General features: G+C 41.1%; 1 protein-coding gene and 1 long non-coding RNA gene across 2 annotated transcripts; one reads left to right on the top strand and one right to left on the bottom strand.

Moving 5' to 3' along the window:
* Positions 1-7,964: 7,964 nt before the first annotated feature.
* On the bottom strand, positions 7,965-36,688 carry PIK3R4 (phosphoinositide-3-kinase regulatory subunit 4). The gene is made up of 20 exons (XM_055708849.1): positions 36,585-36,688; positions 35,586-36,368; positions 34,149-34,282; positions 33,387-33,969; positions 31,014-31,148; positions 29,431-29,652; positions 26,811-26,984; positions 25,521-25,666; positions 22,583-22,786; positions 21,157-21,358; positions 19,251-19,450; positions 18,080-18,290; positions 16,014-16,179; positions 15,137-15,301; positions 13,048-13,259; positions 12,632-12,763; positions 11,143-11,243; positions 10,036-10,124; positions 9,536-9,644; positions 7,965-8,581 (listed from the first exon to the last, which is right to left on the bottom strand). Exons 2-20 carry the CDS (start codon positions 36,313-36,315, stop codon positions 8,411-8,413), a joined length of 4,086 nt encoding a protein of 1,361 aa, XP_055564824.1. The 5' UTR covers positions 36,316-36,368; positions 36,585-36,688; the 3' UTR covers positions 7,965-8,410.
* Positions 36,689-41,999: 5,311 nt separating this feature from the next.
* On the top strand, positions 42,000-60,215 carry LOC114017726 (uncharacterized). The gene is made up of 4 exons (XR_003562953.2): positions 42,000-42,422; positions 55,028-55,129; positions 56,025-56,075; positions 60,067-60,215. It is a non-coding gene; the product is annotated as an uncharacterized LOC114017726 (long non-coding RNA).
* Positions 60,216-72,089: the final 11,874 nt, after the last annotated feature.

Genomic DNA, 72,089 nt, shown 5'->3' with positions numbered 1-72,089 from the left:
CTCTCCATCCTATCCTGCTTCATTGGGTTTGGGTTTTTTTTTTGTCTTTCTGCTGCCCAGACCTGTCTGAGTTCTCTTGTTTTGACTTAACTCTGCTTTTAAGGATGGTGAGAATGTCAGCTCCTTGCCCTTGCAGTTCAACTGCCCTTTACTTGTAGGCTCACTGTATGCTTTACCCGAACCACACAAATTTTCTGAGTCACTCATTTACATATATGGCGGGACTTCTATACTAAAGATAACCTAACAAGACTGCTTTGCTTGATTAGCCATCAGTATTTCTGTTTAATTAAGGATTATTAATTGGCTGTCACAATGTCCAATATTTTTGTGCAAAATTCCTAAGCCAGTTCTGTACTTCAGATGCAGAACTTAGTTTAGTCAGCTGCTTGATATGTGTAGATGTGTTTTGAACTAAGTGAAACACCAAGTTCCTGGTCTTTTGATGAAATATTGATGTAATCTGCTAAATTGTATGTGCTCTCTCTCTAGGCTTGAGAAGGAGAATAGGGACTGAATCATTGTTGTTGATGTGAGCACACAGATTAAAATTAAAGACAGATCCTGAATTATGTGGATAAATCAGCACTTCCACTTTAGCCAGAAGCTTTCCCTGTTACAGGGAACATACTGAGTTAGTAGGTGGAAAATCTATGTTACTAATGGAGTACTATTCTTTAAAGATAGAAGAGTTTTGATAAATATTATTGAGTACCACCATTTTTCTTTTCCTTTTTTGGTTAGCTTGTTGGGAAACTGAGTATCTTCTACAACAATTTAAAGTTGATTTATTCACATTATAACATGCTTTAAGCAAAGCTAAACATACTAAATCCCGCTTTTGTCTAAACTGGTACCTGGGTGTCACCAGCTCCTGACAGCTCCATTACAGCTAATATGTGAAATGCAGAGCTCAATAGCAGCAGTTGTGTAGGGAGATCAATCATTGTACTTCTTGTCTGTTATCTCACCATTTGTTAATCTATTAAACATTTCCTCTAAGACCTAGAAACTTTCCCTTTATTTTCTATTTCATAGCCTTTCCTCAAGACTTTTTATTATTTCTGTAAAAATGGCTGCTGCCCTTGCTTTACCTCTGTTAATGAGGGCTTCTTTTAAATACATACTTTGTCTGCTTTTATCCTCTTTTGCATTCAGGCTGCTTAGGGAAATGCAGATTAATGATTTCTCTTCTTCCACCCTCTGACTCTGACTTCCTCTCAGCCTTTTGCAGTTCCTTGCCATCATCACCTGACTCGCTGTTCCCAATTCTGAAGGTGCAGTGAAATTTAGTTTTTCTGATAAATCAAAGAAATGCCCTGACATTAACAAAATGAAATTTAAAGGAGTAAAACACAGGTCACTGCTCTTAACAGGAATTGTACAAGTGAAGATGAATAACAGCAGCAGCAATACAGAAGGATTTGGTTGCTTCAACAATCAGGAAGCAAATCTGTCTCAACAGGACAATGTGATGAAAGTCCCAGATCTCACCCTGCAGTGCATTGACCAAACTCTTGTATGGAAGACATAAGAAAATACTTTGTATACTTGGAGCATGGTAGCAATTGTTTGTTAGGTGCCACAAACCACATAAAATGTAGACCGACTGCAGTGAGTATTTGGCACCGAGTGCCATTTTGCTGTTGAGTAAGGTCCATAAGGAAGGGCTGAATAATTTGAGTTCACTTAGCCTAAAGATAAAGGTTATCTTTGCAAGGAACAGCAGCAGGCATGATAACAGTCTTCTCAGCAGTATCTTGATTAATAAAAGTGAAGTGCAAAGCAAGAATAAATATGCATAATTTACAGCAAAGGAGATGCAAATCAGATGTGAAAGGGAAGTGGTAAGGGTCATCATCAGTAAAAGTGAATATATCAATGTTTTCTGGGGAGGCTGCAGACTTGCCTTTTCTGGTGGCTTATAAGAACTTACTATACAAATGTCTCTCAGGGATAGTACGGGTATATTGATCCTGCTTCAGATGGAAGAACACACTGGATAAGCTCTTTCATTCTTCTACAATTCCTGATCTCCCCTTCTTTCCTTAAGATGCTTTATTCCTTGCTTCTGACTGTCCTGCCTTTCCTGCTAAATTAGCCAGTCATAAATGCTATCCCAGTTCTTTCTTGCAGGATGCTGTAACTGCAGTCATTGAAAACACCGGCATGAATTTGGGCAAGTAAATGAGCTGTACACTTTGAAAGCTTCTTTGCTAGGAACTCTGTAAATGTTATAAGCTGATAAGCACAGCTCTGTGCAGTGAATAATGTTACTGTTTAAGAAGCTATGGTGTCTCCAGAAGATTGTCCTTCCCTAAACTCTCAGAAATGAAGTGCTACAGACTTCCCCCTTTGCATCTGTCTGCAGCGCAGCAGTGTCGTTGTCTTTTCCTTACCCTGATCTGAAGCTGTTCCTGAGCTCAAATAAGTCAGCTCTGATTTTAAAAGTTCAGGACTACAAGTAAACCTAGGCAATGGCAGAGAAGACCTCGCTGTCTTCCTGAAGCGTGGCTCAGCATGCAGCAACATTTTTCCATGTCATGGTCCTCAGTGCAGTATATTGTGGGTCTGTGGATCAAAATGGTATTAAACATGTGAGAAAATACCTACTTTTATTAATCCTTGTGGTTCATGACTTTCTGTTCTTGGTTTCAGGTATGCCAGCATGCCTTGTGCCACCAACTGACATAGTGTTTGCATTGGACTTTCACACAGAAGTTACACCTCAGGTATTTGAAAGAACAAGAGAAATGGTAAGTGTAATAGTCAATGTCACCAAAATCAGAGACAATGACTTCCCTGCAAGAGCCAGAGGTGTTGTCCCCTACACCTTGGTTGTCCACAACCTGGTCTGCTTATCAGAGTCCTGCAAAAAGAATAAACACCTCAGAAGCTGTAAAAATCTGAACCATCAGAGATCTTCAAGTGCACATAATATTGGCAATGCAATGAAGTCGTTGTCAGAAACTTTTTCAAGTGAATTATCCGAGGTCCTAAGAAAAGAGTGAGCCACATATCTCAGCCAGATCCCACCACAAGTGTGTCTTCTATTAAAGACTGCAGTCCTGAAGTAGAGTGAATTAGATATTTTTCCTGACACTTTTGCTTTTAATGGTATCCCCGTCAATGAGAAATTGTTTAAGGTAATTAGTTTCCTTAGGTGTTGGGGGGTTTTGGTGGTTTTTTTGCAGTCAATAAAAAGATCTACACAGGCAAAGAAAGATGTAGAAGAGAACAGCTTGACAGTTTAACAAAGCAATGTGGAAGGGGGAAGGGAAAGATTACAAGCAGAACTGCAGATTTCTGTTCAGAATTAGTTTTATGCCATTACAGGATTGAAACTCCTGAATCTGGAAATCAGTAGTTAAGAAAACTGAAGGTGTCTAAGGCATCTGGTAAAGAATAGCCTGAATCTTGCTGCCTCCTTATGGTTAGTTGAGAGCATGAGTTGATAACAAATTTTTTAATTGTATAAAAAAAAAATAATTATGCTTTTCACACTACTTCCTTTCATGCTTTCTTGCTTCCTCTCTCCCCACACCTAATAAATTCTGATATGTTAGTCAGTTGAAAACAGTGTTTATAAGGTTTTTTGCAAGCCATGCCTTTAACAACTTCCTGCTGATTCTTACAAGGTTGTGTAAACTCCTGTGTCCTCTGACTGCCTCTCATAACTCAGATTAGTTCCTTGAATTTCTGTCTGTGCTGAGTCCTGCAGGGATTCATGGCTGCTCACCAGGTGAGAGTATTTCTGACTCTTCCTACATTTTTTTCTCTTTCAACCTTGAGGTCTACCCCGTGGAATAATTCCACATTACTGCTTTCTTTTCCATTTCAGCTATCAATGTAAACTCCTGTGAAAGGCTGTTTAACATCTGGTGAGAACGCTTTATTTTAAAATACCATGTATAAACTTTGGGGATCATATTCATCCTAGATGTGACTGGTAACAGAGAGTTTACCTAAAGATGAAATGGGTGCCTAGTGTGTGGTTTTAAATCAGAATTTGTTAGGTAAAAATTTGTATGCAATAAAACCCCAGATATGTGACTCGGAGAGACTGCCAAGTAAGATTGAAACTGAGCAGAACACTGTATTAGAATACATGTTGCGCATAGTATTTTCCTGCAAAGACATGCAGAAATAGTAGATTTTCTTCAGAAGAACTGAACTGTTTCAATCTGTGGTAACTCCAGTAGCTCACTTACAGAAATTCAATTACTTGTTAATCAACACTTCAATTACTTCTTAATTATTTCTCAGTCATTCGAGTATAGATGGAGTATATATCATCCATCACAGCTCACTTCTGTGCTAGTTCACTCCTAGCTGTGAAAGACAAAACAAGTTTATCCACAGGGAATTTTAGCGCCAGCATCTGTACTTAAAGGAAAGGTGGTAAAGAGTTTGCTTCATTGTCAGCAGTGTGATGTGATTACACCGAAGTGATTATCTCAAGGTGTTAAATGCACTGATGGAACAAGTATAATTTTAGAGATGTAAGATACCTACCAAACCAGACTGCTCATTTCAGCACATGCTAAACTTTTAGTGACGCTGATGTGGTTTCCATGCAAGGAAACATCAAATTGATGGGTCCCATCACATTGCAAAGAGCATTCACTTTTGTGGAGATTTTGGCTGAGCGTTTCCTTTGAAAACAGAAATCTCAAACAATATCTCTGTGGGGAGCAAAAATAGAGCTCAGCATAGGTCAGGAGTAGATCTTATCTTCTCCTACCTGTCTAAACATGACATACATACTTGTATACTCTCCATTTATAGTCAGCACAGATTCATCACTTGCTCAAGAACCCTCCATTAACTGCAGACTCTCAGCCTAGACCCAAAACTTTTGTGTTGTTTTAGCTAAGGAAGATGAGACCTATTCAGTCCTCAGTGCTACTTCATGCGATCAAATATGTTGTTTCCCAGCCAACAAGCCTGTGAACACACCGATTCCAAAATTGCAGTAGGTGTTTTGTTACAGTGGAATCTGAACCATTCCTGAAACGATCTGTGCTGCAGTATGGCTAGCTCTTAGAGCATCCAGTGGTACTTCTATTAATTGCAATGCCTTATTGTTTAATTGCCCATTTGGTGGTCACTAGCTCAGAGAGAGTTTTCTGCATTAACTTCAGTGAATGTGGCTTCTGCCTCAGTCAGCATTAAGGGGCATGTAGCCCAGAATGTAGCTAATCCTCTAGGACTAGTTTGCAGGGCTGGATCTGAATGTAATAAAACCTTGTTCAGAAACTAAGCATGTGCAAGGTCATATTCTTCATTGTTTTATTTTAATGTGCTTTAACTTTTTTCTAAAGAGAAATACTAATTAATTTATATTCTTTTACAGACAAGTGCAACCCAGATCTCTGTCCTTGTAAACATCACGTGTTTTCCACTCCAGGAATATGTGAATGCTGCTGCCACCTTGGATAGTTCATGGAAAATGATCAGCAATGAATTCCAGAAAGTTAGAGACTTCCTGAACAAAACACTTGATGCTTTGGAGATCTCCCATCAGCATAGTGGAGATAGAGTAGCTATGGTGAGCCATCATAGTCTTCCAGAAGCAAAAAAACCCAAGTGGAATTAGAAATTTGATTTTACAAGCTGCTAAAGAATTAATGAGAGTGCATGTTACAGAATCCCTTCAATAGCTGAATGGAGAGCTGCTGTTTGCTTTGCCATAAAATGGACAATTAAAAATATTTTCCCAAAAGCTACCAGTCAGAGAAACTACAAGGATATCATTATTTGATCTGCTGGAGAATCCAGTGAAATCCAATTAGAAGCATTTTTTTTTCCATTGCCATTTTTCTGAGGTATCTGTACTTTGGGTTTGCATTTGTTTTTAATTAATTAACAGAAACCGCTGACCCTGTAATGTGTCCATAAGAAGATCCCAGCAAAGGCTTCTCATGGCATAAGCCACAAAGAGGTGTGAAGGATGTATAAAAGGGAGACAGATTCTTTTTTTCCAATCTCTACTGCTCTGCAGATTCTTGCTAGAATAGGTTCAGAGGAAATAACAAACCGTAACTGACTCAACACCTTGGCTCTCCACTATGGTCAGCAAATGGGTATTGAAAAGAAAGAATCTTTTGATTAAAAAAAATACTTTAATCTCTAGACAAACATTAAAAACTTCAAAAAAACTTAACTGTAGTTCTGCTAGCTATTGCTTCCCATAGGTGTAAATAATGTGTGTTAGGAATGCTGTATGCAGATTAAAAGATGCTTTTAAACCTCAGTAAGGTAACTTTGGGAGAGAGCAATTTGGGCAATGTGGTAATAAATAGTGGAGAAATAAACCCTTGTTATTGCTCAAGGTTAAGCGTATTGATGTTATGAACAGTAGAAAATCAAAACCTTTGAAAGTGAGTTCAAACTCATTATACATTTGATGGTAAACTTGATTTCTTTGTTCTTTCTTGACAGGTTCTTTCAACAGCCACAACCAGAAAATCTTAATGAAAGGCACAGCAGACAGCTTCCAGTGATCCAACCACTGGCCAACAGGCCCAAGGCTTTTGTGAGTCCAGACATTCATCTTTTTGATTTGAAATAGGCAGCCAGAGTGGAGTCTGTGCACTATACTGCTTACTTCCAAGAAAAAATTTGGGTGCTCATGTGCACGTACAGTAGCATGTGTTTGATTACACATACTTTACCTTTCATACTGGCTTGTTCCTTTTACACTGGGGTCCTTTGTGCTGAGCTGACTTGACTTTGAATGGTAGAAAATGAAACTGGAAACATAAAGACCCTTAAGACTATGGGCAAAGCGGGCAGGTGCCTGTGGTGGGAAATCACTTTCATGTGCAGGGCAGCCCCGTTGTCTGTGGCTGACTTGTTCCTGCTTTAGCCACTGCCAAGAAGGGGGCCAGGGTGTTTAGGGTCTCTTTTAACCCTGTCGAGTCCACCTCTCCCAGCAGCAGCTGATGCATCTTCAATTCCTCTCTTTGGCAGCAGGCATAGAAAGCCATACTCCTCTCCATGCCTCCTCTGCCCCCAAAACATCAGCAAGCCTTCATCCTTCCCCTCCTCTTCCCATCAGCATCGTGGGAGCTGCAAGACCCTTGCTAGTGCTGGGGAGAAGGGAGGAAAGGCAGATTCTGGGTCACAGGAATGGAGGTGGGCTGGAAAGGAGGACCCCCCAGGGCACAACCTTAAGGGAAAGGAAGAAGAGGGCTTTGACTTGGTGTGGGTGGGAGAGAGAAGGAGATGCCTTTAACTCGTGTAACACTACCTACGGTTCCCAAACCACCTCTGCATACTTGATGCTTTCTCACACTGTTGAAAGCCTTATTTTGCCTCTGGCCAGAGATGTAACTTCCTGCTACCTGAAAGGTGTTTTCCAGGCATTTGAATCTTCTTTATGGAGTGTCCTGCAACTGTGTGTTTTTTCTGTTAAGGATGACTAGAAATCCAGCAAAGTGACACAGGGTGGATGAAGTAACGGCTTAAGGCGTCACAGCGTATATTCAACAAAAGTATGGCGAGTGTGAGCTTTCCTTTTCCTTCTTTTAGTGTATTCGCTGTATTATACCAAGTTTAGATTTTAAATATATACATCTAGATGTAGCCATAAGAAGCTCTTTTCACTTCAGTGGATGAAGAAAGCACTTGGTAATTTACAGTATCAAACATGTATGAATTTTTGGTTTTGAAATATAGTTTTAGGATAGTCTTAGACATCATGGGAGTTTTGATTTACATAACCCTTTGGGAGCTGCTATAACCCTTTTAGTTAGTTAGGTGTTCCTAGGACAGCAGAGCTTAGCATTAGACTCAGGTTTAAAGCAAGCTGAATGCAAGGCACAAAGTACAGTTGAGGATGTGACACAAGGTTAAGCTGATCTCAAACTACAATTAACAGCCTAGTAGCTCTGGCTGCTGAGATTACAGAATCAGCGCAGAGGAACAACGGATATAAAGAAACCCAAGTACTAAACAGGGAAGCTTAAGTGGACTTTATTATAGTGATTAGAATGTACAGGGACAGTAGTGCACTGATTCTTATTTCGTTTCTCAGATTCAACATAGGAGCAGTTACACACAGAAGTACTTGTACCAGCTCTTTGCACATTTAGAATGTGTAATGTGGGGTGTCTTTTTAGCTCATTTTCTGAAGGATCCTTGAAGAGCAATGTAGTCACAAAACCAGGCCAAATCATTTCTCTAGAGATGGCTTGGTATTTCAAGGAAATGCTATAGATACCAAACATCTTTAATAAAATAAGTGATTAAGAAGTGCTAACAGAGTGGTAGGATACAGATAACTGATTTTATGGTCACCTTTATAAAGTCCCTTCTATTCCATGATCTGGAAACAGTCCTTGAAAACTTCATTATAACACTACTACTTTATTACAAATATTTACATACTATGTATTAGTACAATTTATTTCCACACTTTAACGATTCCATCCCTTGATGCAGTTACGATAAACCCTTGTGTGGTCTGGAAAGTTGCAATATCTGTGATAATATCATGATGTCCAACTGGGAGAGACTCTGGACCTTTCCGAGGGGCCTCATCAGTGGGTCCCAGTTTTTGCTTGTTTTGAATTTCCTGTACAAAACCAAAAAGTGATAAATATTATTTACAGGAAGGTGAGCATTTGCAGAAAGGAATTGTCACACATTAGGTTGTCAGTGTTAAAAGACCAAAAAACCTCTTAAACAAAAACCCAAACACAAAACCTCTCACCTGCTGGTAGCTTTCTTAGGACTACACCTGGGTTCATTTCTTTTCATCACACACAACGTAAGTCTTAATCTGAACTGACATTACAGCTCTCTGATTAGGGAAAGGATTTTTGTTTTCCCCCTCTTATATTTATTTCAATGACACTAACTACTAAGATTTTATATTCGGGGGGGTGGGGGGTGGTCAGCTACAGCAACACATACACCTTAGCTCCCCAAGGCTTTTATAAAAGCTGGTTCAATAGCATGAATGTAATTGTTTAAGAACTGCAGATGAAACACTACAATATTATAGTGCATAAGCAGACCCTCACTGACAGGTTTTTTTTCCCAGTCACCTCTGAAGTAGCATTCATTCAACTAAACTGAAATAAAACATTGTGCTACTCAACAATGAGCAACACCGCCAGTTCCAAAAGTCACTCTGACGTTTGTAATACAAACCATATTATTTTGGTCCCACTACATCTCATATTGCTTGGCTAATCCTACACAAAAGACATTCCAAAGACTGATCAAGGACAAAAGTGTTAAAACACTATATTTCAATATCCCAAAAGAAACATATGAATGGCTTCTGCATGTAAGTAGTATTTGGTAAGTCTAATTCTGTCCAAAACAACTGATTTTTTAATTTTGAAATAACTTCTTCCTAACTGCCTGAAGACACAACACTGACTCCATCCATAAAAGGTAATAGTTAGATAGATAGTTATAATTCAAGCCATGTAATTAATACATCAGTGATGTAATTAATATCACCCATGGGGCCATCCAAAAGGCAAAGCAGAATAGCTGTCTATCAAAAGCAAAATACCTGAACCACCTCTGTGCCCTCAATTATCTTCCTGTAGTAGGAAACAGATGGGCAGTTAGAACTTCCAGCAACAACATATGATCTCTCAGGGTAGGCTAGATCCCAAAACCTAAACGCAAAGAAACAAAATGAAGCCAAGATGTTCAATTTTATCAGCTTAATACAGCTGTTTAAAAGCTGTCTTGCACTTAGGATGAAAATGAGCGGGCACAAATGCTATATGCTTTCTACACTTAGTAGAAGAGTGATGCAGAGAAATCAACATTCATATCAAGCTTATACATAAGTTATTGTTTTGTTTCTTGTCATGCAGCTTATCAAGAAGCAGCAAGTTTTGCATATTTTTGCTGAGAACAATTCTCTCAGCATACTGATGATACTGACTGATGAACACATCTTCAGCATTATTGTTCTGACTCTTTGGAGCTTACTTAGGCAAAAATTTAGTACACCAGCAGGGGTGGAGGGAAGAGTGTCAAACAAAAAAGTTGTTTTATTACCTTATTTTCATGTCTGAGCCTGCTGTCAGTAATATGGGATTACCAGATGCTGGACTACAGTATATTCCGTGGATGCTGTGAGGAGACGGCTGATAGGGAAAAAGTGATACATAAAAATAATCACCAACAGCTGCTGCCATGCTTCAGAAAGGGAATACATTCTTTACCACATTCATCCACCCTATTTCCAAATCTTTCTGACAAATGCCAAGGTATTTTAACAGACCACATCTTAAATCTGTTGCATTTCTCTGTGAAATGTAAAGAAGGAATCTACTTTAACTCTCCCTAAAGCCTTTTTGGAATCTTGGAAATTACATTCTCAATGATGGCAAATGAGAGAGATTATTTTAAAATAATCAAGAAAGGAAATCATTCTGAAAAGCACAGGGATGCTCAATATATATGAAGTCATTAAGGGTCAGATACACAACAGAAAATTAGCTTGAAGCACAATGTTCCCTGCGCATAGAGCACATTACCAAAATGAACTCAACCTGCAATCTTTGTAGCATGTACAAATTCAAGTTTAGGTAGATCCCAGATCTGCATTTACAACATTTATAGAAGCAGATGTGGTTATTTTTGGGTTTGTGTTTTAAGAACAATATCCCCAATTAACTCCTTGAAGAAGAGCAACTTCATGCTTTAAAGTAGCAGTTAAGTGTAGCAAAGCCATTATATTACAGAAAGAATATGCAGAAGGAATATGCAAAAGAGCAGATGCTTACAGAAGGATGCACAATCCCAGAAACAGTACGTCAAAGTATAAGATGCTACACCATGAATTTTGACTTTGCCCTAATCTTTACAGGTTTGACCAGCCCACTGGCTTTCTAAGAACATCACTGGATATAGTGAGTGTTACAAGTACATTCCACAGATAATGGAAGATACCAATGCAGATTCAGGTTACACTGCTGTTTTACAAAGGAGATGTAATTTTGACAGCAAAACAATTATGGTACCAACATAAATCCCAGGACAAGTTCCTGGTGCCAAACTGGCAGGGCCACGGAGTCAGGTAACTGTACTGATGTACAGCATGGAGTCTGAGGTTGTTCTAGAACTGGACACAACAGAAACTGGGGAAGAAGGAGACCAGACCTGCAGTTCTGAAAGAGGCGGTGCACTGCTGGCCCACAAAGTGAAGCGTCGATCACCAGTTTCCATATCCCACATGGAGACTTCATTGTTGCCTTGGACAGCTATAGGAAACATATAGCCAACACAAAAAATATAAAACAGGTCAGTTGGTTCTCACTACTTGTTCTACTGATATGACATAGAGGGTATGACACAGAGACACTCTCCACTTGCTTTCTGCAGCATTTGTGTTAGTCTTGCTTTAGCAGTAAAGCCATGCACATGTTTTGCTTGGTTTACCACTTGGAAGCAGTTTCACTGTAGTAAAACCACCTAATTTAAGAGAATTTATAGCAAGTTTCATTTAATCTCCAACCCTATTAAAAAGGTATTAAAACTTCACCTTCCTACCTAGATAACTTCTCATCCTTCTTTAAGAAGGATGGATCATCTGTTCAGCAGGGGCAGCAGTGACTGGACAGCTAAGACAGCAATCCAAATTTACAGAATTCAGTAGCTACAATGAAGTTCCACACCTGTGGTTAGCGTGGACAGGCAAAGAATTCTGTTCAAGGGATTGTTTACATGCCTGGCAGCAACCTAGCAGGCAGGGACTTTTTAATAATATTCTGAAGTCATGAAATCTTGTCACTCATTTATACTTCAGCAGGGAAGGAAACACTAGAAAACATTGAGAAGCTTGCTTTATTTGTATGTTTTTTGAAGAAATTTCTTTTTTCTCCCAGGGTGGTTAATAACTAAAATAAGAAGTGAAGTCTAAGAAGCAAGTAAAATACAAAACTCAAATTACTCCCATTTTACAGCAACTTTATCAATTTTATTGTTGTAGGATTAGTTTAAGCTACTTCTCCACATCAGGATGTGTTCCTGACACAGACATTTCAAAGTATATGACAGTGCTACATGCAGTGAGGATGAAGCAGCTGTGAGCATACCAGATGAGGAATCTTAGGAGATTTTTGAAAGCTCTAACCCCTGACACAGCTGGGTTAGATGCAAGTGGGAATTGGAATGGGACCACCTTTCAGTCTCTGCTCTACAGAGGCACTGAAGGCAATGGCAGAATTCCCATCAAATTCGATATATGTCATGAATCTGGGTTTTCTCTTTTATAACATTTTGTCCTTAAAAAGTGATGTGGTAGACAGCACACTAGGAGCAATCCTCATGAGAGTTGTAATGCTCAGCAGACGAGAACTGTAAAGTCTGTCATTTTCATAATGTCTTAACACTACACCAGCCTCTCTCTCTTTATTTCAAAAAGCCACAAAGAGCACAGTGGCAGAACACAAGTATGAACCTTCCCTTTTTCCTCTCCCCAAGCAAAGTACAAGAAAAACTACAAGGAATTTAAACCCCAAAACAAAACAACAACACAAACAAAGAGACCCTAACAACTCCCCTCAGGGCTTGAAGCAGAAGCTGAAACAGAAGCTGCTTTAATTACAACCTCTGGCACACATGAGGTTAAGTTTAAGACATCTTTTACCTGCAATTACCCAGGACTGATAGACAGGATGCATGAGCAGGCGTCTGATTCGGGCCTTGGAAGGGTGAGAATGGCTGGAGATAGGTAACTGAAACCTCATGTCCCAGCATGCCATGGTACCATTGCTTGTCCCTGGTGAGAGAAAGCTCCCCAGAGTCAGGGGTATAAATATATGGGGGTTTGCCCATACCCCTTCTGCTCTGTTCTTCAGGAGATAGACTTAAGCCTCAAGTGCTTACAGGGTAGAATACTTCCCACAAATGAAGAGGTGTTTCTCTCATCTTGTTTGAGAAAAGCATATTCTAGTCAAATCAGATTAAACAAAAGCTTGATCTATAGTTATTTTAAACGAAAAAACAGAAGGGGGTGTGGGGCTGGAAAGAGGGAAGCTAACAAGACAAGAAATACAGGCTTACCAATACACAGCCAGCATTGGTGTATGTCCACAGCAAACGAAGTTATGAGGCCTAACTTCAAATCATGTTTCAGTGTCCAAGCATTGCTGCTAGATCGCAAATCCCATCCAACCAGAGATCCATTAACTGTACCATAAGCCAGTACTGACTGGGCTCCTGAATTGAAGTGATGCATATCTACCACACAGCCATCATCCTTCAGATCTAAGGACCTGGGTTAAAAGAATAACTGAATTTAGAAACAGATTATGACTCCCTCCAAGTTTAAGACTCTTTCCAATTCACCTGATGCTGAGCAGCATTTTCCTCTTCATGTCACTTCAACACATCTGCCACAAACAACTTGCCACTTTTAGTACAACAGATGCTTATGCTCTCTCAAATCTCTCTGCCCTGACCCATGCGCAGGACTGAGAGACCCAGAGCACAGAGCTATGTTTATGTCTGCAAAGAGCTGCTGACAGCATTTTACTAGCCCGTAGAAGGCTTGCAGGTCCTATCAGCAATCACAAACACAAAAACAGGCTGGGTGGAGAATGGACTGAGAGCAGACCTGAGAAGAAAGGCTTAGGGGTGCTGGTGGACGAAAAGCTCAACGTGGCCCAGCAATGTGTGTTTGCAGCCCAGAAAGCCAACCAAATTCTTGGCTGCATCAAAAGAAGCGTGACCAGCAGGTCAAAGGAGGCGATTCTCTCCCTCTACTCTGCTCTCATGAGACCCCACCTGGAGTACCATATTCAGCTCTGAACCCTCCAACATAAAGGAGGACATGAACCCGTTGGAGCAAGTCCAGAGCAGGGCCACACAGATGCTCAGAGGGTTGGAGCACCTCTCCTATGAGGACAGGCTGAGAGAGTTGGGATTGTTCAGCCTGGAGAAGAGAAGGCTCCAGGGAGACCTTATAGCAGCCTTCCAGTACCTAAAGGGGGTCTACAAGAAAACTCAAGAGGAACTTTTTACAAGGGCCTGTAGTGATAGGACAAGGGGTAATGGCTTTAAACTGAAAGAGGGTAGATTTAGATGAGATATTAGGAATAAATATTTTACTGGAGCAGGTTTCCCAGAGAAGCTGTGGATGCCCCCTCCCTGGCAGTGTTCCAGGCCAGGCTGGATGGGGCTTTGAGCAACCTGGTCTAGTGGAAGGTGTCCCTGCCCATGGCAGGGGGTTGGAACCAGATGATCTTTAAGATCCCTTCCAACCCAAACCATTCTGTGATTCATGCTCCACATTTATCAAATATTCACCTACCCGGGCAGGAACACTCCTCTTCATGTTATACTGCCAGCACTGGCATCACTCACTTTACTGTGTGTGCAAACAGATACCTTCAGGCACAAATGCAGTGTATACCAAAAAGGGAAACCTGGTTTGTTTTGATTAGATTCGGCTTATTTAATTTCTGAATTTAATCTCAAATAAGAGAGGATATTTGAGACAGATACCTTACTTTTACTTTGGACAGAAAAGAGGTCTTTAAGATGGTCGCTAGATTTGCTGGAGCCTAGATGTGTCCCTCACTCAAGGTGGAAGATTAAGCTGTTGAATCAGTGCCAAATACTCAAAACCTGCTCATATGGAGAGAGGTAAGAAAGAGCTAAACCATTCCCAAAGATTCCCCTAAATAGTGTCCCCTCCCCCATACCTTTGCTGCCTTACTCACATTAAAAGCTTGAGAGAAAAAATTGCAGGTCTGAGACCAAACCACATGTATGTTTGTAAACATTTATCTAATGACCTATAAAAGAGCCTCCAAAATAATTTTATAAGCATTAACATTGCAACAGAGGAGGTAAGAAACTACCAATCCCAGTGCATAAATAAAAGACTTGAGAGCTATTGAGACTGTTTCAAGCTGACAATGAATCCAGTGACACAGAAGGCACCAATAACGTAGAGCTATAAATTCTCAGCCCTACACAGCTGCCTTTCAACCCTTCTTTATGAAGCAGAGTAAGACCATAGATTACAGCCTTCCAGTACAGCCTGAGCTCAGCCAGCAGGAAGCCTAGAGCAAATCAAGTGATCTAATCAAGAAATATACTAACAGCCTGAGCTGTGCAGTGAGATTTAACTGCTCTAAGTACATACCTGCTTTGTATTGGATGAATTTTAGGAGATTTAGGGAGCTTTGAAGCTTCAATACTAAGAAGCTGGATGGCACCATTATCCGAAGCTATAGCCAAGTAATGAGAGCCTTGGCAGAATGTAAGTGTCTTTACATGTCCTCCAATCCGAGAGTATGTCAAAATTGATCTAAACAGTATAGAAAGGGAGAGGAAAAATAAGAAATGTTTTAATTAAATTAAAACAAGAAAAGAATTACTCCTCTCAAACACCTACTTCAAACCAATGGCTCTTGAGAGAGCTCTGAAAATAGCATTTTCTGAGTGTTCCAAGCTCAGAAAGCAACACGGCTTGTGTTGCCTCTGCAAGCTTAACTCTCCATCTTTGAGCCTCTGGGTTATAACAGTCTCCAACTGCAGAAGCACACATCCGTCTATCAGTAAAATGAAAGTCTAACCTAGATCTGTATCACATAGCATACCACACCACCCATGTTCCAACCAGCAAAACAGCTTTCCTGCATCAAGTATCAGTGGATGAGATAGTTAAGCAAAAAGCTAATTTGTTAAAAAAAATAAAAATAAAAATCAGATGGCTTTTAAACAACATGAGAATATATTTATGTATGTGTAGAAATGAAATAAAAAAGCTTGTAATTACTACAGCCACAAAGCAGTCTCTTTGCATTTACTAACCACTTTCTTCTTTTACTAATTGAAACAGCTGCATGTTTCATACATTTTTAGCTAATATTTTATAGCTGCATGCCAAGAGGAACAGCAGTATATTTCATTATTGATATCTCTAGCACACCCACAAGGGATTCATATCTTCCTCCCTGCTCTACTTCACTTCACAGTCCAAAACAGCATCCCCCAAATCCCATGAGTTATAAAGCTACCTGGTTGTAGTGGTTTTTCCTTCCATTTTTTGGCTGTTCCAGATTTTCACTGTGCCATCATTTGAGCAAGTGGCAAAAATGGAGTGTTCATCAGAGACCCGAATGCGGTTCACCGCAGACTTGTGTTCATGAAGATGAGCTACCAACAATCCTTTGGGACGCCATCCTACAGGGAAAACAAAACCATAACGGTCGGTGTTGATTTCATAACCTAATTAGGAACAAACAAATCTCCCTGATCCCATCCACCAACAGCTGTATTGGTATATAGTCATTACAGCTGCAAAGCACAGAAGGCGGCATTTTAAACATTAAAGGCAGAAGCCTACTTTTGCTCAATTCTAAACTAAACCCTACTGGCAGATCTGGGTACGATTTTTCTTTTAGTTGGGTTCCATGTATATTCAGTGAAACTAGAAAGAGTGCTTCTACATAGAGTTTGAGAGATACTAGTGCACAGTTCTGCTATCATGCAGATTGCTGTGCTGCAAATGGCAACTCAATACATGCCCAAAATGCACATGATGAGCAACAAATTTGAACAGTCTTGAGTTCCTGGATTGTCTGCAGAGTACTTGAATGGACAAGTTCAGTGTTGCACTATGTGCTATGCTGTCAAGCCTTATGAACCCAGGAAAATGAAAAAACAGCACTTCTAAATCCCACATAACATTTACTCAATTTCTTTTTGAAGGACTGAAGGAATTGAGCTGACACAAAATAACTCTTGCCAAGAAACTGCCAACATTTGTGTGACGTTTCTTCCTCTGAAATAAGCAACACATAAGTATCTGGCTGCACTTCTAACCAGCATCTACTTTAATGAAGGATTAACAGCAGATGAAGATAACAAAGGACAGACCACAGCAAATTTCAGAATATGACACAAACTTCAAATAAGAACACTTTTTCTGGCATCCACTCCCTTGTGTAAGGGAGCACGTCAGCTACTTGTATTGGGCCACGTTATTTCATAGGTTGTAAAAGTCTCAAGAAGACAAACACATGGCTTAGCCAAGCTCAGTCAAGGTTAGCTATGTTCAAACGCTATCTGGTTGGATCATTTTCCTGATGATTTTCTACTACTTCCCTTAAATTTACATGGTAGCTGTATATGCCTAGGTATGCATATCTAATGCTAGATTTACCAAAGACTTTAGCATCACTGCGTTGATTACTGCAAGCCTAGCTGGTACAGACTCTGCTCTCAATATCTGCAGTTTAAGCACAGGAACTCCCAACAGTAAAGGCCAGTGAAAAATCTCCGTATGGGATACCCAGTAACAGCAGAAAACACGAGCAGAAAATGCTAAGGACTAATCTGAGTAAATCCCAATATCAATTTGGAGCTCCAAATATAAGTTGTGGCCATATAAAGATGGTTAAATTATGTTTGCTGCCAGAGCCCTAATCAGCAAAACCTGACTGGCGCTACCAGGGAGGAACAAGAGGTAAAAATGTCTCTCCTTTCCCTCTGAAAGCAACAATGTAGTATGAGAATACACATCTTCTCTTTGTGGGTGGGCACTGTGTCACTGTCCCCACTGCTGGTGGGGACAGGCTCCTTTGTGAAAAAGCACAGCTCAAGCAGCCCACCCCAGTATGCATGCCACTGGGTTAGAAAACCTGGCCAAGAGTTTACAATACTCACAGGATGGCTGAAAATCTGGAGCCACCCCAGGCAGAATACATTTCTCACCTCCCAACACAGCGTTTCTCCTCTTGCCCAAACCAAGCTACAGGCTGTTACAGGATGGCAAGTTATCTGCCATACACCTGGTTACAAACAATCTGCTTCAGAAAACTCACTGGTAAAAGGTGCACAACCTGGGCTTCAGACCAGTGGTTTGGGTCCACCACTGCAAAGGTAAAGATCTAGGTTCCAGACCCTCTCTCATAGGTCACGTATATATTCAGCCAAATAGGTGTTCTGCATAGGAGGCACATTTCCTAAACTAATAATTTCCTCTTTTCCTTGTCTTTTGCATTTTTTCCCTGAGATTATGATATTTTGACTTTCTTGTTTGTTTGTTTGTTAATAATAACCTCAGTGGCCCATGATTTACCTGGAGGTGGGGGCTTGCTTTCCCACTCGGCATTCTCCATCATCTGTTTGGCAAGTCTCTCTGCATTACACTGTTCTCGCTTCTGCTGGATCAGCTGCTGAAGTTCAGTTTTGCAAGTGGTGATGCGTAACTGGTGTGCAGATGGGGATGCTGTACTGCTTAGTACCTGCATAGTCTGTTTCCTGGGTTGAACAACTGTTCCATCAGATGCCTGTAAGAGATAAGCACTTAAAAATAGATGCCTTACATTCCACACACAGATAAATCCTGCTCTTAAGATTACTGGGTCACACCAAAGGAAAATGTAAAAATCTTTTTTAATTGAATCAATTAACAATGAATTAGCATAAAAAAAATTCATGCTTACATGAAAACAATTTAAAATTATCATTTACAGAAAAGCTTACCCACTCAATTCTACCCCATTTGCCTAGTCTGTTCTGTATTCTATTTATAGAAACTGTAATGTGCCACGCACACCTCTATGCCATTAATACAGAAGCAGTTACTGCTCTCAAGACTGACAGAATTACAGGTTAGCTCTTGAACAATTATTTGTTTATATTGGGCTGTAAAAATAAAAATTAAAATGTGAAGTGTCTCTCTCTTGGTACAGAATGGATGCATTTAAAGCTAGCAGAACTTAAGCTCCAGCTAGTAACCAAACAGAAAACAGTGTTCCATATCAAGAGATGCCGCCACAGCTTTGAGGGCTCCCAGCCCATCCTTCTGTAGCCAGTACAAAGTATTACAGGTATGGGACGTTTCAATGCAGCCATGATGTGATACACCAGTTCCAAGTTAAAATCATGGCATCTCTTCTCTTCCTCATAGGGCATGCAATTTGAGGAAAAGTCTTCCCTGCCAGAACAGCTTACCTAATAACTGGCTAATCCACAAAGCCCCATCCCTTCGTGCAAAGCATATATTTGTTAGTTAAGCTCTTCTGTTGAGGTGACTAAAATTACTTCCATCCTCTCTCAATTCCTATTTCAAAACTAAGAACTCAAAAGTCAGCTACTCTGCTGGAGAACACACCAGGGAATAGCATGACCAGCGTCAAATAACCTCCAAACAAAATAAGAACACCACATCCCTATAGTCCCACTTGGCTTCAAAACAATTGAATCACTTCAGTTTAAAATGCAAAGATAGTATTTTTCAGGAATACCTGTGGAGAGGATGACAAAGTGGCACAAATGCCAACTGAGGACTCTGAACGGAGTGGTTTCCCAGCCTGGATGGCTTCAGGATCAGTAGTTTGCCCATGTCCTTTAGATATTGGCTGGGAGATGTTTGTTGGTTCCAGGGACCCAAACATGCTTTTCCATTCTTCATTTACATTTGAATCTTGCTTTACATGTTTTCTAGCTATAAGCAATTAGGAGGGAGGGAGGTGATGGAAAGAGGGGCAGGGAGGAAGGGGGAAACCAACCACATTATCATGACAACATTCACTCACGCTGGTCATTACTTTCAGGCTATATGCAAGTCCAACATATACGTGCCAGTTTATTATTTATATATAGAGAAAACTCTACTTCTACATTAAGTCAGCTGACAGGAATTTATGAGGCAAACAAAACAGAACACTTGCCACATGTGTGCACACCTCATTAATCCTACAACTGACTCATGCAATAAATCATTCCAGTATAGGGAAAGTTTGCACCTAGAAGGTCACAGGATTAAACTCCATGTGAAAATTTTTACTTTTTAAAATATTTATATATAAATAATAAATACATAGATAAATACATAAAATAATTATTTTTTTTTTTTTACAATTTATTACAGAACCATAGAATGGTTTGGGTTGGAAGGGACCTTCAAAGATCATCTACTCCAATCCCTCTGCAATGAGCACAGACATCAGGGATAAACTGGTAATATCAGAGTATGCAAATTATTGCCAGTGTCAAATACAATCAGTTTTCTGTCACAATTGCAACATCACCTGTAGATTCAAGAATGTTATCTGTAAACAGGAAACGTTTTTATTTTCAGCATTCCTTGGGAGTCACTTAAAACATAAAACAAAATTTGGGACGAATTTGATTTGGACAAAGTCAGTGCAGAAAAGTTAAAGGCATGAAGACTTTGCAAGGGACGGTTTTGGGTGAAATAAGTCAGTTCAAATACAGACTTCATATACACTCATTTTTAAATCCTGTCCACTACTGACTCCAGAGGATGCAAAAACATAAAATGAAAAATCCTGTGCTTATGTATTTTCCTTTAAATGATATGCAAGACATTTGCAGACAAGCATCTTAACTCTGGAAATAAGATGCCAATAGCTACATGGTTTGCAGATATTTCTGTATTTTTATGTCTAAAAACACAGAGCCTATCAGCAGTGTAACAGAGGATGGATTTACAAGCTTGAGAGAGCAAAGCAGATGCTCAAATACTGTATGGAAGAGAAGAATTTTGAGGATACAGAGAACTGGAACAGTTAGCAGCAAGTGGATTTCAAAGCTGAACAAGGAAATGTAAGAGGTTTTTCAAGCTGAAAGAGGAGCAGGCAAAACAGTAAAATGGGGGTAGATGAGCAGCTGAAGACCCCTAAGGCCAAGAAGCATGTACTTGATGGGTGAGCAACAGTTGGCACTCCTCTGTGTGAGACTTTCAGCATCACACCTAGGCCTCAGTTTTCTCCAGGTTACCTCAAGAAAACACCCTGGATTTTCACAGTTATAGAACTCATCACTTCTTGACAGGAAGCAGACAGAGCAGAAAGGTAGCCTTCATAATTGACACTGTTACCATGGGTCGCTAGAACCCTATTTGTCACAACCAGCTAGACAACTGCTGCATATTACTACTGCAAATGCAGTCAAACTGATTTAAATATTCTCGGGGCAAAACATCCCCATCTTCCGCTGATCCAGAAAGCATTCCACCACATCACATTTCAAATAGCAGCAGTAATCCTGTTATTGCAAACTCAGTAAGGATGGTGATAGTTATGTAGGCTGAATTACTGAGAATAATTGTTGAGTAAGTTAGACTTAATTCTCTGATTCCAAAAGAAAGGCTATACTTTATCTATAAAGCTCACAAAATGTACCAACCACGTTTGTCATCAGGCTCCTGCTTTGTTTTAACAAGATCCACTTGTCTTCCAGTTATTCCCAGAGCTGACAAGTCAATCACCCCTTTCTGACTGCTGTCGTGCAGATGGCTCTGATCCACTATATTGGCTTTAGCTTTATTTGATTTTAACATAAAGTCTTTCAGTGCTAACAGCTTGTCTTCTTCCTCCTCAGTCATCCCCTATAGAATAACAGGAGAGATAGTATCATTTGCTTTTGAACAAGAACATGCATCACAGCATGAAGATGTAAGAAGCAGTAAAATTAATGACTAACTCAGAACTGGAAGGAGAGCGCACAACCCCAGCATTCAAGACAATACTCTATCGCTCATACAAGATGTTAGGTAAGCCGCTGTGGTATAAGAATATCTTTCCTCCTCAAGAACAGGGCTAGAAATAGCAAAAGGGCAGAATAGCATTTAGTACTGAATTGCTGTCTGGTGCGAGCTGCTTAACTGCCACCTAGGCCGTACCTGGGGCCCGCAAGCCCTAGGGAAAAAACAAGACACACTCAGCTGCAGTTCTTCCTCTTCCCAGATCTCAATACTTTGTATGGGTGATTCTTTGTGCTTCCCTCTTCATATAAAAGCGTCAATACTTTCCAGCTTTGGTTTTGGCACTGCATGTTTCTCTCTTCCTAGCGTCGTAGAATGGTTTGGGTTGGAAGGGACCTTAAAGATCATCTAGCTCCAACCCTCCTGCCATGGACAAGGACACCTACTATAGACCAGGTTGCTCAAAGCTCCATCCAGCCTGGCCTGGAACTCTTCCAGGGAGAGGGCATCCACAGCTTCTCTGGGAAACCTGTTCCAGTACCTCATCAACCTCACAATAAAGAATTTATTCCTAATATCTCATCTAAATCTACCCTCTTTCAGTTTAAAGCCATTACCCCTTGTCCTATCACTACAGGCCCTTGTAAAAAGTCTGTTCCCAGCTTTCTTATAAGCCCCCTTTAGGCACTGCAAGGCTGCTATAAGGTCTCCCCACAGCCTTCTCTTCTCCAGGCTGAACAATCCCAAGTCTCTCAGCCTGTCTTCACAGGAGACAAATGCATACTCCTTTATCCGACACAATACACAGCACACGTTCTGTAACACTGCTACACCACAGATGTGTCAGAAATTTGAGATGTATTTTTTTATTTTAAGAACTTAGGTTGTATTTGGGAAATCCAGACACAAGGTTGCCCTATTTCTGGCAGATCTTTTTAAAATCTTCCTTAACTTTTAAAGAACTTGTCCTACAGGCATATACTAAAATCAATGAAGCTAATCGTTTGAAGTATTAGAAGGACTGGGAGTCCCTCACAGCAGCAACTGTGAGGTCAGGGTCTGTGGAAATGTACAGAGTCCAAAAGCATCTCAAGCCTGACTTTCAAAGTACAAATTAAAAAGAACTACCTGTGAAAGAAGCTTCTTCAACAGCTGTGCAATGGCAGGGTCCTCTGGTGGTGGGCAGTCAGGGAGAGCACCATTCCTCTTCTTTTGACGCATGTGAAGGTGTCGGAAAAGGCTTGTGATATCCTTTGATCTTAAGACGTAATCAAATATGGAACGGCTGACAGGCTCTTTAAGTACACTTAGCAGGACTATTTCTTTATCTATCTGCAATTCAAAAAAAAGAGACCAGTCATCATGGAGCACGATGATAGCCATATAAACATGAGAAAATCTAGCAGTAAATACTGTCATCTCATGCCTAGAGTGTTTGCATTTTTTTCTCCTATCATTAAAGTCAGTAACTGGATAGCTGCAAATATTTATATAAACACCTTCCTCTGAATGCATGTTCTGAAAAAAAAAAAACCAGTTTCCAGCTCAGTCCTTGTCCTGGTTTCAGCCAGAATAGCGTTAATTTTCTTCTTAGTAGCTGGTACAGTGTTGTGTTTTAGATTTAGCGTGAGAGTAATGTTGATAACACACTGATGTTTCAGTTGTTGCTGAGTAGTGCTTACTGTGAATCAAGGACTTTTCCAGTTTCCCAAGCTCTGCCAGTGAGCAGGTGCACGTGAAGCTGGGAGGGAGCGTGGCCAGAACAGCTGACCTGAACTATCCAAAGTGATATTCCATACCATAGAATGTCACGCTCAGTATATAAAGTGGGGGGAGTTGGTTGGGAGCCACCAATCACTGCTGGGGGAGTTGGTTGGGCATTGGTCAGCAGGTGGTGAGCAACTGTGTTGTGCATCACTTGGGTTTTGGGGGTTAGTTTGTTGGGGGTTATTTATTTCCTTGGGTTGAATTCCTCTCTCTTTCTCTCTCCTTTTCATTAAAATCATCATTATTTTTATTATATTTTACTTTATTTCAATTATTAAATCATTCTTAACCCACTAGTGTTAACTTTTCCCATTTCTCCTCCCCATCCCACCAGGGTGGGAGGGAGCGTGAGCAAGCAGGTGCATGGTACTTAGCTGTCAGCTGAGGTTAAACCATGACAGTCCTAGAGAGATGCTTTCTAGCTCACAATAAGGAAAAAAAAAAAAAAGTCACGTAGGACTTCAAAATTATTGCACATCATTGTGCCAATAACCTAGATTCAACTTCTCTCCTTTCTTGAAAATAAATACATGTTGGTCATGTCAGATTTTCTCCATTTTCTTTCCCCTTTCTGCCAGCAGTCTCAGAACAGTAACCTGGCATTGACAGATGGGATTAAAAGTTCTACTACTAGTATGATGATATTTCAAGCACCGTTTTTCTCTGTCCTACATTTACCCTATGAAAACACCAAGTAGAAGAGCTCTTCCCCTGTGTCAGTCAGATTACCAGGTTTCCTCCTATGTATACAAGGGAATAAGGATGCACAAACATGTAATTAATATTCAAAAGCATACTGGAAGATTAGTAAACAGTCGTAAGAAACTTATGAGTTAGGGCATAATTTAGAATCATTAACTGGGGAAGTCCTTAAAAAGATTGTTCATTACTACTAAAACAAACCAAAAAAAAAACCCCACCAAGTTTCTGTTTTCCCAGGTAACAAATCAATGTCTGTTTGTGTCCAGAGAACATGTCTGGACAAAGTCTTGTAGGCAATGCAGATTACTTGCAGCCCCAATATTCCTTTGAGTTTATATCTTTTAGTACTTGATCTTTGTTGTTTCAAGAGCACATCTTAAGATAACGGGGGCAGGCAAGCCGTATTCATGAAATAGGCCCACAGTTACAGTCCTACAGTTAAATAGCCAAACCTAATTCAGACTAAAATTAGGACACAAATGCTTGTACAAAAGTTGGAATACTCAAAGTAATTAATGGGAGATGTTGGGGTTGGACTGCAATTCTTCCTTCACAACAGTGTCAGAAGACCAGAAGACCTCGTTCATATAACGTGCTTTGCATAGCTGTCTAAATGAAAAACAACTTCAAAAGTGAGTCCAAAGTGAGGACTTCCTCATTGCATTCTAACTCAATGTTACCCTCTACTTGCTTACTATATTTAGTGTTGCATAGCAAAGAAAAATTTACATACTAAAACGAAGCAAGAAGTGAAAAAGACAGAAATTTAACAATCAATGCCTAAAACACTGCACAAGGTGTCTAGGGAGTTGTAAACAAAGAAAAATACTATTTTGATGAAGTTACCACCTCCATGGTTTACAAGAAAGTGTTAAACACATGAGGTACTTTTCAATATAAGTACTGCAACTGTTTCTTATCTATTTAAGCACTTGAGAGATGCATTCTGCAGGTCCTAAAATTATAGCAAAGATGCCTATATGATCATACTAGCAGCATCATGCAGGTCATTCCTAGACATGTGCTGTTATGATATGGCTTAACTCATTCACACAGAGAGCTCTGCCCTTACCCTTGGCAAAGCACTGAAACACAGGAGTAGCACTGCTGAAATCACAAGCACAGTAATCACTACTTAACAGACTGTTCGTGTTTTCAGAGGGTCAGGCCCACAGTTAAGTATGTTAGCGGGGCAGTGCTGGAATACTCGATCTTGTACATGAAGGCATAGAACTCAGAAACAATTGTTTCACAGCCAACTTTTCATGCCTTTTAGACTCCTAGAAACTAGCATAGTATCGCGAGAGTTTGATCGTAAACAAGGCAGAGGGGCTTGAACCAAAGACATATCTGTTGATTTTAGGCTTTGTAAAGCGTTCTGCAATTGGCAGCAAATTTGTGGAAGCAGTCTTTCAAACATAGACGGCAATGCCCATTCTTCAATGTCTGCCAGCAAGTATCGAAGAACTATATCGTCTCTAACCTTAACTGAAAAAACACAATCTAATATCCTTATCACCAGGACCACAGCCAAGACAGACTTTAAGAATTCTAACTGGTTTAGATACATACACGTTAAAGTTATTTAAGGTATTACCTGTATTATTGGTTGCGTGATAAAAGGATGGAGGTATGGCATGAGCTTGCAGTAGACATCAGCAATATTCAAATACTGTGCTACCACAGTGATAAATCCAACTGCACCGTAACGTATCCAAAGATTAGGATGACACAGGAAAGGTGCTGAAAAAAAATTAGGCTGTTAAAATACATCATTCATGTTAAATAGAGGGGAGCATCCTATATATGGCAGCCTATGATGACATTTCCTTCCCCCAGAATTATCCCCAAACTGAGTCTTCCCTACTGCAGGGCACCAAGGTTAAAACACTCATACTGAGAAAATTATTTCATTGTGCCTGTGCTGGTCAGCTTCCTTGCTGTTGCCAAACAGCATGTTTTTCCTATTTATTCATGTCAATCCCTAACTGTCAACTCCAGATCTGCAAAGACGACTAATCAAAAAATAAGCCTCAACCTTATTCCAGACAATTATGGAGAATCCTAATACCAGTGATTTTTTTTTTTTCTTTTTAGAGTAAATACTTTATTCTTTCCTTCTTCCCCTCTCTTCCTTGAATAGTCACTACTCGTACTGTAAGACTCAGAAATCCATTTCAATTATGTGGGTTTTAAGAAGTTGTGATCGAGGGACTGTATCTAGTCATGAGATATATTCACAGATCATCTGCCTCAAATTCTGAGCGCATTTGAAAAGCCATGACATTAGGAAGAAGCAGGCTACATCTCCAAAGATCAGTTGGTATTTTCTTTTCCATAAATAGCTGGTAAATCTTGGGTACACCTAAATCAAATTGATAAGCCTGATGAGGAAGGAGAGACCAACTCTGTATTCAGGGTTCTATTGAGTTAAATGGGGGGTTATGGTTTTAGAAATAGGATGAGAAGGGATTGTCTGAGGGACTGGCTTCCCTTCTTCCTCAAAGGTCAATAGGTAAGAGTTTGCAAGTTATGTGCCTGATCAACTTCCAGAAGTAACAAGGAGGTTTTCTTTATAGGAGGTTGGCATGAAGAACAAGGAAAGGCCTTAAAGCAGGAAGTTTTTGGACTAAGTGTTGTTTGCTGCTGTCCTGTATAAAATCAGAGAAGATGCCTCCAATTTGTTCCACCAAAATTATTATTTTAGAATTGGTTCTGAGCACTAACATGGTCCAACTAGCAATAGTTCGTTAACACAGTTTTTGTAGATTCTAAAACAGTACTATAGGTTTGCACATTGGACAGCTAAGCTGGCTGCAAACAGCTTTATGTAGTACTAAAATTTCTTAACTAGGAAAATAAGGCATTCTCCAGTATTCCAACTTACCAATATCACAAGCAAACTCGTAAATATGTGGCTTTTGCAACAGCCCCAACTGGCACATACAAGTAAGAGCATTGAGGGCTTTATAAATGACAAATTCTTCAGCATCACTGAGACCTTGCTGAAGTAGAGGTTTCAGTATCGATGAGCTCTGCCAGCCAACATAAGCAGCAACACCTGAAACATAAAAAGAACACATAAAACCCCAAAACTAGCACTTCCTTGCCTTTCCTCACCGAAGTTTAAAATTACTGTCCCACAGAGACATCTCAAAACAGATTATTAGTCATTAGAAAAAAAAAAAAAAAAAAAAAGGAAGCTGCTTTCCATTAAAGTCAGACTAATATTCTGAAAACTGTTTGATAAAAGCAGATCCTTGTGCCTGCAGAGGTCCTTCCAGAAGCCAGGCATAGATGTCAGCACACAACTGGCCAGCAGAAGCCTGAAACTGCAAGGCAACACCAGCAGCCTAAGGGGCGGGGATGCAGTGCCTGCATTTGTACATGGAAAGGACAACTGAGCAACAATGAAAGTCTCTGCTAGCAGGATTTTGTCTTTTAACTTAGCAGTGACTGTAATTTGGAAGACCTGAAAAGACCGAACTGGATACTGGGCTAATTTTCAGCAACAAAAACCTATAACATACATTCACTTAGCCACAAAATAAAGAGTCAGTAATAGTCAAAAAGGAACTTACAGAAAAATCTTCTAAAACTCTTCCAGCCTGAAACGGCTGCAAGATTTGCTGTTTAGTTAACTAGTCTCAAATTACTTGCTGGCATGAAGCCACTTTGACCCTAGTTTCAAAAATAAATGCAATTTTTAAATAACTTATTTCAAAATCTTAGAAGGAAGCCAAGACCAAAAGCAGCTAAGTGAAAGTAATTCCTTTGAAGCTGCTGGGTAAAAACGTATTAACCGCATCTCAGTAAAAGAGACTGCTTTCCTATCCTTCTTCCTTTCCCATGTGAAAACCACCCACTGGCCACATGAAACTGTCATTTGGAAATGCTTGTTTGGATTAGATAACCCACGTACAATAATTAATCTCTGGCAATGGTCAGGGAGATGGACCTTGTCAATTTCTATCTTTCCTCTAGCTTTACATCCATCAAGTGAACATTCCTTCCCAAAAAACAACTGAGCAAGTCCTCTTACTGTTCTCAAGAGAAAAAAAATGAGGTTTTCATTTAATAGCTCAGGCTTTTTGTTGCTATCGTCATTCGTGCTACATAGCACAGACTGTAACCGCCTCTGCTTCTAACTCAAGTTGTTTGGGACTGATAAATACCACAAGATTCAACGTCCTTTCATCAGAATCTAGATTAAACATAAAATTACTTTATCATAGTAAAAGTGATAAAGTTATAATTAATATACTTGCTCATGTATTAATGCTGGGCTTTGCAACTAATTGCTAAAAAAAGAAGAGAATAAGGTAGAAATAGCACAGGTAAGAGAAATCCCCTCGGTGCCGCTGTTACAGAAGGGCACGTGCCCACAGCCACAGGCCGTGGTGCCTGTACACACTTAAACACGAGTTTGAACACTCAGTTTTAAAGATGTGCAAAAGCTTTAAGTAAAACAGTGTGAAACAAAAATATGAGTTCTGAACTTTATCTGAATTCTTCTGTGGAGGTTTTGATACTGGGACAGGAGGAGGAGCAGCTAAAAATATAGTTTACATGTCTTGACTTTCACATTTAATTGCCTCACATCTACCTACATGTCTTTTGCAAGAAGGCAAGACACTGTGACCTGTGCTTTCACCACCCCATTGCTCCTTGCAAACAAATTCTGACAAGTTATTAGCATCGCATCTTGTCAGGGCTTGCCAGCACAGCACTTTGTGGCTTCCAGTCATAATGTAATGCGTGCCTACCATAATGGCCCTGCTGGAAGTTTGACCATGCTCTTTTTTTCTTGCCTTGCATCTGAAGTACCATTTCACCCCCCAGGTACTGCAATGGAAAACCTGGTCAAGAAAACCTGCAAATCCTGAGTGCTGACTCTCAGCAATGGTCATGTGGAATAATTTCCAACATTCATGGAACATTACATAAACTTAATAACAATTTTAAAAAATCTTACCAGTGATGACATCAGCTGTTAAGCTTTCTGAGATGACAGGAATCTTTAAGTGAGGTTTTAAGGCATTAAAAAAATGTTTCAAATTATAATTTTAGGCTATACCAGTACACAGTTTTCATCATGTGAGCAGGTCTACTGAAGTTAATGGGCCCACACACACGTGAAACACTGCATCTACTAGACAACTTGCAAAAATCTTAGTATTTACTTGTCACAATTCAGCTTTTTGAGTTATTTGCTTTAGCAAAGACTCAAAAATAAAAAGCATTTAAAGTTTATTGTTTATGTTAATCCAACTTATACTTAAATACCTCAGTCTCATTGGTATTAAGTATCTGGACTAAAAGAAAAATATACTTGTAATTACATTGTTTCATCTTCACTCCCAATAATTCACCAAAGTCTTTTCCTATAAATTATAGAATTCTTTATAAGAAAGGACCTTTATATGACTGTTAACAGTTTCCAGGATATGCAAAACTTATTTACATTATTATCTCGCTACTCTGTTTGGCTGAAACCCAACATTTACCAACAATGCTGTCAAAGAAAGCTCCTCGAAGATGCCAGTCATTCTTATCATTTAAGAAAGTGATCATATGAGATAGAAGAACATCATTGGCTTTCTGACGTCCAAAAAAGACACAGAGACGCGTTATTCCATTTTCCATCAGTGTCTGTTTCACAATATTCTCTGGGTCACTTAGCAAAGTCACAACTTTCTGCTGAACCATTTCATGCAAGGCTTGCAGCTCTGCAAGAGACAACACGATGAACATTTGGGTTGGCGAGAAGCATTATGTGCAGGCGTACTACCTGCTGCTAAAAGAGCTACACTCAGTAAGATGGGCAATGCAATATAGCCTCAACAATTCCAACAACTAGCTTACCAAAGACTTCAGACTAAGCAGGAGGTGGTGGCAAAGCCAAAAAGTATAGAGATGTGAGACATTCTTACCAAATCAATAAATTCTAAACTTGTCATAACTTCAACTAAGATGATCCAGCTTATTTCATATATATGTAGGTGAAATGCAGATGTGAAAAACAAAACAGAACCATTCAACTGTCTTTCTTCCTTGTGTTACTTCTTTCATGTCCATGCTATTTTGAGGGGTAGGGGACAGTACTTCTTAGAAATACAATTCATACTATGAGGCTTCCTCTGTCACACCTCAGCAAATCTGAGCACCCCATGCTTTATGTGAAGGAACTCAAAGGGGATTTTTTTATGTTTGGTTTTGGTAGGTTTTGTTTGGTTGTTGTTGGGGTTTTTTTAAAGTATCATCCTACAACTAGTTAAGAGATAATTGAAACATGCCTTTTTCCCTACCAAATGGAGTATGTGTGGGATGTTTACCAATTATGATTAGTCACAGATTGATCTACTTAGCCGAAAAGAGAAATGACAGTTCTTAACCACAAACTCTTCCCAGCTTAGAAGACTTGCCTGGCATTGCTCTGGAAATTTATGCATCACTGAAAGTCACCGGAGCAGACACACAGGTCACTCCTTCCCAAGGGAAAGGAAAAGAAAAGCCATCCTTAGGATTTTAACTCATTCTCTGTCCTACAGTTACAATAGCACAGATAGCAGTGTTACCACCCAACGGCATCCCAACATTCAGCTTCTTCAGGCAAAAAGACAAGAACTGCCAGGCATAGGAACAGAAAAGAAAGAATGACTGAAAAATACAGTACTATACCTATGGTAGAATCTGACAGTTTTTTTCAAAGCTAACACTGCTTGCCACTTCATCGGAAGCAGTATTTGGAACATAGCCATGTTTTCACAGCTGACTTGTTTACAGGACTGTGAGTGAAGCTGGATACAAAACCAGGCAGCCAGCACCACAGTCAAATACCTTGGGAACTTTTGGAGAAAAGAATGCCCATTTACACATTTTTTTTTTGTCTCTCACAATGCTCAGAACAGAGGTGTCTGCTTCTGCACGAAGCTGCAACACACATGCTTTGATACTAGTCAAGGCAAAGCATTCTTCCCATTTAACAGGAAGGCTAAGCTTTAAGAGGTGAGGAAGATTAGTACTAACTAGGAGCTTTGGCCCATGATTTGCTATTATAAGCAGGCAAGGTAAGCAGAAGTGACATTACCTGTGTCATAGTTATCACTAGGATGAGAAGTTTCATCCATTTCTTCACCATTTGGCTCATTTTCCATATTGAGATTTTTCAACTGTACCAACTCCAGAAATCTCAGAGCTGTTTCTGCCAACAACGCTATGTTTTCTGCAAAGGAAAACATTTTGGTTAAGAATTGTTCTACTTTGCCTATTTACATCAGTCTGACAATCCCCCCGATGAGGGCTTATAACCGTTGACAATACCAGTCATGATGGACAAATGGAACTGAAATTACACAACATTCTCTGGTCAACCCACTTCTGTTGGCCTGACTCCAGCAAAGCTACCAAGTATATTAAATCACACGGTATTTTGTCACAAAAACAAGGGTAGAAATTTTAAGTATATCAAGTGGTAACAAGGACTAACTTCAGACTTCCAGAACTAGCCCTAAATGCCACCTAAACTCAGGCTAATGACTAAATAACTTGATAGAACTTAAAGGCAAATTAACCTGAACTAACTAACATGCCCACATGGTAGACTGCAGCAAAACAACCGCAACAAACCACTGTGCCAGGATATGTGTCCTAGAGAGTAACAACAGGGTTACCCCTAAGCGCTGGATTCCACTTTTAGAGCATTTATCCCCAAATCCATCCATGTGATTTAGCACCGTTCTGCAACGTTTGGAAGTTGCTAACGCAACTCAGGCTATGTTATATGGGTCAGGCCACTGCTGGCACAGGAATGATCCTGTTGAGGCAGAAGACCCACTTAAGCAGCCATTCTGAGTGTCATCCAAGACAAGAGCAGCGTGCCAATGGAGCCTGTCCACAGCCCAGATCAAATCCTGTTAAGTCACCCCTCTGACCACTATCAAAAAGCGTGCTATAGTAACACAAGTTAATGTAATTATTAGACTACCTTTAAATACATTTATTTATTTGAAATTGCTTTCTTAAAAGAAAAGCTATCTGAAGTTAAGGAAACTTAATCAGACTTAACCACCTACAGTTCAAATAACTTTTTCAAGTTTCAGAAAATATTCTAGTTGTACTCAGTTTGAAAATAAAGTCAAAACCACTGAAGAACCTCTGTGTGAGCAGGTGCAACTGGAGTCTGTGGGTACTGAGACCTGTAGCCTTTTTGCACTTGCAGATAAGGAAACTGCATTTTGTTTCTTCTATTTCAGCTTATTTAACAAGTTCAGCTTTATATTAGTTTGTTTAAAGGTTAATTCTAAAAAGACTATAATTTTACAAGATTTGGGGTTTTTTTCTTATCTACAAATAAAAGTGAGTCATGAAGAAAACTGTTCTTTCATAAAGCCCTAAATGATCAAGGTGACCAAAAGCTGTTGGTTCCATTCATTAACTATGCATTGTCTTCAATAATTAGTTTTATCAGCTGACTTAGTAAACAAAAGAAAAACATCACCGGGAATTTTCAACTCAGTTCTACATTTATATCCAAAACAAACCAACACACTTAAAAATATGCTAGTCATGGCAAATAAGGGTACATACTAAATAGCAAACACAGGCATAACTAAAAAGTTTCTTCCTGAACCAGGCAGAACTCCTATCTGAATATCATGCAAAGAAAACATCTGCTACACTATAAGGCAATCTATTACATAACAAATAATGTAACTTCAGCCCCTAAATATCAAATTTCATTTTGTGAAACTACCTCTGAAGCACAGCAACACACTGATGCTTTTAGTTCCACATTTATTTCAGTTCATTCAGGCTGCTCTAAGCAAACAATCTGAGCTAATGAGATGTGAATTAAGGTAAATTAATACAAACAGCAAAAGGCAGGCAAGCTCAGAAAGCCCTGTTCACATATTTAGCTACACAAAGACCACCTAGACAAGTACTTTTCTTTGTTATGCTCTTGCTTATACAGGGAATAAAGCTGGGGGGCTTCCCTGAGCACGAGGCTCTAAACTGACCCTTACCTTAGCCATGGGCAGGCCTGCTGTGTTCTGCATCCAGCCTAGCCCAAAGCATATGTACACATTCTGTAAGTTGCTTTTACATGCAAAACTACAGAAAAGAATGAATGTTAATTTTAAAGACAGTTAATTCATCTAGCAGAGAGCAAACAGGTTTTGTCAACTATTTAAAATGTAATTATTTACTCTGGGTACAGATCTACACTGGAAATCCACCTGTTAGTATAACTTAACTCATTAATTATTAAGTTGCTGCCATCACCTGCACCAGTTAGCTTAAGTGAATACAGGTGTCTTTACCTGCAGTCATTTATGAGACTTCTGGGGAGATTTACTGAAATAGAAACAGCAAGCTCTGTGATGATTTTGAGCAGAGGAGAAAACAGTTAAGGAAACAGAGAAAAGCCCAAGACTGGAGTTTTGACTGGATTTCCTCTTACCAGCATATGCAAGTCTGACGATGGTGGCTTCATCCTGGGCCAAGTGTGCAATGCCTGGCAGAATGTATTCTGGGTAAATGTTAATATCATTGCGTGGCACCTCTTTGACGAGAGCAAGAACTTTAGTTAGTGTCCTCACAGATTCTGCCCTCACCCTGGGCACAGAGTCGTTGCTGAAATGTAACAGATAAGGAGTAATACGATCCAGAAGAATCTCTACACTTAATCTTGGTGCTAAATGAAGAATCAGTTCCAAAGCGGCCAGTTTTGAATCACAGTATTTCAGAGTCTGTAAACAGGAAGTTATCACAGACACTAGAATAACCAGCCCATTCTCTTTTGTCTCTCCCTCGGCTTTCTCTGTGCGATCATGCCCACAGAGATTGTGAATGATGTTATCCAGATCTTTACGTATGACCAATATACGCTCATCTGCTGACACAAATGTTTCCTTGGCAAACTGGGCCATGTAAGGCTGAAGGAAAGTGTAAAATATTTCAGGAAATGCATTGTTACGTTGCTGTTTCAAATAATCTTCAGCTGCTAAACGTTTATCTGGCTCGCGATGGACCATCTGAGTGACCTTGAGAAAGGCAGAAGTAGGAGGGAGTGGGAGAGAAAGATTAAAGGTTTAGACATTTGTAATACATAAACAAAACAAAAAAACCCCAAACCAAACAATAAATGATTTGTCACCAAAGTAGGTGAAATAGACTACAAACGGACCACACACATGGTTCTAATGCTGTAGTCTATCCTTACCAGTTCTCTGATACTGCGGTCTTCAATTTTGTTTAGGACTTGATCAGGGGAAAAGAGGCCATTTCTGTAAGCCAAAAGCTGAGATAAATCAAACAAGGGTACGCCTTCTGTGAAAAGCTCTGCTATTACACAGCCTGGGGAACGAAAAAAGAGTCAAGGATGTCAGAGGATTATAAACAGACACTTTAACTTCACTTTCTACATGTGGACAAAACCAAACTCTATGCAACTCTTATTTGCCTTATTTTTAATTGAGCTAAGTCGCCACATTAACTTGGGGAAAGGAGATGCATCTCAGGCTCCAAAAGCTGGCTTTTACACTTGATCCTTGAAATATCTCCCAAGTATTTTATTTCAAACATGCCAACAGTAGAGGAGTTTGCAATTAGGAAACATGAGGCAGTGACTTCAGCCACCTGCCAGCTGGAAAACACACCACCCGAAAAGGAAGCCGCATCACTGTCACGTGGAAGAAGAGTGCCAGTAAGTCAGCATGGATCAGGCAGTAGGTCAAAATTAAGCAGCCCTTTTACAGAAGGTAAGGAAATAACCTCTGCTTCCACAGTGATGCTGGGAGACTGCACAGATTCATTCACACAAGCTCATAAGCACAGTGAGAAATACTACAATTGCCAAACACAGCCCTCCCTGTTGTATGACACACAGTCTTTCCCAAGGTCCCACTCCCGCAGTTTGCTCCCAAGGGTCAGCATCTTGCTTTATCAGTGGAGTGCCCTAGAAGTCTGGCCATAAAAGCAGCTTGTAAAATGAAGTAACCGTTACCTTTAAATTCAGGTTTTTCAATCACTTTAAGAAAAAAAAAAAGCCAAACTTAGAGCTTTCAAAGTGCTGAAGACAAGCCCGAGACCCAAGACAAGCTCCCACGGTCAGACTCTTTAAGTATTTGTGAGTGAGACTATGACAGCAGCTTAGTTAGTTATCGAACCTCCCACCTGTGGGGAAAATGAAATGAGAATGGGCTTCTAAAGCCAATGTTGCCACATTGCCCTGAAAGCTGTCTCAGCCCCCAGGCAGCTGGATTTTAGGTGAACCACTGATTGGCTTCCTCCTCTTGGGTCCCATAAGGCATATGCTATGTGTCCCAGAACCTCAGCCACAAGATGATGGTCTGTGGCTTTGCAGAACCATGTCTTCCTCAGGGCAGAGTTGAGCCATAGAGAACAGTTTGTGACTTCCCTCCTCTGATAACACGGTGATGCACTTATGTAGCTTGCTGTATTGTGTCTCTACTTTTTCTGTGAAGGAAAGATCTGGGGTTGGGTCTTGCCTAAAAAAAGCAAGTTTTTCCGCATGCTGTTCTCTAAGCCCACTGTTAAAAAAACAAACAACGAAACAACCCCCCAAACCAAAATAAGGTTGTCTGCACCCCAACACACAATCATAAACACACTGCTTTCCCCTGATGGGTCCAAGTACCTGCAGAAAAGATATCCATGGCACGTTTTAGCTCCCCTCTTGTTCGTTGGTTGCTGTTTGCCAGGTCTACTAAAGGAGTTGAAGGGTCCCGCATGTTTTCCAGCTCTGTAGCAAACATACTGCCATCGACAAAGCGCTCGGGAGCAATGTAACATGTTCTCCTCCGTGACGTGTCAAAGAAATAATTGAAGTCAGCAGGATTGTCTTCAGGAAGGTAAGTTGGCTTAAAACTGGCAAAGTCAGTTAAAAGAACCCAGTTCCAGCTAGTCACCATGATGTTCTCAGTTTTAATATCCCCATGGCGGACTCCAGATTTGTGTGCTTGGTCCACCGCCGTAAGGATCTGGAAGGCAATCCACCTTTTTTCAATGTTGTTCAGGAACGGCCTGGTACTAATTCGATCATAAAGGTTGTCCCGCACGTACTGTCTGAAAAGCATGGCGGCCTTCTCGGACAGGGTCGCTTTCTGGAAGGGAAGGCAGTTCTGTGCCGAGTGCAGCCTTATTTTCAGCTCCTCCAGCTCCTGCTTGTAGCTCGTCAGGGGCAAGGTGGGGTCCTGAATGGCGAACACCTTCACCACCACCAGTCCCTCCCGGTGCTTGGCGCGGGCGACCTTGAAGAAGCGGGTGCTCCCCAGGCTCTTGTCGTATTCGAAGTCGTGGATGTCAGAGAAGTAGCTGTCCACCGAGAGGATCTGCGAGGGGGCGATGCCAGCCAGCTGGTTCCCCATGGCGGCACCTCCCCCCGGGCGCTGCCACCGCACCGCGGCTCTCCCGCGTCAGCCTGGGGAAAAAGCACACACAACGCGCCCTTCGCACCGGTCGCAGCCGCGGGCTCGCCCCACTGGCCCCGGGCCCTCTGCCCCGGGCCCCCCGCCCCGGGCGGGCCCTGCCGCCGCGCCTCCCACCCCTCCGCAGGCCCCGCCGCCGGGGCAGCGCCGGGCCCGGGCCCAGCGGAGCGAGGCGCCGCGGCGGCGGGTCCACCGTCCGCAGCGCTCACCGGCGCGGCCCGCCCGGCCCAGGCAGCGCCGGGACCCCCGGCCCCGACGGCGGGACGGAGCGAGGCGGGACTCGGCGCGGCGGAACCGGCACCGTGAGGCGGGCGGGGAAGGGGCGGCGCCGTGAGCTCACGTCCGGGGCCGCCCCGAGCCCCTGGGGAAAGGGGCCGGCGGCGGGAGCGGCCTCAGCAGCGCAGCCGGGGGCAGTGCCGCGGGCCGCCCTGGGTGTCTCCTGGTGACCTTCTTTTTTTGCCGGCTGTGTGCCCTGGGAAGGGCTGCTTCTTGTTTTGTGCCTTGTAATGGGAGGAGGCGGCAGCAGCAGCACGGTCATGGCCGGGCACTTCGCTTTGTTTAGCAGCGTCGAGGAGGACCCGAGGGGGATACAGCATAGCCGTTGATATTTATTGATAATTCGGTATCACTTCTGCTCCTGTGAGGTGGGCACTGGGGCAGCGCGAGCCATGTGGAGCAAGAAGGTGCTGGGAAGAGAGCGGGCGTGTTGGTGGAACAGGCCTCAGCTGCATCAGCCAGCACCTTCCTTCTCTCTCTGGGCAAACGGAACTGCTGCCGTTCCTTCTCCTGATGCTCGGCAGACAGAAAAGTCTGTGGGGCTTTTGTAGATGATTTCATGGCTAGTGCAAGATGACTTCACTGCTAGGTCTGTCCTGACAGGGTTTCATGTATCTGAAATATGAGAAAAAGGCTTTTCATAGCAAACTCAGAGGGACACAAAAAGGGCGCCTTTCTTACTGTTCGACCTTAAAGTGCTTGAGAGCAAGAAGCCCAAGGCAGAGTTTGTTCATCCTTCCCTTTGCTTTTTGCCTTTGCCATGTTGTACCTATAACAGGTGACTGAAGAAGTGATGTTTGGGTCCCTCGCACCAGTGCCTGTACAACCAAAACCTGCCCAATATATGATTTCCACCAGCCATGCATGAGGTCACTGAATCGCGTTCTCTCCGAAGAGGCTGGGGCTGTGCTAGCAAGGGCTTCCTGCCAGCAGGACTCTCCCACCGGCAGTTGAAACCTGGATGTTCACCATGTCCCAGTACAGAAATCTTAGCCAGGCCTAGCGTTACGGTTAGGACTAGGGTGAGGAGAGTAAGAAAGAAAGCTACGGGCAGGAAATAGGTGCCTAGGCGCCTTCTAGAGTTGTAGCTTGCTGCTGGGCCCTTTTTTTCTCCTTGGGATGCCATGATACGGACATAACTATTCCACTCGCAAGACCTTTACCTGGATGGCAGGCAGGGTATACATCGAGTGCTGCTGAGGGGGATCTGGAAGAGAAGGAAAACAGAGTCACTCTTCTGCTCTGCTTGAGGCTTGGCAGGTCGGCTTCATGCTGTAACACTGATGCTCTTGACCTGCTGTTTAGCTCCTGTCGTAGCAGGTAGAGAAGGGAATGTGGAGTCGTGACTTTTTGACTGAGATAGCAAGCTAATGGTACCCTGTTCTGATCACTCTTAATCGCCTAGAACTTCAGCCCCTCCTTTTAGGGCATGACATGGGTGGAGGCAGCTGTGTGGACGGAGTAGCTGCTGAAAGTCTGTGGCTAAACTGGACATTGATTGTCTTGTCAGTAGGTGGGTGATCAGCAAATCTTGGTTGGCTTGTCTGCAAAACAGTTATATAGAGGTTGCTGTCTCTGATGGGGAAAGGTAGTGGATTTAAAGAAAAATTTTCTTAGTTGAATCAGATGCATGGAGTACCAATTCAGAAGACAATATCTGAGGCTGTTCAGTAAGCATAAATCCCATGAAAACTACTTCAATTATGTTCTGGCTGCGTGTTCAATGAAGAACAGAACTTCCGTTCATGCTGTGACTTACTTCATGCTCAAATCATTGAACTATGACTGTAGTTACAGCAACCCCTAGTTAAGGTTTTGAAACTATCAGGGTTTGGTCAGAAGGCAGCCAGCTCACCTTGATGATGTGCCTATCATGCTCTTTGAACAGCAAACATGTTACTGCTAACGATGTTGGAGCCTACACCTCCCAAAACTGAGTGCACAAGTGTTTATGCTTCCCCATGACCCAGCACCCATCTTGGTTGTGAAGGGATGCCAGAGACTGCATAGTCAAGCTCCAGACTTGGCTGGAGAGGAGCATCTGTCAGCCACTGTGGCTTAGCTGTGCTCTCCTCCCTTTGCTCATAGGAGGTAAGTTCAGTTTTCAAAAGCGGGTGGGAGGTTTTGTAACTCCTGTAGGCAGACTTTGCTCCCAGCTAAGGTGTTACTGTCTCCTAGCTAAGACATATTGTCTGTGCATATGGTTGTGCTGGGCTAAAGTCACAGTTTAAGCCAGTTTTTCAGCCACTTGTCTTAGGATGACGGCCTCTGCAGCGCTGCCGGGCGTAAAGCATGAGAGGGCAGAGGTGCTCCGGCAATAATAGTTGCACATTTTCATGCACTCTAATTGGAGTTAACTCTGGTTAAGCTAAACTGGTCACAATAAATGGAGAAGGTACACTTGTGGCTTCAGAGCAATCAAATTGAAAAAAATGAGTGGCTTGTGTATATGCTCTCCTCCTACCATTCCTCCCCTTCCTAAGTTATATACTTTTCAGGTGCTTCTCTATATTAAAGACTAATAGAAAGGAAAACTTATCATTTCACTACGGTGTCTTTGGTCAGCACTTATTCAAATGTATGCAAGAAGTAAAGAGACACTTTGCAGTTCCTGTTGGCTACACTGAAGTTAGTGGAAGTGAAATAGGCTGCCAAATACATTGTCAACTTTTTCCCTCTCTCCCAAGTCTGATTCCCTTCTAAAGCAAACATCCATGGGTACCTATGGAAATGGTTTTGCCTTTTATCATGTCTTGAAAATGTCAGAACTGTGCTGCTTTTGCAGAGTTGAACTTCGATACAGAAAAGCAAAAACATATTTGTACTAGAAATCTCATTTAAATGGTGGACGAGGACTGAAAATACCCTGGAAACTCATTGTGCTCAGTGTTATACCCTACAGACTTCTATCGTTCCTCGCCCAGTATCAAGAATTTGCCCCATATGTAGAAATTCATGGGAAGGGATCAACATGCAGATTGTTTTAAAATAACAGGTTGTCTGTAACAGGGGGAAGAATTGTGTCTGTGAATCACAAAAAAATGCTTCATCAGGCAATGAAGGAAAAGGCACAGGAGACATAACTCTTAAGGAAACTCCAGGGTTTATGGAGGTATTCATGTGGTATAAGGGCCCTTTCTGAGAAAAGGCTTTGTTCGTTATCTCAGGCTGCCAGGCTGCAGAGTGATTATGCCTTAAATTGTAGTGAGGAAGCAACTAGCACTAAATCTGGCTCTCTGAGCTCACCTGCAAATGAATTCTGTGCACACCTGTCTGCAATGAGGAGCATGCCCAAAGCCTCCACATCTTAAGTACTGGGGAAGAAGATGATTGTCTCAGATGAGCATGGAGGGAGTAAACAGCTTGATGGAGTGTGGACTAGCTGCAAAGGTGCTTTGCTGTATGTAGACATATTCCAGAGCAGAACTTGGGTGGATAAGCGATTGTATATAATCAGCACTTATGTATGCAATAAAGGATCTCACTTGGAGTCTGTGATTTCATATGCCACAGTAAGAAACCAAAACTGATTTGAAAGAAAAAAATAGGTTTAATGAATCTCCACTCTAAAGCATCTTGGAATAAGAGAGTTTCTGAAACTCTCAAATCCATATGTTTTATTGAAAAGGGGCTTGGGAGGTTTTCATTTAAATGATTATGTCAGTGTTTTGGGTAACTTTTTGCTTTTTAAAAGGTTTATTGATCTATCAGTTTACTTAATCTGAACGGTGCTTTTTTCATTACTAATTTCCAAAGGGAGTCAAGATTTGTTCATCTTGTCCCTGATAAGTATGTGCAAACGTTTTAAAAACCTCCTGCAGCACCATTCTGCTCTATCAAATATTCTGACAGTCTGTCCTGCTGATTTAGCATGACTTCACCGCATGTGATATGGCAGTGATCCGAGGGACTTAAATGGGTAAGAGAAATGGTTTATAGAATACTTTCTTTAAAATCACCTAAAGGAGGACAATTGCCTGAAGTTTAGCCTCCAGACTGACGTACTGACAGATTTGTTCCCTAGCTATGTGCTAATTGTTTTGGAATGAGAATCACTTGCTCCTGGATGCTTCTACCAAAGCAGCATGTACAAAGTTAATTCCATAAAACTCAGCAAGAGACCATATGGAAGGGAAAAGTGATATTTATTTTAAACAAAGTTGATTTCAGTTACTAACATATTGTGTTATAGATGTCACTCCCTTGTACTCCCACACCATGTACTCGGAAGCATCAAGGCGTGTGCATGATACTTTCACACAAGCTTTTCTGTTAATGTTTCATTCAGACAAAGTTTAGTATTTCTGCCACACATAAAGTTAAACTATACTAGCATACATTCCCACCATTAAGTTGTACTAGAGCAGTTTTCTTCAGTGTCTGTGGCTACTTTTAACTGGGGGGGGGGGGGGGGGGGTGTTTTAAAAAGAGAAAGTGGGAAATCGTAAAGCCAAGCTCTAGTAACACCCTAAACATACCTGTAAGCTGTTGGTAGTGCTTACCAGCCACCCCCTGGCAACCAGAGAAGAGCAGGAAAAATGTTTTCTTTTACAGAACTATGGAAATTCACAGGGAGAAATGTCAGCCCATTTCAAACTTGAAGTAAAAGTCTAGTAACTCATTAAACTCAAGGACTGACCTATGTTAACTTTCCCCCTTCCTGCCTTTGACTCCCCTGTCCGAGACTCTGAAATGGCTGTTCCGTATTAGCCACAAATCAGCTAATAGCCATCTTTTCTTGGCCTAAGTCAGCTCCAGTACCAGCCAAACACCTTTTGCTCTTTTATGTATTTATTGGGGTTTTTTTTTCAAGACTATGGCTATTTAGTCTTCCTCAGAAATCCTGGGTACAGAACCAAAGCGGCGCTCCCAGGCAGTGCTTTATTGAATACGTACTGAGCGTGTTCTTCCATAAAAATCCCAACCCTCTGCTAAATGAGCTAATCCCGGCAAGATCTGAGTCCGCAGGTTTGAGCCCGGGGGAAGAGTCGCGCCCAGTCGTCAGGCGCGGTGGCACTGCCGCGCCGCCCCGCTCGGATCCGCTCCCTTCCCCGCGCTCCGCCCCGCCCCTCCGCCCGCCGCGCCCCGCCCCTCCGCCCGCCGCGCCCCGCCCCGCCGCCCGCCGCGCCCCGCCCCGCCGCCCGCCGCGCCCCGCCCCGCCGCCCGCCGCGCCCCGCCCCGCCGCCCGCCGCGCCCCGCCCCGCCGCCCCGCCCCGCCCCGCCGCCCCGCCCCGCCCCGCCGCCCCGCCCCGCCCCTCCGCCCCGCCCCCCCGCGCCGCTCCCCGCGCCGCTCCCCGCCCCGCCCCGCCGCGCCCCGCCCCGCTCCCTTCCCCTCCCCTGCCCTCCGCTCCGGGCAGCGCCGCACCGTTCCGCTCCGCACCGCTCCCTTCCGCGCTGCCCTGGCCGGGCGAGCAGATGCTTCACACCCCCCAGGGCTCGGGGGCTCCCGTCCAGCTGTGACCTCTCGGAAATGCGAAGTATTTCCAAGCAAGCGGACCTCTGCGGAGAGGTTTCGTGTGTTTCATCTGTTTAGTTTGTACGCGGATTAGAATGGGGGAAGGCCCAACAGAGTAGCTAGCACATTTCGGAAGTCAGTTTGTATAGGCAGATTTTACGGAAAGCGGAGACCTTCCCAAAACAATTGTAGCTCGCCATTTCCAGGGCTTTGGCTTCCCGTGCCTCACTAGTTCCTGTCTCAGCAGGCAAGAATTTTACCGAGAGAGGGGACTGACTCTTCAAGCATCTACTGACAAAAGGCTGAGTATTATGTTGTAAATGCATGCACATATTAAGCTATCGTTTGCTGGAATTTTAAAGGCAAAAGACAGTATAGAACTGGGCTTGAACATAACATTTCCAAGCAAAGAACAGCAAGCAGGTCCTAGCTGCTGTGAAACCTGGATCTATGTTTAAGTTTTTTAAAGGGGTTCCTCCCTTGCCAGGGAGATGACAGGAGTGTGATCTCTTTGAGAACAGGTACAGTGTGGAGAAAGACTGCTGTGATAACTCAGTTGTTAAGCAAGAGCCAGCTTGCCTGGCACACAACTGGTAGGAGAATTGGAATGGCAGCATCTGGGGTGGTGATGCAGGGCTGGGAACATCTGGTTGGCCAGTGGCATTAGTTACAGGAATGTCAGCGAAGCAGGCAGTGAAATAGTTATGGCCAGTCCCATAACTGAGCACAACAATTGCCCTCGAGGCCTGTGTGTGAGAGCAAACACTGTGATGCTGGGTTTGTCCCCATGAGAAAGGAGCAAGAACAGAACTGCTGCTCTTCATGATCTCCGCATGTGGACACACAGTATTAAAAACAGTTGCATCTTACTCTTTCAATGGCAACTTCCTGGCAGAAGCAGTAATGTTTATGCTGTCATATCAAATAGCGCCCTTTCTTTTCCGCTCTTACCCTTCCTCACTGAAATACTAAAATATCAGGTAAAGCCATTCCTGGAGTCTTCTGTCTTGCTGGAGGCAGAGTTTATGTTTGGCTCTAAATCCCAGTCTGAATACAACATCTAGTATTGTCAAAGATTTTGGTTATTCAAATTTGAGAGGAAAATGGTTGATTCAGGCCCATCTTTAGTGAATGATCTATTATCAGATGCCTGGGATAGTTGTATCAGAGCATAATTACATAAATCTGTGCAATATTAAGTTGTTATCATTCTTGCTTTATGATGAAACACATGGCAGTTTCTGGTTTTGATTAGCATCTCCATTACCTGCTCTCAGTAAATAGATTTTTTTTTTTTAAACAGAAATTGGCACGCATATTCACCTTCCACACAATCTAGTTATCCAGCCTGCTTTAATGTGTGCTGCAAGTAATAAATGAGCAGCTGCCATGGCTACTGTAGCCATACAAATACAAAGAAAAGCTTTTTAGTTTTTAAGGAGTGGCTGGAGTCAGGTAATTAACCCTGATTCCGCTCCTTGCACACAAAGCGCATGGAAGGAAATGCACAGGGCATCCCTGTGGGTTTTGCTTTTATGAGCGCTACTTCAAGGACTGCAACATCACTGCCATTTCTGGGTACAGCGAGAGAGTAAGAAAAAGCAAGGCTAAGTGCTACAATGCTCAACAGAATCCTCTCTAGCAAATCTAGTTGTGATTAAGTTGCTGATAACAAAGGGGTCTTAAAAATAATAGATTCATCTGGAGAGCATCCTTCTCCTGCTTCCTTTTCCCTGTTTTTCTCCTTTGGTCTAGTCTCTCCACTGCTTCAAGAAAAGCATCTCTAATGCGTCCAGGAGTGTGAAGGTGTTCACCAAAAGATTTTGCAACTTTTCTGAGCTCTTGGCTTTTTTCATATTGATGCATTGTCATTTATGCATCTTAATATGCCACTCCTATATTTTTAAAGAATCCCTGATATTATAGAACTATTTTAAAAATCACTTTTTTAACAGGCAGGGTAAACCACATTCTCATATGTAGCAGATTATTATTTTTCTGTCAGCTCACAGTAAGAGGTCTGATTTCTGTCTGCCACCTTCACTGGGAAGTTCTTGGTTTCCTATAATGAGGGTAAAATTGGGTCCAAGAGTGTTAAATTATATCTTCTCCAGCATAGAAGAGCACACCCAGGCTTTCAGCCATATCACTATATTTGCAAACACCAGTGAAATTCTTTTTTTGGTCTCACTGAGCCATGACAACATGATAGTCTCTTAGAGCTATAGATTGGATTTCAGGACAGAAATTGCTTCTACCAGCTAGTTCGAATTCTTGTAGAGAGGCAGAAATTCAGCCAGAAACTTGCTGCAAAACTGTACATCCTGCTTGAGCTGTAGGCCAAGAATTGCAACCTCTGTCTCAATAACAAAAAACACTTACCAGGAAAGCTACTGATATTAGTTTATTGGAGCATATTTTCTCTTGGTCTTTTTCATGTCCCATTCAGAGCTTACTATTCCTTACTTCACTTGCCTCTGAAATTCAAACCGTTAGTGGTTGCTCTTTAAAAGACAACAATAATTTTAATTTGCTATAAAATTAATCTGAAGCGGAAGTTGCATTTTCATTCATACTTTTACTGTTCATCTAGTATATTTTAAAGTGTATAGGGCTTTGGGCCAAACATTGGTATAAATCAGAATAAACACTTGGCTGACTGACTTGGGTATCTTCCGTCAGCAGTCTGTTTCTAGTTCATGGTTTGGCCCTCTTTGCAGCTGGGATACCTGTTTCTTTTCCTGCCAGCTTTTTCTCATGCGGTTTTCTTTCTTCTTTTACATCTTCTGTCTGAAGCAAAAATCCACCTTGGTTCAGCAGTCTAACATCTTTCTTTGTGATTCCTCAACATTCTTTCCAGTCAAGTTTTCAAGCTTCTTGGACTTCTGTCCCTGCAATCCACCTGTTTTTAAAATATACTGCTTATTACCTAGGTTATGTAATTCGCTGTAATTTATTTTGCTGAGACAGCAGTTAAGAGTGATAACTGCTGGCATTGACTCACATTGCTGTTTGTGCCCATCCTGCCTATCTGTTGACTTCAGTAAGGCTGGTCACGGAAGGTTTGCAAGCCTCCGCAAGAAAGTATGTGCAGTTCCTCCTTATAGAGGCCCTTCTTTTTAAAATCCCTGTAGGTAACATTTCATCTCTGTTCTCTCCCCACACCCATCCTGACTCCCCAACCGTGTTTTCTGTGACCCCACTCCTAAGGCATATTTGAGCCTTGCATAATGCCTAACTGGAGAGGAGGGAAACAGTGATGACAGCTAACTCCCTTAGCTGGCTGGGCAACTGGCTGCTAAACTTAAGAGGGGGAATCAGCTTTTGTCCTTGGTCTCCACCATCCCCTTCTACACCAGCACTGACTGCGAGAGCCAGCTCAGTAACTGGTGAGGAACTGATTTGGAGTGACCGGATGCCTCTAGGGAGGTTCAATTCTAGGTGTCTTCTGGGCTTCTGCAGTCTTTTAAAAGGCTGTGTGGGATGTTTTGTTGTCCTTCTGTTGCTTTTAACTGTTCCATGTCTCTTTTAAACTTGGGGACAGTATTTGGGTAGCAAGTGAATGAAATAGTCCTCTTAGCATCTTTGGAAAATAATACTTTGAAGAGCAGCAGAGAGCAACCTAGAGGGAAAATATTTCCCACGGGACTTGCACATTTTGGGGTAATTGTGTTTGCAGCCCTGGATCGTTTAGAGACTTTCTCAGCATGCACACTGCAGACCACCAGGAAAAAAAAAAAAAAAAGCAAAAGGAGAGGCTAAACAACTGGATTTTCTACTGTACTACCATCCACTGGCTGACCAATACACTCACTTTGAAAAAACGCATCGCAATTCATCCTGGTAAAAATCTGAGCAGTGAAAGAACAGCAACAGTGAGCTGCAGGGTAGGGACCACATCTACGTGGCTCAGTGCTGGTAAATTCACTCCGGCTATGAAACTGGAAAGAGGCTTTGAGCTCCTCTTGGGTCGTACTTTTGCGGCAAAGCCAACTGATGGCAAAAATACAGTAGGAAGGGACACTTGGGGAGTTATGGAAGATTATTAAGGGATGTGCCTTTGTAAGGAAATGCCTCTTCTTTGCACCACAGAGCCAGGCACAATACTTGTCCTTGTGCTCTTTGAATACAAGGACAGCCTGTGCCTCGTGTAAGAGCAGTGTTGACCATCTCAAAACATTTGCAGAGAAGCAAAGCACAGGAAGGGCCCACTCTACCACGTGCTGCAGCTCAGCTGCACAACAGCACTGTACAAGGAAAACATATTTTCTACCTTCAGTAAAAAGCTTATCGCATTAGAAGCAGCAGGACGAATTCTGCTATGCTTCCATTTTAAACTAATTGTGTATTGGGGTATACTCAAGATAATTTTAAAGCAAGATTTTTTGTTTCCAGCCTGCAAAAGATTCCATTTTCCAGCTGCTGGAAAACATCATGAGCTGATCCTGTAATGAACTCTCTCATGTAAGAATAGCTTTATTACCATTAAATGTTGCCAGCTCTTAGATTTGTGTTCTGCTGCATAAATTCCAAAAAGCAGCTCAATGTATTTAGGAGCTATTTCTCTGTTTTAAAAGGAACCAGAGTCTCTTCCAGGACCCAAGCCAGATCCTTTACGGTTTAAATGAAGACAGATTGCCATGAGCTTATTTCAAAAGATGAAGAAAAAGTTTTTGCAAAGCAATTTCTTTTTCCTTTTTTTCTTTTTTCTTTATTGCCTTCTGTTTTTAAGTAACAAGAACTTGTGCGCTTTTTTTTTTGTTCTGAAGAACAGTGAATAAGCCCAGCAAAATTACACTATTGTATGTGCCCACTAGTCAAGTATTAACATTACAATCAATTTTTTCCTTTGGCAGAGGGCAATAAAGGTCCCAAATCCCTTCTCCCTGATTCTACATACCAATTCCATAGGGTTCAGTTCACTTCAAACCAGGGTGGAGCTGTGTTGGAGGGACTATTGATGAGCTCTGGAGGATTTCTCCCTTCAGTTGTTAATTTGAATATAATCCAAGTCAGTGTTGATGACTTTAGGTCAGTTCTGTGTTGCCTGACTTTTGTAAAACAATGGAAGTCTCTTCTAAATCATGATGGGTGATTACTGCAACTTTTCACTTTTATTAGCAGCCTGAAGTACTAAATAGGAAAAAGAGGCAATTTTCTTTTCTTATCTAGAAAGGTATAGGCAGAGCAGCACAAGAAATTTGCACTGTTAGTCATGTTGCATATACCCATAAGAAATAGAATGGAATTTGCTACAGGCTGCAAAAGCACTTCACACAAATAAATTTGCCAAGGAGAACATCAGTTCTGAACTGTGTACCTTCCAAATATCTGGGAAATCTGCCTGGGCAACAGAGTATGTTGGATCTTAGTGGTCAGTGACACACGCATGTTGGATTTAACTTATAAATCTTTCCCAAAGGAGCTGGAGAATGGAAAAAACCCCAAACTATAATGCAGTTGGGCATTTGTCAGTTCCCATTATAAAAACTGGCTGCTTTCAGCATGTCAAGGCAGATTTAAACAAATGAGGTCAACTAAACAGTGATTGTATATATACATAAATTAATGCATGAGAGCTTCCAGTAATTTATCTATTAAAATGCTGCTGTGATTTTGACTTTGAGACGGGAAGTTCCTTAGAAGAATCAGAAGGCAGTATCCCATGGCAAACAACCAAAAGTGGATGAGTTCAAAGGTGCAAGAGGATATGTATTCAGTTTGTCCAAGAGGGAGCATGCAGCTGTGTCCTAATAAAAAGAGATAACTGAGTTTATTTGATCTCCTAGGATTGTTTCCTTCATAAACTATGCAAGAGAGCATTTTTTAATTCTGTGACTTTTTTTTCATAATGGTTTTCAAAACAAGGCCTAATGTCAAGAACCCTTCTTTTCTAGTGTTAGCCCTGACATTTATCTATTAGTGTGTTCATTACATAGGATCGCTCCTGCACTGCTCCTGGAGAACTTCAAAGCAGTCACGACAGCAGACCAGCCTGGAAGGCCACGGCTGTGCCTGGACTACAGGTTTCCCATGCATACTGGGCAGAGGTGTACAGAAAGGGAAGGAGCCAGGTCTGACATGACAGTGCTGGGAGAAGCTTCTAGTTTAATTAACACTTGGAGCACCAAACCATTGGACTCACTGCAGGGACTTCTTTCATTATCTGAACCTAAAATACAGTTTTGCTTGTCATGTCCTGACTAGAAGTAGTGTACCTACAGCATGCTGAAATTCCAAATGTATGTCAAAAATTTAACTGTTGTACCCTATTCAGCCATCACTTGGTGTTCCTCAGTTGAAACAAAACTGCTTTTTCTTCCACTTTTTCCTCAGAAAACCTGTTCACAATTATAATTTCTTAATGCAAGAAGGGCTGAAAAATTTGGCATCTGAACATCACCACCTTATGGCATGCTGTACCTGAGCAAAAATTCACCCACACGCTTCACAAAAGCGGAGTCCATGGAAGGAACAGTTGTAGCACTTTGAAGTGCTATTTATGCTGTCAGTTCTCTTTCCATAAATGTTTTTAAATCAGGGATTTAAATTAAGCACTCACATTAATCACTCTCAAACTAATCAGTGAATCAATTCCAAATCTGGCAGCTAGTCAGTGTTGATAACAAGATTTGCTGCATGTATACTCCCAAATTTTGTTTCCACAGGTATTTTATTGCAAATATAAAAAGGAAAATGCAGTTGTCAATTATCAGTGAAATAAATCCAGGATAAACTGAAGAACAAAACTTCAGTTTTGTTGATGAGGTGTATATACCCGCATCAACCTGTCAGTATGGATAAAACTACCTGTGAGTTGACATTTAGTACTTATTTGCTAGGTCTTCTTGTAAATGATAAATCACTTTTTCTGTTTGCAAACCACATGAACTGTATTCATCATTTGAGACTCTTTACATTATTAACAGCGTGGCAGGGAGTTCAGAAACTTAGCTGAAGAAAATATTCAGGAGAACCTATATAGTTTATGTTAAGATTCCATGCTGATCTTTTGTACAGATGCCTTCCTATTTTACCAGAAAGTTTCCATAACTTTGTATTAGACAGGAAAGTCATGCTTTTTCACTTCCTTGGTGCATTTCCATACTGCAAGTATTCTGAAATACGATTTGAGTAACAAGAATCATAGGATCATGGAATGGTTTGGGTTGGAAGGGAGCTTTAAAGATCACCTAGTTCAACCCCCTGCCAATGGCAGGGACACCTTCCAGTAGACCAGGCTGCTCAAAGCCCCATCCAAACTGGCCTTGAGAATTTCCAATGATGGGGCATCCACAGCTTCTCTGGGCAACCTGTTCCAGTGTCTCACCACGCTCATCGTAAAAAAATTCTTCCTTATATCAAATCTAAATCTTTCCCCTTTCAATTTAAAACAGTTTCCTCTCATCCTATCACTACAGGAAGGCTGGGATCTTTTTTACTCATGTAATGCATGCAGTTTACTGTGTACTTTAGAAAGTAAGAAGTTTTCATCAGAGCTGATGTGCCAAGGTGTAAATTTCTTCTCAGGAGTGGTCTGGCACAACATGGGTCCTAAAAGAAGCCATGGCAAAACAAGGGAAGGAAGACCAGAGGCTGAAGTGCGAAGAGCGTACAGCCAATTTAAGCAACTGGAGAACCTGAATACAAAATAATCCTATTCCTCCTCTGAAGACAATAACACAGAGAAATGTGTCTTTGGAGCTAAAGCTGGTTACTTTCTAGCCTCAACATGCTTCACAAAATTATTTCTATGATATAGCCAACAATAACATGCCATTATCTGAAGAAGGCTGCGGTACCTTAAGAGCCTCACTGAGCGATGCAGAGCTGGGCCTGCATGTTTACTCCAAAAAATGCCAAAAGACAGGATGTCCCTGTGCCGGAAGGAAATCCCATATCCTCACTGGAAGAGTTTAGTGGCCAAAAAGAGGAAAAAAATCTACCATGAAAGAAAAAAAGAACTCTGAGGTTCAAGAAGCACAAAACAAAGTCTTGATGATGTATCCCTTTCTCCAAGTCCGTTTCATTATCTGAACTATACCTTTACAAGTTAGAAACTTTGCTAGTAATGATTTTTTCTGCATAAGACCCCTACTAGTATTTCCTATTTAGTTATTTGTTGCCCTGGGCTGGCCAAGAGTATGCAGGGCAGAGCGTACAGCATAGCCCCCTGATTTGAGAACAGGGAAGTAGAGAATACAGAGGATTGCTTCATCTGGGAGAAAACTCAGCAGGAAAGGGTTTGTGTTCAGGCATGGATCTCATACCTTTTTGTTGGAGCTGTAGTGAGCATGGGGAGGGTGGGCATGGAAGTGGGGGACAATGACACAGGCAGGGGTCTATTGCAGTATGTGCACTTGATTTTTAGCTATAGCAGTAGAAACCCTCGCCTTACGCTTTCAGTACAAAAGCCAGGGGCCTGAGCACCCTGGGGTACTTGTAGGTGTTTCAAGAAAGATGAGGACCATCCTGTTCTTGCACACCCCAAAAATCTCCACAGGAACAGCCAGGTTTGGCTCTAGGTCTTGAAATGACGTGTGGGCTGCTGCAAGTAAAGCTACTCATTAACTGTTTATTAATTCCTTTCTAGAAGTAATTTCTTCTTTTTTCTTTCTTTTTCTCCAGTAGACATCTCTTCCTCTGTTTTTGTGTCATGAAGATAACCTGCAGGGATAAAAGGAATTGGGTTTGTGCCCTTATTTCTAGAGTGTTTTGGGTTGGTGGTGTATCACTCGATAAAACAGCCATCCTATTGCTAGGCCATTTTAATAATGATTTAGACACTTTTCCCTGATTTATTGTGGACTTTTTTTCCTAGTTCCTTGTTTTCTTATTCCAAACATCCAGTTTATACATACATAACCATTTAATGTAAACAAAACATAGATTTCTTCCAATAGTGATTTGTAACAGTGATATAAAATTTAAAAGGAAGAAAAGCAGTCTGCTACACTTAAGGAACATCTAATACCTGCAAAATCTCTTCATTGCTCTAACCTATACTCTTCAGCATATAAGCTTTGTTTTTCTAACTGAAGGACCTGCAGAAACATCACATCTGCACATCTGATCAGCTAAAGCTAGGCAAATCTGAACTTTAATTCAGTAGAATCATCTGAACTGGTAGACATCCAACTCAATTAAACAGCTATCCTGATAAGGAGAGACAAAAGTACTTCTGAAAAGACTTGCCATGGCATAAAGTACCCACCAAAGTAAAATTACAGCAATAAGGATATTATTCACAGCATTTCATTTTTCTTTGGCATTTATTTCCTTGTTATTACTGGAATCTCTGTTTGTGATGGAAGTGAAGTTTGGCATTTCACACTGATTTAAGGGCTTGGTAATACTTAATTCCCTGTGTCTGAATGAATATATCCCTGTTAAGCGGTTTTACTGTCATTAAGTATAATTGTGCTAAATTAGCATCCATGGAGATGTCCTGGTTTAAAAGTTTTTACTATACCAGCAATTGTATACAAATAACACAATCCTGACAGAAAAAACCCAAACCTGTGAGCAGTAGCTAAGAGAAGGAATTCATAGTTGCTCTTCAGAACAGCAGGCAGGGAAGTGTCTCCACAGCAGCATCTCCTGAGGCAGGGAAGATTGCTTTTGTCAGCTAAGTCAGCAAAATGGTCGTGGGCCCTGGGCATTGCTATTTGATACAGGTGTTTCTCTAAAAGAGATGCGTGACCATTGCAGCCTCAGGTTTGGCAGAGTCCTGATTTTCAGAGTGTTTGGCACTCTGGCTGAGTGGAAATTACCTGCAATGCTGGTGTTCCTCTGGCTTTCTCTGTGCACAAGAACAGTTTGCTGTACAAATTCTTCAAGTGGTCCTCTTAAGAATTAATGTTACAAGAAGGCTTCTTCCTTTTTGAGCTGTTATGCTTAACATCTAATTAGCCCAGAGTGTCAAGGCTAACATGATAATTCTGTAATCCAGATATTTCTTATGAGGAGTAAAGCATAATTTAAAATGGTCATTAGGAGCTGCATGGTCTTGAAAACAGAAATTATTTTCACTTAATCTATAACTTCGGATAATTGTGCTACAGGTTTCCTTCCAATTTAGTGCTCATTTCTGAAGTTACTAGGTAAAATAACAAGCTGACTTCTGTACTGTATCATATGCTTGATCACCTGCATATGCAGAAAGTGGCCAAAGAACAATTTCAGATAACCAAGTGATTTGATGCATGAGGGAATTTTCAATATAATTAATCAGCATCTGGGGACATTAACAAGTTTGCTTAAGAAGGATTGTTAGTTAATCGAGGTTCACAAACTAAGGTTACATAGCAACCTTTAGTTCAGCCTTGAAGCCTTGCACTGAAGGGTGTTTCAGAAAATTATTTGAAAAAATGTTTTTCATATCTAATAATTTGCCTCTAACCATCCTTAATTACTAGCCATTTGATTATCTTTCATCTCATGTCCAGTAAGCTAAACTGACAGAAAATTATCTTCCTCTTTTATATAAAAGCAAGACTAAGAGCTGGTCCTTACCTACCTACAGAGAACCTTTGAGTAACAAAACCTTGCTTCCAGTAGTGCTGAAGCATGTTAAGTATCATTAATTCATATTCATGTGCACACAACAAACAAATGCATATATTGAAGCTATACTGATATAATCTATCACAGCCTGCTTCAGTCAAAGCACCAGGACTGTGTTAGATGGGAAGGAAGAATGAATTCTAGAAGAAGGTATCTCCACTGATCCTGCCTTTCCCAAGCCTCTAGACATTTAAACCCAGGTATCTGCAACTGAGAACTTCACAGCTAATTTTGACAATTAAGCAAAAAGACCAATGGACTTCCTCAGGTAACCAGGCATAATGAGCTGTATTCTCTGGAGAGTAAGGGATTTGGTTTTATAGCACAATATTGCCTCCCAGAGATGACTATTTATGCTACCTTTTCTGCATTGTTACAGGAATAATATTACCATATAGCAAATTGCTTTTTCACCAGCAGCACCTACCTCCTACATAACACACCTTCATTTGTGCTTCTTGGCAACTCTTGCACTGCCGCATGCAGATCCCCATGTTGGCTTGGCATACCAGATGGGATGCCTTGGCTTGTGCTTCAGACTAGAAGGCAGGTTTTGTAACATTTTGCTGCACATTTTCATGTGCTAGTAACAGGAGCATGTGATCCCTAATTCCTGAGGTACAGCATCACTTCCTACTCCCATGCCAAGCCTTTTCTGAACAGGCTTAGCCAGCTTTGAAACTGCAACAGTCATTTTTCTCTAACACCTATAGACAGGGACTAGAATAATACTGTGAAACTGCCTTTCAGATCTTGTGAGTAAAGAAGGATCTGCAACATGTGAAAAGCTAGTATCAAAATATCTTCTAATGCCATACTATCATCTAATGCTGGTTCCTGGGTATTTGATTTAACATCCTAGTATCATAACATTTCTATAGACCTTCAGGGCAGTTTTGAGTAAGGTCATTAAAATTGTCTCAGAAGCTAATAACTTTCAATATTTCATTCTTTTATGTTTAGTTCTTAATTACTCATTGTTTAATTACGTCTGAAAATGAGTACTCTTTTTCAGCGAAGAATGAAAGAACATGGTTTATACAATTTCTATTTTCATTTTCTTAAGAAATTGCTGTATGAAGGAATCACAGGGGCCACATTCGGACCGGCAGATTACTCAGCTCAATTGATCACTGGATTGGTTCATGTGTCACTCATGGAAGTTGTGTAATTTCCATCCCTGAAAGTCTTTGGTCACAGAGTAAACAAATGCTGTGAGGAATAACATACACAAAATTTAGGACAGAGCAATGGTCTATGTCAATGTTCCTCAGCCTTTTTTAGTTGAAGAACAAGCCAAACTTTAAGCAAAGGAAGATATATCCTATTTGTTTTTTTCATAATTGTTTTCTTGTATAACTAAACAACATGTGGGCTGCAATAGGACTGTTCGTGCTTTAAGATTTTTACTGTCATTTTTATTCATTTGTTTGCTTATGTTTGGCTGTATATTTTGCCATTATGGAGTTTTAAATTGTGCAGCAAATGTGCCATCTAAGATCTGATGAACCAGTGGTGAAAACAGTTAAGAAGAATTCAACTAGGTAACTTCTACAGGTCCTTTCTATCCATTTGCTTTACAGCTCTCTGATACTTAGGCATTTGCAAGCAGGTGTTCTCTGGCAGCCCAGCTTGTACCATTCACTCCATAGTAGTAAGAGTGAGGATGAGAGATTTTCCCCTGCATTCTGCTGGTCCTTTATACACACTGTTAAGTTACCAGGGCAAGCAGGAATGTTTACAGCTGCTGTCTACAGTCCATTCATCCAAATTTCATTCTTTCCATGACCTTTCTTGTAGTAGCTGTGTATAATGTTCGTAAAAACAGCAGATTTTGAGGCAAGGGATTTGTTTATAACTTCTCATTTACTTCGGCCTATTTTATTTCTGATGAAAGGTCCTGATTGACAAAATGAAGTGTAATCTGTTTAAAGACCAGCCTAGACTGATACTGCTTTACAGCTAATATTTTATGAGGTTTTGTGAGCTCTTGAGTCAGTATGAATGTCATCGTGGGAAATATGTTTAATCTTTCTGCACAGCTGTTTTTATCAACCTTCACCTCAACCATTAATAAACAGCTGATAATGCTCTCAGGGGAACTTGCCATGACGCATACTGAAATTGGTTTCTCCAACCTGTCCATTCTGTTACCTAGTGGAAAGTTAATGCTTTAAATTGGTCAGAGAGTTTGAGAAGACTTGGAAAAATTCAGGAGTGGTTACACAGGTGGCAAGAGGTCTGACCTTAGCCCACCGTCTCATGTGAAATGAGAAGACAACTCATCTCACTGGAACCAAGACCACTTTTTAAATGCTGTGCTGAATTTTGTGATTTGCTAATTTATATCCATAGCTCAGCTGCTCCAGATGGAAACTCTGACTCACAACCTGGGGGGCTGCAAGTGAAGTAAGGCCAAAGCACTTTCTGCCTGTCTGCAAGCTCTGAAGGGAGGCTGTAAGTACAGTAATTTGATAAATGCTATTCTGGACTAATGCTTTAAAAAGACTGGGCTGAAAACCTTCTTTCAGTAAAATCAGTAAGGACATTTCCATTGTTTTCAGTACAATCAGAAAATCATGCTGAAGAGGGAGGAATGTAATTTCAGAGTGACTTCCCTGACAGTAGAGGCTATATGCCATGATTTACCTAGAAAGTTATTTTTCTAGTGCCTGGGAAATTCTGGTTTTCAGTTCAGTCAAAATTACTCTGTGTTTGTCAACAATATTTATTCATGACACATTACTCTATAACATAGTCTTTCTTTGCTGTGTTTACCTGACAGAAGTGATTCAGTGGGACAATTATGCCATTGGGTAGATGATATTTAGGGTAGAATGTCTGAATTGTCCCTTGGCTGGAAGAGCATGTGAGTGTTGCTAATAGTTATTCATTGTGGCCAATCTAGAACTTAAAAGGTACTGAAGGAGGCTTCAGTTCTGAAAATACATATGCTTTTGAGTGGAAAAATGGTAGTATTATAAGAGAACTTCTTTATCAGTGTTTTGTGACCTTGAAAATGATACCACAAGAGTGACAGGTGCTTTCCTGTGAATTTATGGCCATGTTCATACATGGCATCCTATAGTATCCCAGTGTAAACCTTTAGAAGTCTGACATGACTTTATTGGAGGTACTCTGGATTTACATCAGAGCAAATTCATTGGAAAGCATCCTCTGATACCTTCAGTTTTAACTTTCATGGTACTCTAGAATTCAATATGGTAGTTACACAAAGGGACTTTGTGTATATATATATATATAATGTCAGCTGTAGAAACTAAAGCCTTTTATTTGCAGCCAAGATGTAAAGTGTGCATTACTCTTGTAAAATACCTGTTTTGCCTTCTAGTGTCCCTTTAGCTTTTGGTACAGAGGATCACAGCTGAATCTGAGAATGGAGGTAAGGCTTGGTTTTCCTGCTTTTCACAGAAAATACATGTAGTAAACACTCCTCTTACAACAGTGCGTCATCTATGCTACCTGCATGTACATGCTTAGCACCGGACAAATTACATGAGGTAATTTTGCAATGGATAGCAAGTGGCTGAAAGATGGAAGCATTCTGTAATTTAATACCAGACCTTTGGAATTATTGGTTTTAAATGTTTAATAACAGATGCAACTTACAACTATTTATTAGAACCTTAGAGCACTGCAGGTTTGTTTAATATCCCAGCTAGTCAGTGTAACCATTTTGTGGTTACTGAGTGGTTTTCTACTGGGAAGATGGGGAGGCAACCAGAAGAGTGAAAGTCCAAGTAGAAGGTCTGGGAGGGAATCATTTCTATTCTCTCTGTGTCGTACACCATATGTTGAAAATGCTCAAATAGTTCAGTTACCAAACCTTTAATAGTTAAAAGTTAGAATCAAGGCAAGTGGGCAGGAAATGTTTTTATATATGGCTATTCTGTCATCAATATGCAATGAATCAGTGGTGGCACAAAAACCCACTTGATAGAGTACCAGTGTTCACTTCATCGTAGTGGCCATGACGAGACTAACTAGGTACTGGGACTTAAAGAACCTCTTACCCTTGGGGGAGATTTGGCCTGTATTTCCAGCTGCCTGAGCTTCATGTCTTGTGAGAAGACAACTCATTGCAAATGCATTGGGTAAATTATGCACAGATACTGTACCTGAGACACAAAAATGGATGTAAAGACTGCTTTCCTTTTCACTGAAAGCTCTATTTCTGTTCCCACCACCTTCTCCTGTATCAGTACATTTATTTTATTTCCATTAATGGGCACTCTGTGTACCCATTTAATTAAGGGAACGAAATAACCCAGTACTGCTGAATCGAATTTTGATATAGTAAAAATAAATGCAGTTGCTTCCTATATGCAGGCTTCCCAGGTGGTTAATTGACAGTTTAAGCAAATGATATTTTTTTGCACTTAATAATTTGTTGTTAAGTGTGTCATAATACATTTATTTACAAAATCTAACTTTGTATTGACAGCCAGGAGTACAGCACACTTTTTGTAAAGTCAGTCTGAAGATTGTTATTTAAAGCAGAATCAAAGCCTTACAAAGAAGACAGGGTCTTTGCTTCCCTGAGGTGATAAGGGAAATTGCATTGAGACAACAGAGCAGGTTAGCTTCCTGTGCTCTGGAATGGAGAGCTATGAGAAGCAAAGGGCAACAGTAGTAAATTACAGGGTGATGGCATCATGTTGTTTCATGGGATGCCCTGGCAAAACAAATGGGAGGAGAACAGTATTACATCTTATACATGCACTGTAGGCATCTACAGGATGATTGAGCGACTTGTGTGCTTAAGATGGGTTTAAATAGAAAAATGGGGAGAAGAGAGGGGTGAGATGCCCTGTTAACTCCAGTAGTGACACAACTAACTCCACTAGAAACCCTATTTGAAATGATCTCCTGAAAGCATGAAACATAACTCTTTATTCTCCCACCCCAAAATCATAGCAGCTCAAGAGCATTCAATAAGTTTGATTGTTCTGTGTAGAGGAAGCCCTTGAGGTGACTCTCACAACGAAAACCCTGAAATGGAGGCATAAGGAAAATGTAGGCTTCCTTTTTTGTCGCTGTTTTAAAGCCAGCAGGGCACCGCTGGCATCAGCTTTCTGCATCAGATGGGGAAGTGGGTATCTTCCCTTACAAGATAAGTTGCTGTTGGAGAGCAGCAACAGCCTGAAAATGCCTGGAGCAACTCAAGACAGGCTGGAAGTGCACTGTATTTGATGCCTTAAGCTGGGCCCTATGGCGTATATGCCCAGCTAGCTTTGGCAACAAGCTCTCAGGAGCGCTGTTTGAAACCTGCTCCTTCAATCAAATGCATGTAATGCCAAGAAAAAATACTCAGGGATGGAGCAAGTTTTGCTGCACTTCAAAAGGCAATGCAACAAGGGTATAACAGTGCAGTATCCTAATCCCCAATGTGCACATTCCCATTGCAGAGACATGGGGAAAAGACCCTGCAGTTGATACCAGCAGTGGATGATATTCTGCTGATGTCCTGATCTGTCCCAGTTCTGCAACGTTCTTTCTCAGATTTTCTCCATAATCCATAAGTTAGCAAGACTTTCCCAGTTATATGCTGCACTGAATAACCCAAATACGGGATTTGTATGGTAATTTTCTTTTCTGACTGACAAATTATATACTGTTCCTCTGGCATGAAAACTCGATTGAGTCTGGAAACAGCATTTGTGCATATTTGGTGTATTGATCATAACGGGGAGAAAGCCAAGAGCAGGCCTTCTCCATAGAAATGCAAGTGGGAGCGCCATGTCTTCTCTCAGTGATAAATGGCACTGACACTGTGTTTGCTTTGCTATTATAGTCTCTGGAGGTATCTTTATGCAATAAAATTTTTGCTAACATACCCTTTACTTCCCTTTTTTAATTTGCTGGGTGTTTTGTTGCCAAATTTTACAAAAACCAAACACATTGTATCACTTCTTCCCAAGAGACCTTTTACTAGTATCGCTGAGCCTGAAATTTTTATTTCCATGTGAACGCAGTAGCATCATATCATTCAAAACAACTGATGCTTCTGTGGCTATACCAGATTGAGGTCTATTCTCAGTTACTCATAAGTATTCAGCAGTAATTTAGCTACAAATCCGTGCACAAAAAAAATTCATCTGGTCCCTTACACCTAAAGACACCACTTCTGGTGCAGGAAATCCTTGACCTGCAGACTGCTGGAAACTGATGAAAGTACCATGAGGAAGCAGCACTATGTGCCTGCTCTGTTCTTAGTCGGTTCTTTGGGCATCTGTTACAAGCCACTGCAGGAAGCAGGTTTCAATGGACACATACTCTGATGAGGTACTGCTGCTCTTATGATCACTTAAGGCAAATGGTGGGACCTACGAAGAGAATCCACGGAACTGCAGCTTGTGATACAAGAACATCACAATACACCTTCTGTTTGGCAGAAACGGATGAGGATAGTCTCTCACCTTGTGTCAGGGCCCTAAGGGCACTCCCCACCCCTTCTAGGGGTTTGGCTGCCTGGGCTCAGGGCCAGTCTAGTGCCCTGTGATGCAGCTGGTGGTCTTATGGAGAGAGTTGGGAGGACTCAGGTCCGTCCCAACTTCCCATTCATCCAGGATCTGGTTTTGAGCTCATACTCTGGCTCCTTGGGTCACAGCCAATCTACATTGTGCCACTTCATGGCCATGCCCATGCTTGGCTGTGGAACCTGCTGATGCATGCACTGACCCTGACCCATGAACTAGCTTCCCAGCCTGACCCCAGACTTGCCTCATCACCCATGGACTTGCATGATGACCTGGGCTCCAGGCCGTGCCTGGCTATTCCCTTCCAGCCTGCCCTGCTCCCTCCATGAGGGCAGCAGGGTAGGCCCTGGCTGGTGAGGCCATGCCCTCCTGCCCTGCAGATCCCCCGTGGCTCACAGCTACATCTCTTTTAGCTTTATGTCTCACTTCTTGCTGTGCCACACCAATGTCTGTAGCCCACACTGACATCTGATGTGCTGTGAGAAGGTCAGTGACCCAACCTGTGATGCACTGACCATTGAACATGGAGCAGGTGATGGAAGGTTGGTGTTTTGTGCACCTATGTCGTTTGTGCACGTATTGGATCTGGCTGAGCCTCACAGCAGCCCTCACAGTACTGTGCTTTGTATCAGTAGCTAGAAAAGTGCTGATAACACACTTCTTCAAACAAAGTGTTTTGGCCACTGCTGAGCAGTGCTTGCACAGCATCAAGGCTGTCCCTCCAACCTTCCCCCCGCTTCACCAGTAGGCTGGTGGTGGGCAAGATCTCAGCAGGGGACATAGACCCAAACTGACCAAAGGGATATTCCATTCCATATGACATCTGCCCAGATATAAAAGCTAAGAGAAAGGAGGAGGAAGAGGGGGCATTTGTTATTTACATTTCTCTTACAGAGCAACTGCTATGCATACTGAAGCCCTGCTCCTGGGAAGCAGCTGAACATCGCCTGCTGATGGGAAGTGGAGAATACCATCTTTTGTTTTCCTTTGCTTCTCCATGTGCAACTTCTGCTATTGCTTTCATTAAACTGCCTCTATCCTGATCCACAAGTATTTTTTCATCTTTTCTCCCTATCCTCTTCTGCTGAGGAGGGGATGATAGCGTGGCTTGGTGGGCACTTGGCATCCAGCCAAGGTCCACCCTCCACAGCACACCTTTAACTGTGGGACACAGGCACACACCCTAGCTGTCACCCCCATCACCCCCCATCACATTGCCTGCTTGCCTCTTTGCCATGTGAATCTAGCAAATGTGGTCCCACATACTGGGAGAAAAAGTGCTAAGTCTGACAGTAATATTATGCTTGGTTATGCAGCACCATGGATCCTACAATTCAGTTACATCTTCACAGAGATTCTCCTGCAAAGAATTTATGAAGTTGAAGGTTGTGCCAAACAGAAAGGTTAGGGGTATGTACGGGCATGGCTGCTCAATAAACTCCAGCAACAATGGTAAAGTGACTAAGACATGTCTTGCCAGGGGTTTGTAGAAATTCTTTTGACTTCAAACAGGAGGTGGTAATAAAATGGCCTGGGCTGAAACATGGCTTATGGCTCACTTGCGGCCATAAGCTAGGTTAATGAAGATCACTCCAGCTACCAACAGACTGGTTATCAACTTATGCAGTGGTCAGAGTTGGGAAAAGTTAATAACATAGCATACTCTGCAATTGGAATCTGTTTATCCAGTTTGCCTCATGAGACAGAAAATTGGTGGTGGGTTTTCTCTTTCTGCCTGCCTGCCTACCTTGAGAATTCAGTGTGAAAGGAAGCTAGTTTCAAACAGCCCTGATGAATGATCATTTCTCTGAACAAAATATATAATTCAAGTGTCATCACCCTTTCCTGTCAACAAGTTTCAGTGCTGTTGGGAAAGGATTATTTCTATGTTACTTCCCGCCTCTGCTAGAACTGAACCATGTCCAGGCTCAGGATGAGAATGTACATATAGCAAATCATTTAGACAAATTGCTTGCCTCAGTAAAGCATCAACTTATATTAACAAAACTTTTAAACATTTAATATTGCATCTGGTCTGTAATTTGGTTCACTGTAATTTTTCTTTTAATAAAAAATCCATTTATTCATCTCTTCAATATGCCACAGTTCTGTTCAACCCTCTTTGTAACTGTGGTGCATTTTTTTCTTCCACTTAGAGACCTGGAGCACTTTTCCTGTCTGCTTACATTTGCACCTTACTGTGCCTACCCTCAGAACCTTGCTCCATTTCTCTCTAGCTGATTAATTGGTGTTTCATCCCTTTCCTTTTTCTAAAGAGTAAGTTGGGGTTTTTCCTCATAAGTCATCACATGTTGATTTGTTTGTATTTTTGCTAATTCTATTCGTATTTCCTTTTGCATCTATATCCTCCCCTTGTGTTTTGGATCAAAAGCATTATAAATAAATTAACAACTCTTTCCCTGTCTACCAGGATAACTGCTTATAAAAGTCTGGTTTCTAATACTATAGAGTTGATGAGGGACTTATGCCCTGAAGCACACTTCATATCCCAGCCTGTACCCTTTCTAATGAATGTTCCCATTATATGCTTACTTATCCAATCTTCTTTTGAATCTGAGTAATGTTTGGCCTCTGAGATGACAGATGCAGAAAAAAAATTTCCATGTTTTAATCACTTCCTATTTTATTCAAAATAAAATCTATTAAAAAAAGAGAATTCTTTCCTGCATTTCAGATGTGCTGTGGCTTGGTTCTTCCGTTGTGTAGGGTAAAAGCAAATAAGACCTCAGCTCTTCTTTGCTGTACCTTGTTCTTCTGTACTGTCATTCATTTCCCTCTCTCTGTCTCCTGCCTGCTCTAAACAGTTTGCATCTTTTCAATCCTTCTTCATATAAAAGCTTTTGTATGACTATTCATGACCATGATCTGTCTCATGTCTTTGCACTTCTGCAGTTGTTTTTTGTCAGATGATCATACATCCAGCTATAGGTGCTCCCAGTTAGACACATCCTTAGTTTCTAAAAGAGAAAATAATACACCCTCATCTCATTCTCTTAGGCATACTTTTTTGGATCATCCATGCATAATGCACGCAATACCTTCTGCTTGATGTCTTTAAAGTAGCTGTATATCCTCTGCGCTAGAGATCTAGGCTATCTCAAACTGACAGGTAATTGAATCCTAAAATAATTTTTGGAGTGTGTACAAAGCAGAAAGAACAGATTGACATGCAGCTACTAGGAAGAGCATCCTTTGATATATAAAAATACAAAGTCTAAACCAGACATAATTTTCTAGAATCCATTTTCTGAATGTCTTTTTACTTCCAAATACCATTCTTTAAGTCAGCCATTTGACAATTTAGTACATGAAAGTCAGAGCCTATTGGCCAGGCTTTTATTCTACTATTGTGCTGATTATTCCTTTTAGCTGTATGTAGGTTTCCAACATGTTCTTCTTTTTATCTGATCAACAGAGAAATGAACTGGCCTGACAGGTGAACCTTTTATAAATGAAGTCTCTTACAAAGCAGGGTATGGGCTTTTTCAGTAGATTCTAAGCAGCTTGAACTATTAAATTGCACCTGGAGTTTCAGGTGCTCAGCATTTGGTCCTTACTCTCCACCAGCTTTCAAATTACATATATGCTTTCAATTAGATCCTTTATACCATGTTATTGGCAGGATTCACATCTTATACTCTAGGATAAGTCACATTTCACTTACAGTATCTCCTCTCCTGTCCTTGCTTGCTTACTTCATCAGCCTGAAGTCTGAGATCTTTGTGAAGACAAGAGGAAAAAAACCCCTAGAATTACCTAGCAGTACTCTTCTTAAACCATGGGCTAGGCCAGGTGGTTTAAAGTGAAAGGAAGGGGCCGCAAGGTGAGCCCTTATAAATTCAGTATTGCAACCCCCTTCTGTTTTTCTGTGGTGTGTAGTAGCCTTACCAAGAGACATGTTCCTAGAGGAACATTTGGAAGGTCTTCGGAAAAGAAGAATTACAGCCCATGAGAAGATGGGAAAAAAGGTTAGTTGGTTAGTTATTTTTGGTTCTGAGCTGTTGAATGGTAACTATGTTTAGAAAGAAAAAAGGTTTATATAGGTATAAAGCCACAAGGAAATACAGCACAGTATATTGAGCAGCAGGTTTGAGAAGCAAGGTTGAGTTGCTACAAGATACCACTTCTGCTTTAGTGAAGTGTCTCCTTAATTTCAAGGAGAAAGTTGTATGTCAAATCTGACAGAATGCATGTTGAGGTTTTTCTGTTATCTTTCCTAGTCTTATGTGAGAAATAATTTGAAAACCTAGTGCCAAGTGTTTAAGGGTGACTTGCTGGAATTTGACTCAGTTTGGAAAAGACTTTTCTCTTGTTTAGGTGTGAAGAGGAGGAAGGTAACTCAAAAACAAGCAGGACTTCTGGGTCTTACTATAACTTTTCTGAAAAGAGGCTTTAAAAATCTAATATTTTTTTTAATCTTATGGGGCTCCTAGCAAGAATGAATCTCTTATCCCTAAGAAGATGTGTAGATCTAATCCTTGATGTCCAGTATGCAATTTCTGTAAAGCCTGTACTTAAATAAGAGGGGTTTGTTAATAATCTGACCTTGTATGTCTCCAATTATGTCTCAAATAAGTGGGCCTATTAAAAACCAGGACTTAAGTGCTCTCCACCTGAGGCAAACCTCGAGTGAAAGTGCGTTTGCATAGGACTCTTCTGAATAAGAGGTGGAAAACATTCAGATGAGTCCTCTTCAGAGCTGGAAGATCTGTATGTCTGTGAAATGAAGGCTAATGAGAAAAGGCCCCCTTCATTGCAATACTACACACACCCCCTCAAGCATCTTCTGTTGGCTAGGACCTTACTGGGGTTTTGGATAGGCTGGCTGATTTCCTGTGCTTCAAGGCAAATCTGAGGATAGCTACTGCACAACAGCTCTATAGGATGATTAATTGTGTTAGGCAAACAAGACTGTGGTGATGTAACATGTTGGACCTTGGATGAGAGAGAGTTAGAGGCGAGAAGAAGCTCAGCTGGCTGCCAGGTTCACAAGCAGTGGACTTCAGCCTGGCCTCTCTAGCCCTGCTGCTCTGTCAAGCACCCTAAAACTAACCCACAGCCTACCAGCACAGTGAGGAAGATGCTTTCATGCTCTTTTGAGACATTTGTGAACAATTAGTTATCTTTTCTATTCTGGCAAAGTTAATAGTTCACAGTATATTATGTGTTCAGTAGGCAACTAAAACACAGTGGATTTCTGTTATCTAACTCTATCATGGCTTCTTGTCGCTATGTGCGGGAAGCTCCTTCAGGAAGAATTCAGTAGGAAAAAAGCCTTTCTCTGCTTCATAATCCTTTAATATGAATACAGAATTGCCTGGGCTACAATGTCAGAATAATTAACAATGAAACACCAGTGGCAAGGGAGCTATCAAATGGGATATCTCCCAATCAGTATTGAGTTTGGTATTAATTAATGAAAACCCTAATTAAGGTTTCTATTAAACAATCTGGAAGAAAAAACAAAGCATGCATTGATGAAATTTGCAGAGGCCAGGCTGTAGCTACAGAGTGATTGATCCAGAGATTTTGGAGTAAAAGGTATATTTTAAATACGGTGAGATTTTAATTTAGATAAACGTTAAACAGTGCACTAAGGGTAACACTTTATAAAATGGAAGGCTGCCGATTACAAGTCTGTAATGCAGAGAAGAACTTAGGAGAGCAAGTAACAAATGGGGCACAAATCCCAATACCATACAGCTTTAAAAAGACAAAAAGCTTTTTTGGCTGTAGAGAGAGTAAAAGGGAGGCCATTTGTAGGACAGCAGCCATAAGGATATCTATTCTGTGTTTCTAGTGTGGCAATGCAAGTGTAAAGCTTCAACAAGTCACCCTTGTGAAATAAACTCTTTAATTGTGACCTCAAGGTTGGATGGTAAAGGAATAAAGTTTCTGAACACGATGCAGAGGTGATAGATATGTGTACACAGCCTTGGAGAGGCACGTGAGCACAGTGTGCTCCACTGACAATCCATCTTTCAGCTATGTGGCACCTGATCGGGCACCCTGCATATGATCCATTGATGCCAGCTCCTGATGCATTCCTGTACTTTGCAAAATGCAATAGGAAGGAGCTGCTTCAGTCATGGAAAATGTAGCAGGATATAAGAGCAGAACTTTCAGCCTTCATTTACCGTCTTACCAGCCTGTTCCTACCAGCCACAAAACTGAATTAACGGTATCTTCTGATTGGTGGGGAAGGCTGATGACCATGAATAACATAACCAAGGAAAGAAGTTTTGAGAGATGGGTGCTGCTTTTGAGCCTTCTTTTTAGAGCTGTGGTGTCTCTTTATAAAGTGACTTCATCTAGATTGAGGCCCTGGCAAAGCAGAGGTACCATTGCAGGCAGCTGCTTCTCATGACTTGGTACTTTTGGGAACTGAGATGTCTCTAGGAAGAAAAGGGGGAAGCAGACTGCTTCATGCATGTGTGGGAGAGGTAGAAAAAAAATCTCAAAATATTTCAGTGGCTAGGAGGAGTTATAGGCCAGTTATCTGGTCAAACAGTCCCAAGTAAGCTATTAGCCACGTAACTTGTAGTTTATGTAGTTATTTGTGTGTTTGTGAGAATGCTTCTACACAAAAGTACTGTTTAATGTTTGAGAGTCATTATAAAGACTCAGGTAAATTCTTTCTTACAGTAAAACTAAATGTTATATTTTGGCACTGCACCAACAATGAAACTATACGCTTGGGAATCAGTTTACTGGTGACATTTTTTAAAATTGTATCTTCTTTCCTTAAAAAGCACTTATTTTTACACAGAATCAATGATACCAATTGCATATGCTTAGGACTTTTTTATAGTAATGGCTTGTAATTTCACAGAGTTGTACAATAGCTGAGGTTGGAAGGGACCCCTGGAAATCATCTAGTACAATACTATTGTTCAGTCAGAATAATACAGTCAGAAAGAGCAGACTGCTCAGAACGGATTGTAAAGTTTTTAATATCTCCAAGGTTGAAGACTCCACAACCTTTCTGAGCAGCAAGTTCCAGTTATTAATCACTATTACAGTGGCTTATTAAATAATTATTTTTAGATGGAGCTTCCTGTATTTCAGTTTGTGCCCATTGCTTCCTGTCCTTTCACAGGGCAGTGCTGACAAGTCTCGCTCTTTCTTCTCCATTTCAGCCCCTCAGGTATTTATGTACATTAAGAAGATCCCACTGAGCCTTTTCTTCTCCAGGCTGAACAGTCCCAGCTCTCTCTGTCTCTCCTCCTATGACTGATGCTCCAGTCCCTTAATCATTTTTGTGGCACTTTGCTGGACTTACTCCAGTTATACCCATGTCTCTCTTGTACTGGGGAGCCCATAACTGGACGTGGAACTAAAAATATACTGTTTCATTAAAATCTTAGAAAATCTAAATCAGTGATTCATATTGAAGATCAGCGTTTGCATCATTCAAAATAAAAAAGGAACTGGATCAGGTTTTAACTAGAATTGAACTAATATATCCTGCCCACAAGAACAGGAAATTAAATGAGTTTAAAATCTTATACTAACAGCTATGTTGGAATTACTGTTACTTATCAAAGTAATGAGGTGGGGAGAGATGGAGGAAGAAGCAAATTCTTATTGTGACAATACACAAACCCAAAACACCATGCTTCCTTTAAGCATATCCTATATCCTTAAAGGATGCAAAAGGCATGGTTTCATTGGGATAGAGAATACTTGGCCTAAGAAACTTTGAAATGAAAGGTTTTGAAAGAGGGAGGTCTTTAGCTGAGACGTCAAGATGGTAGAAGATGACAAAACAGCTCACAATGAGCAAGAGTTATATCTTGCAACCTGTCTGTCCAGTTACTCACAGGGAGTAGTAGGACAAAGTCTGTATTTGTGTTCTATGTGTTTTGTGTGCATACATATATATAGGTATACACATATACCTGTATAGATGCGCATATATATATTATTTTTTATTCAATAAAAAGAGAATTATTGACATCTTTTACAACAGGATCTGGATGCTGTTTGTAGATTTTGACTGATAGTGATATACTTTATTGCTATCATTAAAGATTTTTATAATATGGGGCAGGGGCTGTTTAAATGCTGTATGGGAGCTGCTGAAATCACCTTGACTGATAGAACATGCATTAGTTAAACAAATAGGTTAATGCTATTCTTGTTGATACTGGATAGTTGCCATGCCAGAGCTGAGGGGTTTAGTCTGTGTTCTCTGCTGTTTTCTGAATACATAGTAGATCATTATTTTAGTATAAATTGGGTTTGTTCCTAGGTAAACCTGAAGTGTCTATATTTCTTTCATTGCCTTTTAAATATATTGTGGCATAAGAAGTCATGGGATTTCTTTAACAAAAACACAGGGCACAACAGGAAGAAACTGTTCCTTCAGGTGTCAAAATGCCTGTTAGGAAATTTTTGTCACATTATTTTAAACCAGAGAAAAGAGAATCTTTCACTAAAACTCTTAAACTAAAACATTCTGACAGCTGATGTAGCATGTTGAAAGCTTGTCTTTGCTTCCCTTGGCTTGTTACTATCTTTCTTAAAGGGGGGTGGAAGGGGGGAGAACATTAGTGATATGTACCACTGACTTACTCTTGTTATTGCACATTTTTCTAGTTAAGAAAGCCAGTTTAATACTTCATCTCTGTTGCAGTAAGGAGTTTAAGGGATATTAAAGAAAATGTAGACTTCTGATATTGGCTAAGGCCAAGTTACGTAGCAACCAGATGATGTCCTCCTACACTTTGATGGCTCCAGCCATCTGGATTACTGCATATGTCTCCCTTTGTGCTCAGTAAGTACCCCTATGCAGCATCTAAGAGGTGGGTGTACATGGGCTGCTGGAGCGCTGATGTTAGGCTAGCCTGAAACAAGCCTGCCAGTTAAGTGATCCATTCCTCTGGAAGAGCTTGGTCATGCACTTCAGAACTTTGTGAAGAAGCATCTTCAGCCTGGTGTGATTTTTCAGTGAATGGCATAAACCGTAACACTGATCTTAGGTAGAAGTTACAGGTTATACAAAACAAATATATCCTAGTATTTGTCCATTTTAAAAGAACCATTACAGTAAAGTGGAGCTCAATGCTTTCACCTACTTGAATCATCTATGTCTGTGGCTTGTCTTCAGTTTTACTATCCCTGTCTTTCTGCTTATGGCAATTCTGGCTTTGCAGAGTGTTTACAATTAAAATCTTCACGCTGTGATGTTTCACTGATCTTCATAACATTCCCCTGGCTTCACAGCAACAAGTGTATTTGGCAGTTGCCAGTGCTGACAACTCCAGTTTTCTTCCTCTGCTGTGCAGCTGGTCAGAGCCACACAAGTGCCAATAAATTTGATAAAGCACAGAAGCAGTGTTTCTGACTCGGCATGTATTTGTACCAAAATGAGGGCAGGAGAGGTATTATGCTGAGTGCTCAAAACTGGCTGGCATCTCTAGATGGGGAAAGTGAAGTAAAACTGGAAGATCACCTTGTAAGCAGGCCTGGTGTCCTCCAGAGAGATGGGCTGAAGTATAAGCAGCCAAATGGTCCTTTAGGAACATGAAATCGATTTGCTGAAGGCAGGTTTCCAAGCATGAATGTCAGGATGGTTGCCTGTGTCAACCCTCCAAACCTGAAGGGAAGGATATGTGTGAGAAGTGTGGGATGAGCTAACACTGAAAACAAACATGAAAATCTGTCTTGGATCCTTTCCTGGATCCATTGAAATATTTTTGCATAGCTGTGAGACCTAGAAGGGATGAGTGGGAGAAAAGTCCTGCAAAAGCTGTATTACTTCCCCACCATATGAATGACTTGCCACAAACTGTGCTGACAAGGTAAAGAAATTATTTCTTTTGCCTTCCACAGCTGTTGATGTGCAGGAGGCACATAATGTTGCTCTGGCTGGTTAGTCTGTGGCAGCTGTATTTAATAGCTTTGGGACAAATTCTGTAGTATTAGCCAAGGTCTAAATAATTTCCTATAGACTGAAATATACCTTAGCAAAGACTTTAAAGACTTTGAGTTAATCTCCAATGGCTGTGGAGTTGTGGTGCAGACTGAACTGCCTTGCTGTAATAAGAAGCCAGCTTCTCTCTGGGACTTTTCTGCTTAAAAGATTAACAACAAAGGGGAGGGTCTGGGGGGACCCAAGCCAAATTTCCATAACTCTAAACCTTAAGAATTTAGGATGATAACTGATGGAAGTGTGCTTTGCTGCTCTTCCATCCACTACAAAAGCTAGGCAAACACTAACTACTTCTCTGCTGATCAAAGGCACAAAGCAGAGAAGGGCTCACAGAAAGAGGAAATGTAATGACTTGAAAGGGAATGAGTTTGCAGGTAAGATTCGAGGCAAAACCTCCAACTGCAAGCTAAGCTTTATCTGAGCTTACATTGTTATGCCTTGTAACTGGTGCCTTGCAGTTCCAGTTTGGAAAGCGGAGAAAGAAAGAAAGCATTAATCTGGCTGAAATCCACATAACAGGATTGTGTGCGAAACAAAAGTGAAATCGGACAGTGCAGTCAGTGAAATACAGCTTGAGGAGGAGGGGGGAATATGCTAGAAACAGCAGTTTTCTAACCACTTTACTGCAGCTGAACAAGCTTTAAGAGGCATTAAGGTTTGTTCTTTGTGGCAAGAGGGGTAGGGAAAATCAGGACCTAGTTACTGTTATTTGATTATTTTTTTTTTACAGCCGAATATTCTTACCAGGAGCAGGGCTGTTACAGCATGCTGTCAGGGAAATTATTTGCATTTTTGCACTGGTAGAACTGCCCCTCAGTTCTTCCAGCTCACACTGCCCTTGTGGCACTTTAACACTGGTCATTTGTTGTAGGCTGTGCACTTGATGTTTTGGTTTTCACCAGTTGTTCTGCAGAAAAGGATTGTGCAACAGTCAAGGACTACTGATCTTTGGGAAGAGGCAGAAAACATGCATTCAGATCTCAAACTCCAGACGGAGAAGACTCTTTAACTGTGCAGTAACAGAAATTGCTTAAATTATGGATAATCTGCTAGATAAGAGGTCTGTCTTCTCCTATTTCATAAAGCTTCCTATCCATGCAATTTGGAGACTTGTATCGACAGTGAAAGACAAGAGGATTCAAGAAAAGGTAAAAGCAAATTAAAACAGACAGACAAAAAAACCCAAACCCCAACCTTCAATTGCAGCCCTGTGGGTGATCTAGCAATATCGTAAAGGGAGAGGATCAGAAATGTAGCTGCACTGTTTTCTAAATGTCAGTATCTGGGATTAATGGCTGTGTTCAAGTTTTTATGAGAGCTCTGTGACTTTGAGAAAATTTGCCCTGAGAACAAAGGATTCTTGATTCTGAGGAAATTACTGGACACTTAAAGCAATTGAGGTCTGAGACGATGAAGCTTTATGTGGTCATTACCTGTCTGTTGCGGATCACAAGAATCCATATTTCACTACTGTTCTGAGCTGTTCTTAGTGTAATTCCAGTTCATCTTGCATCACTCATCTCCATCCTAGCTGGCTGAAGAAATTGTTAAACTTCCTTTTACTTTTGATAGTTTTGAATCTGCTTGTTACGCTAAAGATGGTATATCTGAGAAAATTAATTTCTAAATATGTATATAAAGTAAAGCAGACTTCCCCTCTCAGCTCTTTTGTTAGCCATAACTTCATGCTCTGCTGTTCTTAGTGCTATAAAGGCTTTGTCTCTACTAAGAGCTGTTAATTAGCCTGAGATCAGGTATAGGGACTGGTCAGTATTTGGGCCTTCTGCCATGTAACTCTACGTTAGATAAAAAGTTGAATTCTTGGCACTAAGGCTTGTAACTTGGTTTCTTAAATGTTTTGGTAGATCATGATTTCTTGACTTAAAGTGCAACATGGACATCCTTAGAACTGAATTGTTACCTGAAGCTGTTGCCGTTTCACAAGGAATTGGCAGCTATTTAGCATGGGAGGGAAGAGAAGGGGTGAGTGTGGAAGGGGGCCATCTCTGAGTTACTGTTCTTTCTCATCCAATATGTGCTTGATATTAAGCTATGTGATAAGCATTCAGAAGAAGCCTATAACCAGAGCTAAACTTCTGCATTCCTTTGAAATGGTTAAACTTCTTTGCTCTTTGTGCACTAAATGATGCTGAATAGCATACTTCTCTAAATGAGAGGTCAGCAGGCAAAGAAAGGCACATTCCTTTGACATGATATATTTTGGAGAAAAAAGTACCAGGGCTATAACTGGGGGGGTGGGGAGTGGGTGGAAATCTGCTTTTCCTGTTTTGGTCCAGTAATGTTCATTATTTTCATTCTCACTGCTAATGTTTTTACAATGGCTAACAGCTCAAGCACTACATGCTTAAAGAAACAACATATTTGTTCTCTTTGGGCTTGTCCAATGTTGGCAGGGCTGATATCGACCAAATACTAAATTTTCTGCTTTGACTGTATAAACACTTACGGGGTGGGAAGCGCAGTTGAGCTCAGTGGCTTGCTCTACGTGGTATTGAGAATAAGCTTTTTATTTGAGGATTGCATTCTTCTATCTAGCAGGGTAAGTCTTTGGGATTGTTTGCTTAATACTGGCTCAATGCCTTTTAATAAATGTTATCGGTAGATGACTAACTGCTTTTTCTTTAGGGTTTTTTGCTGTTGTCTTCTCAATATTCACCCATTACTGATCTTGACAGGTATTAAATTAAAGCTCAAAAGAACTGATGGCTTCTGATAGGTTTTCATGTTCTGATAGGTTTTGTTGTCTGATGTGCATAGTGCTGCTTGTCCAGTCATGGAGGCAAAAATCACAAGCAAAGGATGCATGCAGAGCTAGTTGGCTAATAGCTTTTGAGTTGTTCAAGGCTTGTCCTGACAGCTGAACTTCAGAGGATGCATAGACAAACTTGTTCATTCATTGGTGGAACTGAATGGTTTAGAGAGCAACCTGTAACTTGAT

The sequence above is a fragment of the Falco cherrug genome, chromosome 4 (genome assembly GCF_023634085.1).
Source record: "Falco cherrug isolate bFalChe1 chromosome 4, bFalChe1.pri, whole genome shotgun sequence".
Classification (NCBI taxonomy): Eukaryota; Metazoa; Chordata; class Aves; order Falconiformes; family Falconidae; genus Falco; species Falco cherrug.
This window is presented reverse-complemented; position numbering and strand designations above follow the sequence as displayed.

Coding starts and splice junctions, on each gene's coding strand:
- PIK3R4 (XM_055708849.1), bottom strand. CDS start 36,315: ATGGGGAACCAGCTGGCTGGCATCGCCCCCTCGCAGATCCTCTCGGTG. Junction 21,359..22,582: donor TGAAGAAGCTTCTTTCACAG/GTAGTTCTTTTT, acceptor GTTATTCTATAG/GGGATGACTGAGGAGGAAGA. Junction 8,582..9,535: donor AGGGCACAGAGGTGGTTCAG/GTATTTTGCTTT, acceptor GGTTTTGTACAG/GAAATTCAAAACAAGCAAAA.